This window comes from Entelurus aequoreus, linkage group LG03, assembly GCF_033978785.1.
Source record: "Entelurus aequoreus isolate RoL-2023_Sb linkage group LG03, RoL_Eaeq_v1.1, whole genome shotgun sequence".
NCBI lineage: Eukaryota > Metazoa > Chordata > Actinopteri > Syngnathiformes > Syngnathidae > Entelurus > Entelurus aequoreus.
In genome coordinates, this window is record NC_084733.1 from 85,261,077 (window position 1) to 85,333,165 (window position 72,089).

The window sequence follows — 72,089 nt, forward strand, 5'->3', positions numbered from 1 at the left end:
AAGACCTTCAGTATATCAGTATGTGGTATTAAATTATGGAATGGATTAAGCAAAGCAATCAAACAATGTACTAATATGATACACTTCAAGAAACTCTTCAAACTTAAAGTGTTTACAAAGTACAAAGAAGAAGAACCATGACAAACATTCTCAATTTATTACATCCATCCATTCATTCATTCTTAAAGTAATCTTACTTATCTCATCATATGAAATATGACTTACTTCACCAATTATTATTATTAAATTCTTACTATTATTTATTTATTTATTTTTTATTGTGATTACTTATGGAGTTTATTGTGAAAAAATTGTGAACAGGAAGTGAACAAAAAGTTTGAGCAACTGTTATGTAAAGAAAAGGGGTAGGATTAAATAAGCTCTGCTTCTTCCCACTCCTTTTCGAACATGTTGAAAAGAGAAACTGGAAATTGTGATGTATCATGTTGTAGGCTTGCATGTTCGAAATAAACTCAAACTCAAACTCAAACATTTTAATTTTTTAATTTTTAATTTTTAATTTTTAATTTTTAATTTTTAATTTTTAATTTTTAATTTTTAATTTTTAATTTTTAATTTTTAATTTTTAATTTTTAATTTTTAATTTTTAATTTTTAATTTTTAATTTTTAATTTTTTATTTGTATTTTTTTATTTTTTATTTTTTGAAAAAAAAAAAAATCGATTTTGAATCGAATCGTGACCCCAAGAATCGATATCGAATCGAATCGTGGGACACCCAAAGATTCACAGCCCTACTTTGTATAGTTGAAGACTTACGGTCATTAGAAAACATCATCATAATGGCAGCTACACTTTCCATCTTAAAGATCTAAAAAAAATTATTTGGGAATGTCCGGCGGGCCAGATTGAAAAGCTTAACGGGCCGCATGTGGCCCCCGGGCCTTAATTTGCCCAGGTCTGCACTTGACTATGATGACGCAGGTCTGTCCGGCGGCAAGTGAAGGCAGCATTCTGTCATTATTTTGAAAATTTTTTGACCGGATGTCACTGTTTCTAAATACAAATTGCCACCTAATTGATGTCGGGTTTTGTCATTTTGTGTCCAAACACCCGCAGGAAGTTGAGATAGAACATAACGTTCAACGTTTTTTTTGTTTTTTTGGCACTTTTATCACAAAAGTGCATTCCGGTCACTATGTCCCAATGTGTTCGTGACCGAGCGACCCTCGGAGGGTCACCCCGCCGTTGAGGCGTGGCACCCGGCCGCCACGTCTGATTGGTCCCCCTCAACTCGCTGGTACTTTTTTGGGGGGGGGAAAGCCGCGACTTGGACTCCAGTTTTTGGTAAGGGAGTCTTATCGCAGCAGCCATGCCTCGATTTACCGTCCACGTCCGAGATGAATGGCTGGCAGTGCCGTGCCGGGACCCCGCCAACACCATCCGGTGGCTCGGCCACGAAGCCCTCAAACGTTACATGAAGAACAAACCGGACGACGGGGGCATAAAAGCGCTGAAGGACATCCGCTTCGTGGCTCGCAGGTGCCAGGGCTCAGGTCTGCTGGACGCCGAGGACACCATCGATGATGTCCTGGAGGATAACGACTTTGTCGACCTGGGTGAGAAATATCAGCGTTCTTCCCAAAATAAAGTCAAGTATTAACATTCTTCTTCTTCTTCTCCCAGCCATCGAAGGAGACACCATGTCCCCGGACTTCATATCGTGTCAACCCGGAGTGTCCCACCTGTATCCTTAAAAACATATTAGTCTTTTAGTTAGGTTGCTCAAGCTGTGGCACGAGTGCCACCGGTGGGACGTGGGCTGGAGCTACTGGTACGCAGGAAAAATAACACCAAAATGTTTTTATTTTACTCCGCATTAATGAGGATTTGTTGATGTCCCCACTTTAACAGTAATAGAAAAGTTTAAAAAGTATATCGAAAATTTTTTCAGAGTTTTTTAGCTTGTTTTATACAATGTAAATTTTTTTTTAAAGTAGTTTTACAGTAAAAAAAAAAAAAAAAAATTGGCAGCACAGTCGTCGAAATAAAATTGGTATAGTTTTTGAAATTTCAAAAAACAACTGTAGATTTTAACGGTAAAAAAAAAAAGAAGCGTTGTACTGTAAAAATAACGGTGGTATAGTCTTTCGAATTTACAGTAATTCACTGTAAATACAAGAATTTACAGTAAAAAAAAAACCTGGCAGCTACGTCACCATAATTTTACCGTAAAAATAATAGTGGTTTTAATTTACAGGAATCGTCAGGATTTTATTTAAAACGACTGTCGATTTTAACAGTAAAAATAACTGTAAAAATAACGTCCGTAGAATTTACAGTAAAAAAAACGAGCAGCTCCGTCACCATAATTTTACCCTACAAATAAAAGTGGGTTTAATTTACAGGAATCGTCAGAATTTAACCGTAAACCAGTGACAGTAAATTCTAGCAAAAAAAGTTTAAAAAAAGTCTGTCGTAAATGTTTTCGGAGTTTGTTAGCTTGTTTGATACAATGTAAAAAAAGAAAAAAAAAAAAAACTGGCAACACAGTCGTGGAAATTTTACGAAAAAAAAAATGTATAGTTTTTGAAATTTTTAAAAACCACTGTAGATTTTGACGGTTAAAAAAAAGCTCAGTTGCCAGCGTTGTACTGTAAAAATAACGCTGGTATAGTCTTTCAAATGTACAGTAATTCACTGTAAAAACAAGAATTTACAGTAAAAAAAAAACGGCAGCTACGTCACCATAATTTTACCGTAAAAATAATAGTGGTTTTAATTTACAGGAATCGTCAGAATTTTATTTAAAACGACTGTAGATTTTAACGGTAAAAATAACTGTAAAAATAATGCCCGTAGAATTTACAGTAAAAAAAACTAGCAGCTACGTCACCATAATTTTACCCTAAAAATAAAAGTGGGTTTAATTTACAGGAATCGTCAGAATTTAACCGTAAACCAGTGACAGTATATTCTAGCAAAACATTAACATGTACCTGCTTTAATAGTAAAAGAAAAGTTTAAAAAGTCTATCGTAAATGTTTTCAGAGTTTTTTAGCTTGTTTTATACAATGTAAAAACATTTTTAAAGTAGTTTTACGGTAAAAAACAAAACAAAAATTGGCAGCACAGTCGTCGAAATAAAATTGGTATAGTTTTTTAAATTTCAAAAAACAACTGTAGATTTTAATGGTAAAAAAAAGAAGAAGCTCAGTTGCCAGCGTTGTACTGTAAAAATAACGGTGGTATAGTCTTTCGAATTTACAGTAATTCACTGTAAAAACAAGAATTTACAGTAAAGCTACGTCACCATAATTTTACCGTAAAAATAATAGTGGTTTTAATTTACAGGAATCGTCAGGATTTTATTTAAAACGACTGTCGATTTTAACGGTAAAAATAACTGTAAAAATAACGTCCGTAGAATTTACAGTAAAAAAAACGAGCAGCTCCGTCACCATAATTTTACCCTACAAATAAAAGTGGGTTTAATTTACAGGAATCGTCAGAATTTAACCGTAAACCAGTGACAGTGAATTCTAGCAAAACATTAACATGTACCTGCTTTAAAAGTAAAAGAAAAGTTTAAAAAGTCTATCGTAAATGTTTTCAGAGTTTTTTAGCTTGTTTTATACAGTGTAAAAAAATTTTAAAAGTAGTTTTACGGTAAAAAAAAACAAAAATTGGCAGCACAGTCATCGAAATAAAATTGGTATAGTTTTTGAAATTTCAAAAAACAACTGTAGATTTTAACGGTAAAAAAAAGAAGAAGCTCAGTTGCCAGCGTTGTACTGTAAAAATAACGGTGGTATAGTTTTTCGAATTTACAGTAATTCACTGTAAATACAAGAATTTACAGTAAAAAAAAAAACCTGGCAGCTACGTCACCATAATTTTACCGTAAAAATAATAGTGGTTTTAATTTACAGGAATCGTCAGGATTTTATTTAAAACGACTGTCGATTTTAACGGTAAAAATAACGTCCGTATAATTTACAGTAAAAAAAACTAGCAGCTACATCACCATAATTTTACCCTAAAAATAAAAGTGGGTTTAATTTACAGGAATCGTCAGAATTTAACCGTAAACCAGTGACAGTAAATTCTAGCAAAACATTAACATGTACCTGCTTTAATAGTAAAAGAAAAGTTTAAAAAGTCTATCGTAAATGTTTTCAGAGTTTTTTAGCTTGTTTTATACAATTTAAAAAAATTTTTAAAGTCGTTTTACGGTAAAAAAAACAACAAAAATTGGCAGCACAGTCGTCGAAATAAAATTGGTATAGTTTTTGAAATTTCAAAAAACAACTGTAGATTTTAACTGTAAAAAAAAGAAGAAGCTCAGTTGCCAGCGTTGTACTGTAAAAATAACGGTGGTATAGTCTTTCGAATTTACAGTAATTCACTGTAAAAACAAGAATTTACAGTAAAGCTACGTCACCATAATTTTACAGTAAAAATAATAGTGGTTTTAATTTACAGGAATCGTCAGAATTTTTTTTAAAACGACTGTCGATTTTAACGGTAAAAATAACTGTAAAAATAACGTCCGTAGAATTTACAGTAAAAAAAACTAGCAGCTACATCACCATAATTTTACCCTAAAAATAAAAGTGGGTTTAATTTACAGGAATCGTCAGAATTTAACCGTAAACCAGTGACAGTAAATTCTAGCAAAACTTTAACATGTACCTGCTTTAATAGTAAAAGAAAAGTTTAAAAAGTATATCGTAAATGTTTTCAGAGTTTTTTAGCTTGTTTTATACAATGTAAAAAAATTTTTAAAGTCGTTTTACGGTAAAAAAAAAACAACAAAAATTGGCAGCACAGTCGTCGAAATAAAATTGGTATAGTTTTTGAAATTTCAAAAAACAACTGTAGATTTTAACGGTAAAAAAAAAAAGAAGCTCAGTTGCCAGCGTTGTACTGTAAAAATAACGGTGGTATAGTCTTTCGAATTTACAGTAATTCACAGTAAAAACAAGAATTTACAGTAAAGCTACGTCACCATAATTTTACCGTAAAAATAATAGTGGTTTTAATTTACAGGAATCGTCAGGATTTTATTTAAAACGACTGTCGATTTTAACGGTAAAAATAACTGTAAAAATAACGTCCGTAGAATTTACAGTAAAAAAAAACTAGCAGCTACGTCACCATAATTTTACCCTAACAATAAAAGTGGGTTTAATTTACAGGAATCGTCAGAATTTAACCGTAAACCAGTGACAGTAAATTCTAGCAAAAAAAGTTTTAAAAAAGTCTGTCGTAAATGTTATCGGAGTTTGTTAGCTTGTTTGATACAATGTAAAAAAAGAAAAAAAAACAAAAACTGGCAACACAGTCGTGGAAATTTTACGAAAAAAAAATGTTGTATAGTTTTTGAAATTTTTAAAAACCACTGTAGATTTTGACGGTTAAAAAAAAGCTCAGTTGCCAGCGTTGTACTGTAAAAATAACGGTGGTATAGTCTTTCGAATTTACAGTAATTCACTGTAAAAACAAGAATTTACAGTAAAAAAAAACCTGGCAGCTACTTCACCATAATTTTACCGTAAAAATAATAGTGGTTTTAATTTACAGGAATCGTCAGGATTTTATTTAAAACGACTGTAGATTTTAACGGTAAAAATACCGTCCGTAGAATTTACAGTAAAAAAAACTAGCAGCTACGTCACCATAATTTTACCCTAAAAATAAAAGTGGGTTTAATTTACAGGAATCGTCAGAATTTAACCGTAAACCAGTGACAGTAAATTCTAGCAAAACATTAACATGTACCTGGTTTAATAGTAAAAGAAAAGTTTAAAAAGTCTATCGTAAATGTTATCGTAGTTTTTTAGCTTGTTTTATACAATGTAAAAAAATGTTTAAAGTCGTTTTACGGTAAAAAAAAACTAAAATTGGCAGCACAGTCGTCGAAATAAATATAGTTATAGTTTTTGAAATTTCAAAAAACAACTTTAGATTTTAACGGTAAAAAAAAAAAGAAGCTCAGTTGCCAGCGTTGTACTGTAAAAATAACGGTGGTATAGTCTTTCGAATTTACAGTAATTCACTGTAAATACAAGAATTTACAGTAAAAAAAAACCTGGCAGCTACGTCACCATAATTTTACCCTAAAAATAATAGTGGTTTTAATTTACAGGAATCGTCAGAATTTTATTTAAAACGACTGTCGATTTTAACGGTAAAAATAACTGTAAAAATAACGTCCGTAGAATTTACAGTAAAAAAAAACTAGCAGCTACGTCACCATAATTTTACCCTAAAAATAAAAGTGGGTTTAATTTACAGGAATCGTCAGAATTTAACCATAAACCAGTGACAGTAAATTCTAGCAAAAAAAGGTTTTAAAAAAGTCTGTCGTAAATGTTTTCGGAGTTTGTTAGCTTGTTTGATACAATGTAAAAAAAGAAAAAAAAAAGTAGTTTTACGGTAAAAAACTGGCAACACAGTCGTGGAAATTTTACGAAAAAAAAAATGTTGTATAGTTTTTGAAATTTTTAAAAACCACTGTAGATTTTGACGGTTAAAAAAAAGCTCAGTTGCCAGCGTTGTACTGTAAAAATAACGCTGGTATAGTCTTTCAAATTTACAGTAATTCACTGTAAAAACAAGAATTTACAGTAAAAAAAAAACGGCAGCTACGTCACCATAATTTTACCGTAAAAATAATAGTGGTTTTAATTTACAGGAATCGTCAGGATTTTATTTAAAACGACTGTCGATTTTAACGGTAAAAATAACTGTAAAAATAACGTCCGTAGAATTTACAGTAAAAAAAACTAGCAGCTCCGTCACCATAATTTTACCCTAAAAATAAAAGTGGGTTTAATTTACAGGAATCGTCAGAATTTAACCGTAAACCAGTGACAGTAAATTCTAGCAAAACTTTAACATGTACCTGCTTTAATAGTAAAAGAAAAGTTTAAAAAGTCTATCGTAAATGTTTTCAGAGTTTTTTAGCTTGTTTTATACAGTGTAAAAAATGTTTTAAAGTATTTTTACGGTAAAAAAAAAACAAAAATTGGCAGCACAGTCGTCGAAATAAAATTGGTATAGTTTTTGAAATTTCAAAAAACAACTGTAGATTTTAACGGTAAAAAAAAGAAGAAGCTCAGTTGCCAGCGTTGTACTGTAAAAATAACGGTGGTATAGTCTTTCGAATTTACAGTAATTCACTGTAAATACAAGAATTTACAGTAAAAAAAAACCTGGCAGCTACGTCACCATAATTTTAACGTAAAAATAATAGTGGTTTTAATTTACAGGAATCGTCAGGATTTTATTTAAAACGACTGTCGATTTTAACGGTAAAAATAACTGTAAAAATAACAGCCGTAGAATTTACAGTAAAAAAAACGAGCAGCTACGTCACCATAATTTTACCCTAAAAATAAAAGTGGGTTTAATTTACAGGAATCGTCAGAATTTAACCGTAAACCAGTGACAGTAAATTCTAGCAAAACATTAACATGTACCTGGTTTAATAGTAAAAGAAAAGTTTAAAAAGTCTATCGTAAATGTTTTCAGAGTTTTTTAGCTTGTTTTATACAGTGTAAAAAATGTTTTAAAGTAGTTTTACGGTAAAAAAAAAAACAAAAATTGGCAGCACAGTCGTCGAAATAAAATTGGTATAGTTTTTGAAATTTCAAAAAACAACTGTAGATTTTAACGGTAAAAAAAAAAAGAAGCTCAGTTGCCAGCGTTGTACTGTAAAAATAACGGTGGTATAGTCTTTCGAATTTACAGTAATTCACTGTAAAAACAAGAATTTACAGTAAAAAAAAAACTGGCAGCTACGTCACCATAATTTTAACGTAAAAATAATAGTGGTTTTAATTTACAGGAATCGTCAGAATTTTATTTAAAACGACTGTCGATTTTAACGGTAAAAATAACTGTAAAAATAACATCCGTAGAATTTACAGTAAAAAAAAACGAGCAGCTACGTCACCATAATTTTACCCTAAAAATAAAAGTGGGTTTAATTTACAGGAATCGTCAGAATTTAACCGTAAACCAGTGACAGTAAATTCTAGCAAAACATTAACATGTACCTGGTTTAATAGTAAAAGAAAAGTTTAAAAAGTCTATCGTAAATGTTATCTGAGTTTGTTAGCTTGTTTGATACGATGTAAAAAAAAATTTTAAATGTAGTTTTACGGTAAAAAACTGGCAGCACAGTCGTCGAAATTTTACGAAAGTAAAACATTTGGTATAGTTTTGGAAATTTCAAAAAACAACTGTAGATTTTTACGGTAAAAAAAAAAGCTCAGTTGCTAGCGTTGTACTGTAAAAATAACGGTGGTATAGTCTTTTAAATTTACAGTAATGCACTGTACAAACAACGGCCGTAGAATTTACAGTAAAAAAAAACAAAAACTGGCAGCTACGTCGCCATAATTTTAACCTAAAAATAAAAGTGGGTTTAATTTACAGGAATGGTCATGTACCTGGTTTAATAGTAAAAGAAAAGTTTAAAAAAAGTCTGTCGTAAATGTTATCGGAGTTTGTTAGCTTGTTTTATATGGCAGCACAATCGTCGAAATTTTACACAAAATTTTTTTTTGATATAGTTTTGGAAAATAAAAAAAAAACACTGTAGATTTTAACGGTAAAAAAAAAGCTCAGTTGCCAGCGTTGTACTGTAAAAATAACGGTGGTATAGTCTTTCAAATTTACAGTAATTCACTGTAAAAACAAGAATTTACAGTAAAAAAAACTAGCAGCTACGTCACCATAATTTTACCCTAAAATAAATAGTGGTTTTAATTTACAGGAATCGTCAGAATTTAACCGTAAACCAGTGACAGTAAATTCTAGCAAAACATTAACATGTACCTGGTTCAATAGTACCCGGTAAAAGAAAAGTTGAAAAAATCCTGTCGGAAATGTTATCGGAGTTTGTTAGCTGGTTTGATACGATGTAAACATTTTTTTTTAAAAGTAGTTTTACGGTAAAAAACTGGCAGCACAGTCGTCGAAATTTTACGGAAGAAAAAAATGTGGTATAGTTTTGGAAATTTCAAAAAAACACTGTAAATTTTAATGGTAAAAAAAAAGCTCGGTTGCCAGCATTGTACTGTAAAAATAACGGTGGTATATAGTCTTTCAAATTTACAGTAATGCACCGTACAAACAACGGCCGTAGAATTTACAGTAAAAAAAAAACAACTCGCAGCTACGTTACCATAATTTTACCCTAAAAATAAAAGTGGGTTTAATTTACAGGAATGGTCATGTACCTGGTTTAATAGTAAAAGAAAAGTTGAAAAAAGTCTGTCGTAAATGTTATCGGAGTTTGTTAGCTTGTTTGATACGATGTAAAAAATTTGAAAAAAGTAGTTTTATGGTAAAAAAAAATAGCAACACGGTCGTCGAAATTTTACGGAAGAAATACAATTTGCATAGTTTTGCAAATTTCAAAAAGCAACTGTAGATTTTAACGATAAAAAAAAGCTCAGTTGCCAGCGTTGTACAGTAAAAATAACGGTGGTATAGTCTTTCAAATTTACAGTAATTCAATGTAAAAACAAGAATTTACAGTAAAAATAAACTGGCAGCTACGTCACCGTAATTTTACCCTAAAAATAAAAGTGGGTTTAATTTACAGGAATCGTCATATACCTGGTTTAATAGTAAAAAAGAAAAGTTTAAAAACTACTGTTCCAACAGGACAATGACCCCAAACACATGTCAAAAGTGGTAAAGGAATGGCTACATCAGGCTAGAATGAAGGTTTTAGAATGGCCCTCCCAAAGTCCTGACTTAAACGTGTGGACAATGCTGAAGAAACAAGTCCATGTCAGAAAACCAACAAATTTAGCTGAACTGCACCAATTTTGTCAAGAGGAGTGGTCAAAAATTCAAGCAGAAGCTTGCCAGAAGCTTGTGGATTTGCAGATTTGCTCACATTTTCAGTAGACCCATAATAAATCCATAAAAGAACCAAACTTCATGAATGTTTTTTTGTGACCAACAAGTATGTGCTCCAATCACAAACAAATAAGAGTTGTAGAAATGATTGGAAACTCAAGATAGCCATAACATTATGTTCTTTACAAGTGTATGTACACTTTTGACCACCACTGTATAACCATTGCTTCAACACCATTTTCTATTTCTCAACACCACGAGACTGTTGTCCTTGAACGCATCACGCAAACATAGCACGGCAGCCTACAGAGAGCCTGGAGATGTGAGTCCAAACATTTACACATCGTCTTTTTTTCTTCTTCTTTCTAACGCGCTCTCATCCTCCCGAGTTGTTCTGCGCAGGACATTTATTTGGACGGCAACAGCCTGACATCCACAGACCTGGTCGACCTCGGCAGAGGCCTCTACAGGATCAAGGTAACGCGACGCACCTTTGATGACTCGCCGATAACTAATCTTTGTTTGCCGCCTCACCTATCAGCTGACGGCGGAGGCGGAGAGGAAGGTTGTGCAAGCCCGGGAGCTTCTGGACACCATCGTGAAGGAAAACAGAGGTTGGGGTTTTGTCAACAAATGAGTTTGTGCCTGAACACACAATTTGTCTTCGTGTTTGGCAGTTGTGTACGGGATCACCACCGGTTTTGGCAAATTTGCTCGGACTGTCATCCCCGTCAGCAAACTGAAGTAAAAAAACGTATTTAATGATCTACAACGTGCTGTTCTTTGAGTGAAACATGTTGTCTGTGCCGCACAGGGAGCTGCAGGAGAACCTGGTGCGCTCACACTCGGCAGGTATAAACTAACTTCAACCGCAGTACTCAACCTTTTGATGCAGGATTTCTGACAGCTACGTTTAATTGTGTGAATGCTCCAAAGCATTCACACATATGGTTTTCCACATCAAATTCATCTTATTTATTATTATTATTGTGTGAATGCTCCAAAGCATTCACACATACGGTTTTCCACATCAAATTCATCTATTTATTGTTATTATTGTGTGAATGCTCCAAAGCATTAACACATATGGTTTTCTACACAAAAATTATCTATTTATTATTATTATTATTGTGTGAATGCTCCAAAGCATACACACATATGGTTTTCTACACCAAATTAATCTATTTATTATTATTATTATTGTGTGAATGCTCCAAAGCATTAACACATATGGTTTTCTACACCAAATTCATCTATATTATTATTGTTATTTGAATGCTCCAAAGTATTCACACATATGGTTTTCTACACCAAATTCACCTTTTTATTGTTATTATTATTGTGTGAATGCTCGAAAGCATTCACACATATGGTTTTCCACACCAAATTCATCTTATTTATTATTATTATTGTGTGAATGCTCCAAAGCATTAACACATATGATTTTCTACACCCAATTATTTTATTTATTATTTTTGTGTGAATGCTCCAAAGCATACACACATGGTTTTCTACACCAAATTCATCTATTTATTATTATTATTATTGTGTGAATGCTCCAAAGCATTAACACACATGGTTTTCTACACCAAATTCATCTATTTATTATTATTATTATTGTGTGAATGCTCCAAAGCATTCACACATATGGTTTTCTACACCAAATTCATGTATTTATTATTATTATTGTGTGAATGCTCCAAAGCATTAACACATATGATTTTCTACACCGAATTCATCTATTTATTATTATTATTATTGTGTGAATGCTCCAAAGCATTAACACATATGGTTTTCTACACCAAATTTATCTATTTATTATTATTATTGTGTGAATGCTCCAAAGCATTCACACATATGGTTTTCTACACCAAATTCATCTATTTATTATTATTATTATTGTGTGAATGCTCCAAAGCATCAACACATATGGATTTCTACACCAAATGCATCTATTTATTGTTATTATTGTGTGAATGCTTTGGCGCATTCACATATATATGGTTTTCTACACCAAATTCATCTATTTATTATTATTATTATTATTATTGTGTGAATGCTCCAAAGCATTCAAACATATGGTTTTCTACACCAAATTCATCTATTTATTATTATTATTATTGTGTGAATGCTCCAAAAGCATTCACACATATGGTTTTCCACATCAAATTCATCTATTTATTATTATTACTGTGTGAATGCTCCAAAGCATTCACACATATGGTTTTCTACACCAAATTCATCTATTTATTATTATTACTGTGTGAATGCTCCAAAGCATTAACACATATGGTTTTCCACATCAAATTCATCTATTTATTATTATTACTGTGTGAATGCTCCAAAGCATTCACACATATGGTTTTCTACACCAAATTCATCTATTTATTATTATTACTGTGTGAATGCTCCAAAGCATTAACACATATGCTTGTCCACACCAAATTCATCTATTTATTATTATTATTATTGTATGAATGCTCCAAAGCATTAACACACATGGTTTTCTACACCCTGGACAAGTCGCCACCTCATCGCAGGGCCTGTCTGCTATCCTTCAACAATTTTATAAAATTCCCGGATTTCCAATTTTTTTAGGGACATTTTCCCAATTCAAAATAAATTATCCATGTTTTAAACTTCCACAATTCTCACATTTTTCAACCTATTCAAACCATACCACTCATCAAACTAACACTTTCCCAAATTCCAAACCTAATTCCGTTCTTCCTGGAAATTCAAACTCTTCAACATTCAAACTATTCTTACATTCACACTACATTTTGTCAGCATTTGTTTTTAATGCCACTGTTGTAATGGATTGCAACAATCTGGGTGTGGCGTAGGTGTGGGGAACCCGTTGAGCCCGGAGAGGACCCGCATGCTGCTGGCGCTGAGGATCAACGTTCTGGCCAAAGGGTACAGCGGCATCTCTCTGGAGACGCTTCACGCCATGATCCAGGCCTTCAACGGTGAGCTCCGACGCCGCCGCGCTCCTCGGAGGGTGTTTGCTAACGTTACCCCTGACGCCCGCAGCTTCCTGCCTCTCGTACGTCCCCGAGAAAGGCACGGTGGGTGCCAGCGGGGACCTGGCGCCACTCTCCCACCTGGCCCTGGGGCTGATGGGCGAGGGCAAAATGTGGTCCCCGAAGAGCGGCTGGGCCGACGCCAAATATGTAAGATTTCCCCTCCAGCCGTGCCAGAGGTCCAACAGGAAGACATGTTTGAGTGTGATGACCCTCAACCGTTGACATGTTTTTCTGTGCTCACCAGGTCCTGGAGGCCCACGGGTTAAAGCCAATATCGCTCAAGCCCAAAGAGGTACGGTTTCAAAACAACAGCTCGCTTTCTATCGTATTTCATTTGTTTGCGCTGAAGAAAAGCAGCCAGAGTTCAATGGGATAGCGTTGCATCATCCATCCCCGCCAGTGTACACGGTGCAAATAGTACAAGGTGTTTTGTTTTCAATACACGGTCGCTACTCAATTGCGACATTTGTGTAAATCAGGGGTGCCCACACTTTTTCAGCAGGGGAGATACTTTTCAAATTATATATATATATATATATATATATATATATATATATATATATATATATATATATATATATATATATATATATATATATATATATATATATATATATATGTCTTAATTAGATATCCAAAAAATAGTGCTCGATACCGTGGTAGAGCGTAATATGTATGTGTGGGAAAAATCACAAGACTATTTCATCTCTACAGGCCTGTTTCATGAGGGGTTTTCCTCCTACCTCAGGAGATTTTCTCTCCTGAGGATTGAGGAAAACCCCTCATGAAACAGGCCTGTAGAGATGTTCGGTACGTACCTCGGTTTAGAGGTCACGGTTTGGTTAATTTTCGGTACAGTAAGAAAACAACAAAATATACATTTTTGGCTTATTTATTTACCAAATTTGCAAAATCTTCCACCAAAAATATTTTTCTTAGTGGAATATTTGATGTGAAGTCATCGGAACCTTGAATTAAAGATTAAAGATTAAAGTACCAATGATTGTCACACACACACTAGATGTGGTGAAATTTGTCCTCTGCATTTGTCCCATCCCCTTGGGGAGCAGTGGGCAGCAGTGGCGCCGCGCCCGGGAATCATTTTGGTGATTTAACCCCCAACTCCAACCCTTTGTTGCTGAGTGCCAAGCAGGGAGGTTATGGGTCCCATTTTTATAGTCTTTGGAATAGGTCAATAATTCATAATAACATTGATTTTGATTCAATATTATGTTTTGAACAATGACAGTTTCAAAGAAAAAAAACCCAGCTTTGTTTTATTAGTCAACGTTGCAACTTTTTCTAAATTACATTTCACCTTTAAGCTTTTTTATTTCACTTTTGTTATGTTTTTGTTTATTTTAGTAGTATTTTTAGAATGTGCCGAGGGCCTTTAAAACATTGGCTGTGGGCCGCAAATCATACTTGCCAACCTTGAGACCTCCAATATCGTGAGGTGGGGGGTGGGGGGTTGGTTGGGGGCGGGGGACGTGGTTATTTACAGCTAGAATTCACCAACTCGAGTATTTCATATATATTTCATATATATATATATATATATATATATATATATATATATATATATATATATATATATATATATATATATATATATATATATATATATATATATATATATATATATATATATATATATATATATGAAATACTTGACTTTCAGTGAATTCTAGCTATATATATATATATTTATATATATTTATTTTATTTACATAGAAAAAAAAATAAAATACTTGAATTTCAGTGTTCCGGTGGCTATCCATTAGATGGCAGTATTGTCCTGTTTAACTTCTCCGTTCATGATGAGTATATCATTTCGGCCGCCATGTCTGTAATTTCCTCGTTCTTCTGCTTCGTCTCCTTGTTGTGTGCGCAGTTGTGCACTCTATAAAAGCCGTAGATGTTATGACGTCTTTGGGCAGGCAAGCTGTTTATATTGTGGGAAAGCGGACGTGAGAACGGGCTGTCCCCACTCAGTCTCAGGTCCGCATTGAGCTGGAGGGGGCGTGGCCTCCAGCTCCGGCTGAATACCGGGAGTTTGTCGGGAGAAAATCTCTGCCGGGAGGTTGTCGGGAGAGGCGCTGAATACCGGGATTCTCCCGCTAAAAACGGGAGGGTTGGCAAGTTTGCCGCAAATGGCCTCCGGGGCACACTTTTGACACCCCTGCTATAGATAATAAAAAATTGAATCTGATAAATCTATGGATAAAAAGCAGAGCCTGGCGACGCATGCACGTTTATCATAACTCTCTCTCTCTCTCTGTCTCTGCCCCTCCCTCACCAATGCTGCTGCGCACACTATTTGTTTTGTTTTTAAGCCCTTCTTAACCCTGGACGTACATTGAAAATACACGCAACCCTAACTCAAAATGCCGGACATTTGAGGCATTTAAGAAACTCCGCCCTGACAGCTCCGCAAAAGAGGACATGTCCGGTGAAAAGAGGGCGTATGGTCAGTCTATCCTAGCCCGTTAGCTGCTAGCATGCCGTGTGTTGTGCCTCGGTGTGCATTGTTTACACAACGTGCGTTACGCTACTTAATATGTCCGTGTGGAAACTCGTTCGGTACACCTCCGAACCAAATACCCCCGTACCGAAACGGTTCAATACAAATACACGTACCGTTACACCCCTAGTATAAATATATATATATATATATGTATGTATGTATGTATGTATATATATATAATAGGAATGTACGGTATACCGGTATTAGTATAGTACCGCGATACTAATGAATCATATTCGGTATTATACCGCCTCTGAAAAGTATCAATCAATCAATCAAAGTTTACTTATATAGACCTAAATCACGAGTGTCTCAAAGGGCCGCACAAGCCACAACGACATCCTCGGCTCAGATCCAAGTACCGGTCCGCCAATATGTCCCTGGACACATGAGGACTTTGAATATGACCAATGTATGATCCTGTAACAACTTGGTATCAGATCGATACCCAAATTTGTGGTATCATCCAAAACTAATGTAAAGTATCAAAACAACAGAAGAATAAGTGATTATTACATTTTAACAAGAAGTGTAGATAGAAAATGTTAAAAGAGAAAGTAAGCAGATATTAACAGTAAATGAACAAGTAGATTAATAAGTATTTTTTTACCACTTGTCCTTAATAATTTTGACAAAATAATTGAATGATAAATGACACAATATGTGCAGTAGAAAATGGATGGATGGATGGATGGATGTTACTGCATATGTCAGCAGCTAAATTAGGAGCCTTTGTTTGCTTACTACTAAAAGACAAGTTGTCTAGTATGTTCACTATTTTATTTAAGGACAAACTTGCAATAATAAACATATGTTTAATGTACCCTAAGATTTTTTGTTAAAATAAAGCCAATAACGCAATTTTTTGTGGTCCCCTTTATTTAGAAAAGTACCGAAAAGTATCAAAATAATTTTGGTACCGATACCGGTACCAAAATATTGGTATCCGGGCTACACTAATATATATATATATATATATATATATATATATATATATATATATATATATATATATATATATATATATATATATATATATATATATATATATATATATATATATATATATACACAGTACAGGCCCAAAATTTGGACACACCTTCTCATTTCAATGTGTTTTTTTTATTTGTATGACTATTTACATTGTCGATTGTCACTGAAGGCATCAAAACTATGACACCTGTAAAGTGAAAAACATTTCAGGTGACTACCTCTTGAAGCTCACGGAGAGAATGCCAAGAGTGTGCAAAACAGTAATCAGAGCAAAGGGTGGCTGTTTTGTAGAAACGACAATATAAAACATGTTTTCAGTTATTTCACCTTTTTTTTTTGTTAAGTACATAACTCCACATGTGTTGATTCGTAGTTTTGACTTTGATCATCCGTCAGTCTTCCCCAGGGCAGCTGTGGCTACGAAAGTAGCTTACCACCACCAGGTGTGAATGAATGATGGGTTTTTAACATGTAAAGCGACTTTGAGTACTTAGAAAAGCGCTATATAAATCCCAGGTATTATTATTATTATTATTATTATGAAAACCGCGCCACTGAAACCGGATGTAAACAAAACACATGCCATTATCTTGAGCATTGTCAGCATGTCTGTGATGTGGACGTGATTTTTTTATATACCATCTACAAAATGTGCAAATATTAAGAAGAGAAAGTGAAACTAGAGCCACAGCGCCTAGCAAGTGTGACGTCATGCTCACTGCAGCCTTTTTAGTCAGGGGACATGTAGGGACAGAAGTTAAGAGTCTCGAAACACGACTACATTTTATAACAACAGAAAAAGATGCTAGATTTGTTGCTAGTTGTTTTTAATAAAAAAATTAAAAAAACCTCATTAAAAGTCTGTAAACACTTGAAAAAATCTCCACAAAGTACAAAAGCAGCAACAATTGAAAATATGGCAAACCGATAAAAAATATATCTATATATGGTGATACTAATTAATAATAACATATTTGTTTTAAAATGAACGTATACATTTTTCAAGAAATATTTCGTTATGTTGTGGAAGATAAAATCCTTTATGTTCTCCTGGCAGGGCCTGGCACTGATCAATGGCACCCAGATGATCACCTCGCTGGGGGCGGAGGCCGTGGAGCGAGCCCAGGCCATCGCTCGCCAGGCGGACATCATCGCAGCGCTCACCCTGGAAGTGCTGAAGGGAACCACCAAGGCCTTCGACAGCGGTGAGCAACAAGGTTCCCCCAGACGCCCGGCCATTTATCGCAATTCTTTCTTCTTTTTTTTTAAACATGCAGACATCCACATGCTCAGACCACACCCGGGACAAATCGAGGTGGCCCAACGCTTCCGCTCACTGCTGGACTCTGATCACCATCCATCCGAGATAGCAGGTGTGGGAATGTCAGAACCAGACTTCGGGTGTCCAACTTGTTGTCATGAACATGGACAATGAACTATTTGTCCTACAAAGAGTAGATCATGTATAACTAGAATTGCGTGTGAATGCCCTGTGTGTGCGAGCCGCCCAACCCCCGATACGCATGAGCGGAACTGAAATGCTTGAATGTCCAGAGTGAGATGAGTGTGTGGATGGTAGAACGGTTCCAATCGGATGACAAATGCGGGATATGCAGTCGATTGGATATTTCCCATTCATTGTCAGCCTTCCCGGTAAGGTTTATTCAGGTGTATTGGAGAGGAGGCTACGCCGGATAGTCGAACATCGGATTCAGGAGGAACAGTGTGGTTTTCGTCCTGGTCGTGGAACTGTGGACCAGCTCTATACTCTCGGCAGGGTCCTTGAGGGTGCATGGGAGTTTGCCCAACCAGTCTACATGTGCTTTGTGGACTTTGAGAATGCATTCGACCGTGTCCCTCGGGAAGTCCTGTGGGGAGTGCTCAGAGAGTATGGGGTATCGGACTGTCTGATTGTGGCGGTCCACTCCCTGTATGATCAGTGTCAGAGCTTGGTCCGCATTGCCGGCAGTAAGTCGGACACGTTTCCAGTGAGGTTTGGACCAGCTCTATACTCTCGGCAGGGTCCTTGAGGGTGCATGGGAGTTTGCCCAACCAGTCTACATGTGCTTTGTGGACTTTGAGAATGCATTCGACCGTGTCCCTCGGGAAGTCCTGTGGGGAGTGCTCAGAGAGTATGGGGTATCGGACTGTCTGATTGTGGCGGTCCGCTCCCTGTACGATCAGTGTCAGAGCTTGGTCCGCATTGCCGGCAGTAAGTCGGACACGTTTCCAGTGAGGTTTGGACCAGCTCTATACTCTCGGCAGGGTCCTTGAGGGTGCATGGGAGTTTGCCCAACCAGTCTACATGTGCTTTGTGGACTTTGAGAATGCATTCGACCGTGTCCCTCGGGAAGTCCTGTGGGGAGTGCTCAGAGAGTATGGGGTATCGGACTGTCTGATTGTGGCGGTCCGCTCCCTGTACGATCAGTGTCAGAGCTTGGTCCGCATTGCCGGCAGTAAGTCGGACACGTTTCCAGTGAGGTTTGGACCAGCTCTATACTCTCGGCAGGGTCCTTGAGGGTGCATGGGAGTTTGCCCAACCAGTCTTCATGTGCTTTGTGGACTTTGAGAATGCATTCGACCGTGTCCCTCGGGAAGTCCTGTGGGGAGTGCTCAGAGAGTATGGGGTATCGGACTGTCTGATTGTGGCGGTCCGCTCCCTGTATGATCAGTGCCAGAGTTTGGTCCGCATTGCCGGCAGTAAGTCGGACACGTTTCCAGTGAGGTTTGGGTCCAAGGGTTGAGTCCAAGGGTTGGGTCCAAGGCTGCCCTTTGTCACCGATTCTGTTCATAACTTTTATGGACAGAATTTCTAGGCGCAGTCAAGGCGTTGAGGGGATCCGGTTTGGTGGCTGCAGGATTAGGTCTCTGCTTTTTGCAGATGATGTGGTCCTGATGGCTTCATCTGGCCAGGATCTTCAGCTCTCACTGGATCGGTTCGCAGCCGAATGTGAAGCGACTGGGATGGGAATCAGCACCTCCCAAGTCCGAGTCCATGGTTCTCGCCCGGAAAAGGGTGGAGTGCCATCTCCGGGTTGGGGAGGAGACCCTGCCCCAAGTGGAGGAGTTCAAGTACCTCGGAGTCTTGTTCACGAGTGAGGGAAGAGTGGATCGTGAGATGGACAGGCGGATCGGTGCGGCGTCTTCAGTAATGCGGACGCTGTATCGATCCGTCGTGGTGAAGAAGGAGCTGAGCCGGAAGGCAAAGCTCTCAATTTACCGGTCGATCTACGTTCCCATCCTCACCTATTGTCATGAGCTTTGGGTTATGACCGAAAGGCCATAACCCAAATAAAGCCAGATGAGGTGGTTCGGAAAGTTTTGTTGTCCCAATTAAGAAAAACGTTTTGAATGTGGAAAGGACAAAAACGGTTGACAAATGTGGACTGTGAAAACTTTCCAGGAAGAGGTGAAAATAGGGCTCTGGAAAATCGGGAATTCCTGGAATTTTTTTTAACTTGGCAGTTTGATTGTCGAAGGTGAGTTAAGTGTGCGGATGGGGAAAACGGTTCAAATGGTTTGAGAAATGTGGGAATTGTGCAAGTTCCATAAATGCCCTGTTCATTTTCAATGGACAAAAATGACTCGGAAAACCGGGAATTCTGGGTAATATGGGATTTTTTTTTTTTTAAAGTAAAGGAATGATGTCATATGTTCCCTCAGCGTCCAATCTGGTTGTTTTGATTTGATGTTTGCTATGATATGCAGTGATGTGTTCATTGTTGTTTGTCACCAGAGAGTCATCGCTTCTGTGACAGAGTCCAGGATGCTTACACCATGCGCTGCTGTCCTCAGGTAACCTCAAGTCAATTCAGTTTCTTTCTGTTTTTTAAGCATATTCTACATATTGTTGGCCTACATTCAGCATTTTCGAGCATAAAAACGGCTCAAAGAACTAAAAAGATCAATATTACAGTTTTAATGGCCACTTGATGACACCATTTATTATCTATCTGTCTACTATGTTGGATTAGATGCTTCTTATAATGTTAAAAAATGTATTTAGAAGGTCATAAACGTCATGTTTACATGGGCTATCACTATATTACTGCAAATTCTAGATTTTGTGGATTCATTTGAGTCTTTCTATTGTGCAGTGTGGCAGTAATCAGTAACAATTTAGTTGGCCCGCACTCACACTGCCTCTAATTATCCAGGCTTTAGTCTGTTTACGTGGGCAATGACGTCATTTTACAATGCTGTATTACTGCAAATTTCCTGACTATTGGTGGATTATTTTGGGTCTTTCTATTGTGCATCGTGGCAGTAATTATTAATAACTGAACTTGTGTGTGTCCCCCGCTAGCGCGCACTCACACTGCTCTACATTATCCGGGCTTTATTATGTTTACATGGGCTATGACTTAATTTAACAACACTTTATTACTGCAACTTTCATGACTTTGTGGATTATTTTGAGTATTTTTATTGTGCAGTGTGGCAGTAATCAATAACAACTAAGCTGGCCGGATTCACACTGCTCTCCCTGATCCGGGCTTTGTTATGTTTACATGGGCTATCACTTAATTTAACAACACTGTATTACTGCAACTTTCATGACTTTGTGGATTATTTTGAGTATTTTTATTGTGCAGTGTGGCAGTAATCAATAACAACTAAGCTGGCCCGCATTCACACTGCTCTCCCTGATCCGGGCTTTATTATGTTTACATGGGCTATCACTTAATTTAACAACACTGTATTACTGCAACTTTCATGACTTTGTGGATTATTTTGAGTATTTTTATTGTGCAGTGTGGCAGTAATCAATAACAACTTAGTTGGCCCACACTTACACTGCTCTACATTATCTGGACTTTAGTCTGTTTACATGGGCTATCACTTCATTTAACAACGCTGTATTACTGCAACTTTCATGACTGTGTGGATTATTTTGAGTCTTTTCATCGTGCAGCGTGGCAGTAATCAGTAACAACTTGGCTGGCCCACACTCACACTGCTCTACCTTATCCAGATTTTATTTTGTTTACATGGGCTTTCACTTCATTTAACAACGCTGTATTACTGCAACTCTCATTACTTTGTGGATTATTTTGAGTCGTTTCATTGTGCAGTGTGGCAGTAATCAGTAACAACTTGGCTGGCCTGCACGCACACTGCTTCTAATTATCCAGATTTTATCATGTTTACATGGCTTTCACTTCATTTAACAACAATGTATTACTGCAACTTTCATGACTTTCTGGGTTATTTTGAGTCTTTTCATTGTGCAGTGTGGCAGTAATCAATAACAACTAAGCTGGCCCGCACTCACACTGCTCTACATTATCCGGGCTTTTGTCTGTTTACGTGGACTTCGGCTATCACTTCATTTAACAACACTGCATTACAGCAACTCTCATGACTTTGTGGATTATTTAGAGTATTTTTATTGTGCGGTGTGGCAGTAATCAATAACAATTTAGCTGGCCCGCACGCACACTGCTTCTAATTATCCAGGTTTCATCATGTTTACATGGGCTTTCACTTCATTTAACAACGCTGTATTACTGCAACTTTCATGACTTTGTGGATTATTTTGAGTCTTTTCATTGTGCAGCGTGGCAGTAATCAATAACAACATAGCTGGCCTGCACGCACACTGCTTCTAATTATCCAGGTTTCATCATGTTTACATGGGTTTTCACTTCATTTAACAACAATGTATTACTGCAATTTTCATGACTTTGTGGATTATTTTGAGTCTTTTCATTGTGCAGTGTGGCAGTAATCAATAACAACTTAGCTGGCCCGCACTCACACTGCTCTACATTATCTGGGCTTTATTATGTTTACATGGGCTATCACTTCATTTAACAACGCTGTATTACTGTAACTTTCATGACTTTGTGGATTATTTTGAGTCTTTTCATTGTGCAGCGTGGCAGTAATCAGTAACAACTTGGCTGGCCCGCACTCACACTGCTCTACATTATCCAGATTTTATTATGTTTACATGGACTTTCACTTCATTTAACAACGCTGTATTACTGCAACTCTCATGACTTTGTGGATTATTTTGAGTCGTTTCATTGTGCAGCGTGGCAGTAATCAGTAACAACTTGGCTTGCCTGCACGCACACTGCTTCTAATTATCCAGATTGTATCATGTTTACATGGCTTTCACTTCATTTAACAACGCTGTATTTCTGCAACTTTCATGACTTTGTGGATTATTTTGAGTCTTTTCATTGTGCAGCGTGGCAGTAATCAATAACAATTTAGCTGGCCCGCACGCACACTGCTTCTAATTATCCAGGTTTCATCATGTTTACATGGGTTTTCACTTCATTTAACAACAATGTATTACTGCAATTTTCATGACTTTGTGGGTTATTTTGAGTATTTTCATTGTGCAGTGCGGCAGTAATCAATAACAATTTAGCTGGCCCGCACTCACACTGCTCTACATTATCCAGATTTTATTAGGTTTACATGGGCTATCACTTCATTTAACAACACTGTATTACTGCAACTTTCATGACTCTGTGGAGTTTGTTGAGTCTTTTTATTGTGCAGTGTGGCAGTAATCTAGAACAATTTAGCTGGCCCGCACTCACACTGCTCTACATTATCCAGATTTTTTTATGTTTACATGGGCTATCACTTAATTTAACAACGCTGTATTACTGCGACTTTCATGACTTTGTGGATTATTTTGAGTCGTTTCATTGCGCAGTGTGGCAGTAATCACTAACAACTGAGCTGGCCCGCACTCACACTGCTCTACATTATCCGGGCTTTATTATGTTTACATGGGCTATCACTTCATTTAACAACGCTGTATTACTGCAACTCTCGTGACTTTGTGGATCATTTTGAGTCTTTCTATCGTGCAGCGTGGGAGTAATCCACCGCTAGACCGTACTCACGCTGCTCTACATTATCCAGGCTTTATTATGTTTACATGGGCTATCACTTAATTCAACAACGCTGTATTACTGCAACTCTCCTGACTTTGTGGATCATTTTGAGTCTTTCTATCGTGCAACGTGGCAATAATCCACCGCTAGACCGTACTCACGCTGGTCTACATTATCCGGGCTTTATTATGTTTACATGGGCTATCACTTAATTAAACAACACTGTATTACTGCAACTCTCCTGACTTTGTGGATAATTTTGAGTCTTTCTATCGTGCAGCATGGCAGTAGTCCACCGCTAGCCCGTACTCGCACTACACTACATTATATGGGCTTTATTATGCTTACATGGGCTATCACTTAATTTAACAACGCTGTATTACTGCGACTTTCATGACTTTGTGGATTATTTTGAGTATTTTTATTGTGCAGTGCGGCAGTAATCAAAAACAACTGAGCTGGCCCGCACTCACACTGCTCTACATTATCCGGGCTTTATTATGTTTACATGGGCTATCACTTGGTTTAACAACGCTGTATTACTGCGACTTTCATGACTTTGTCGATTATTTTGAGTCTTTCTATCGTGCAGCGTGGCAGTAATCCACAGCTAGCCCGTACTCACACTACACTACATACTTTAGTTTGTTTACATGGGCTGTCCTTTCATTCCACAACGCGGTATTACTGCATTATTTCAAGTCTTTGTACCGAACTCAGTGTTGTTGTTCTTTTTACGTGGCAGGTTCACGGCATTGCCAACGACACCATCCAGTTTGTCTTGAACATCATCAACACAGAAATCAACAGCGCCACCGACAACCCTGTATCCTTCGCCACGATGACTTTTGGGAAACGCATTCATTGTGTCAGATTAAGAACTGTGGGAACTCCAAATGTTTCTAGTTGTTTGTTCCTATTGGGTGGACAAGATGGTGTTTGCCGAAAGAGGCGAGACTATTTCCGGTGGGAATTTCCACGGAGAATACCCAGCGAAGGTACGTACAAGACTGTGAATCCTTGGCTTTTAGTCCCTTCTAGGGTTGTACGGTATACCGGTCGGTATTGGTATAGTACCGCGATACTAATGAATCATATACTGTACTATACCGCCTCTAAAAAGTACCGGTTCTCCTGACACAAAGATTCTTCTCATCTGAGGTAACAGTCTTTTATTTTCATGCAGTGATTGCTTTTCCAGCAATATATTTTCGGCCTTTTCAGTCCAGCGTGTCTCAGTTCGTGTGTCTTTATCGGGCACCAACTCCCACCACGTGTCTCGTGCCGGCTGCTGCTAATAAAGGCGACAGGTGATTAGATAACAAGGCCCACCTGGGCCATCTACTCAACCTGTCGCTGTCTTCGAGGCCGGTCCTTGCACACCCCCGTTTCCGCGGAAGGCCCGCAGGCCACGCCCCCCTCCACAATCATTATCACTGCAGGACGTGGAATAGCTAAACATGCTTCACTACACACCGTAGCTCACCGGCGTCAAAATGTAAACAAACGCCATCCACACCTGACATCCACTGTAATGATACCAAGTACAGGAGCGTGTCTAGTCGATACTACTATGATTACATCGATATATTTTAGCATCACAAAACCTTTTTTTGTTTAAAAAAAAATGTATATTATGTTTATAAACTCAGGAAACATGACACATGAGGACTTTGAATATGACCAATGTATGATCCTGTAACGACTTAATATCGGATCGATACCTAAATGTGTGGTATCATCCAAAACTAATGTAAAGTATCAAACAACAGAAGAATGAGTGATTATTACATTTTAACAGAAGTGTAGATAGAACATGTTGAAAGACAAAGTAAGCAGATATTAACAGTAAATGAACAAGTGGATTAATAATTCATTTTCTACCGCTTGTCCTTAATAATGTTGACAAAATAATAGGTGTATAAATGACACAATATGTTACTGCATATGTCAGCAGACTAAATTAGGAGCCTTTTGTTTACTTACTAATAAAAGACAAGTTGTCTAGTATGTTCACTATTTTATTTAACCTCTTAAGGCCCAAGCTGTTTGTTTACATGTTTTTTTTATTTCTCTTTGCTATTTGGACTTATTGGACCCTAATTAGAATTAAAATAAAATAAATACAAATCATCTTTTGATATTATGTACTTAGTCCATAAGTACACAAACGTGTACTTCATGTGTAGTGACATGCTCATTTTTATTTTTACACTTTTTTCCCCCCAAATTCCATTGTATGTTATACTCTTCTGACACCACCAGATGGCAGTATAAGTGTCCACATAAGCAGCCATAAGACCCCAATTCAGTAGGGTACACAATTTTGGAAATACGAGCTAAAATGTGCTGTCCACGCATGTGGCCACTAAGGCCTTTAGAGGTTGAGGACAAACTTGCAATAATAAACATATGTTTAATATTCCCTAAGGTTTTTTGTTAAAATAAAGCCAATTCTGCCATTTTTTGTGGTCCCCTTTATTTAGAAAAGTATCGAAAAGTATCGAAATACATTTTGGTACCGGTACCAAAATATTGGTATGGGGACAACACTAGTCCCTTCTCAGCAATGGCTGTGGTTTTGTCCTACTAGGCGGCTCTTTAGCGCCACCCTAGTGGCTCCCTGGACCTCTTTCAGAGATGTGTGAAAATGGAAAAATATTTTTAGTTTTAGTACATTTTCTGTAGGAGAACAAACATGACACAAACCTCCCTAATTGTTATAAATCCCACTGTTTATACGAAACATGCTTCACTGATGAGAGTATTTGGCAAGCGCCGTTTTGTCCTACTAATTTCAGCGATCCTTGAACTCATCGTAGTTTGTTTACAAGTACAACTTTCTCTGACGCTGCCACAGCAATACGGGTTTTATGCCACTCCTTCTTTGTCTCATTTTGTCCACCAAACATTTTATGCTGTGTGTGAATGCACAAAGGTGAGCTTTGTTGATGTCATTGACTTGTTGGAGTGCTAATCAGGCATGTATGGTCAGTGCATGACTGCAAGCTAATCGATGCTAACATGCTATTTAGGCTAGCTGTATGTCATACTTGCCAAACTTGAGACCTCCAATATTGGGAGGTGGGGGGCGTGGTTGGGGCGTGGTTATTTACAGCTAGAATTCACCAACTCGAGTATTTTATATATATATATATATATATATATATATATATATATATATATATATATATATATATATATATATATATATATATATATATGTATGAAATACTCGAGTATTTTATATATATATATATATATATTCAGCCGGAGACGAAGCAGAAGAACGAGGAAGTTACAGATATGGCGACGCCGTCGACGGGCAAGATGAAGAAATACGCTTGCAAGTTCCAAAACGAATGGAAACAAGAATTTCAGTTCATCCAGGACAGTTCGAAGGGGAAGGTGTATGTTGCCTGTACATTTTGTAGAACAGACTTCTCCATTGAACACAGTGGCCGAAATGATATACTCATCATGAACGGAGAAGTTAAACAGGACAATACTGCCATCTAATGGATAGCCACCGGAACACTGAAATTCAAGTATTTATTTTATTTATATGTAAATAAAATATATATATATATATATATATATATATATATATATATATATATATATATATATATATATATATATATATATATATATATATATATATATATATATATATATATATATATATATATATATATATATATATATTTTTTATTTACATATCCATCTAATGGATAGCCACCGGAACACTGAAATTCAAGTATTTATTTTATTTATATGTAAATAAAATATATATATATATATATATATATATATATATATATATATATATATATATATATATATATATATATGTATATATATATATATATATATATATATACATGTATATATATATATATATATATATATATATATATATACATGTATATATATATATATATATATATATATATATATATATATTTTATTTACATATAAATAAATATATATATATATATATATATATATATATATATATATATATATATATATATATATATATATATATATATATATATATATATATATATATATATATATATATATATATATATATATATATATATATATATATATATATATATATATATATATATATATTTTATTTACATATAAATAAAATAAATACTTGAATTTCAGTGTTCCGGTGGCTATCCATTAGATGGCAGTATTGTCCTGTTTAACTTCTCCGTTCATGATGAGTATATCATTTCGGCCACTGTGTTCAATGGAGAAGTCTGTTCTACAAAATGTACAGGCAACATACACCTTCCCCTTCGAACTGTCCTGGATGAACTGAAATTCTTGTTTCCATTCGTTTTGGAACTTGCAAGCGTATTTCTTCATCTTGCCCGTCGACGGCGTCGCCATATCTGTAACTTCCTCGTTCTTCTGCTTCGTCTCCTTGTTGGGTGCGCAGTTGTGCACTCTACTCTCTAAAAGCCCTAGATGTTATGACGTCATTGGGCAGGCAAGCTGTTTATATTGTGGGAAAGCGGACGTGAGAACAGGCTGTCCCCACTCAGTCTCAGGTCCGCATTGAGCTGGAGGGGGCGTGGCCTCCAGCTCCGGCTGAATACCGGGAGTTTGTCGGGAGAAAATCTCTGCCGGGAGGGTTGGCAAGTATGCTGTATGTACATATTGCATCATTATGCCTCGTTTGTAGGTATATTTCTAATTTCCTTTACTTATGTCCTCTTTGTGTTTCATTTATATTTGCATGTCTCACGACACATTATCTGTATGTAACATTGGCTGCATTTCTCATAGTTGTTTGTGCGCCATGTTGTTCCAGACCACAGCAAACGTGCACACACACATCTATACCGTTGGCCATTCTGAGCCAGTAATTTCCAGGAGTTATCTCATCCTGTGACATTTTGTGTTGCCGACCCCTGTTCTAGGCTCTCGACTTTTTAGCCATCGCCGTCCATGAACTGGCCTCCATCAGCGAGAGGAGGATCGAGAGGCTGTGCAACCCCTCCCTGAGCGAGCTGCCGGCCTTCCTGGTCAACGAGGGCGGCCTCAACTCGGGCTTCATGATCGCTCACTGCACCGCTGCCAGCTTAGGTAAGTCTCCCATGTCCGCTCCCGTCCCACTCGCCACTCGACCCCAGGCTAACTAGGCGTGTTCAGTCTCAGAGAACAAAGGTCTGTGCCACCCGTCCTCCGTGGACTCGCTGTCCACCAGCGCCGCCACGGAAGACCACGTGTCCATGGGGGGCTGGGCTGCCAGGAAGGCCCTGAGGGTGGTGGAGCACGTGGAGCAAGGTGAGGCCGCTTTTTTTTGGTACGATGCTAGAGAATGTCGTGTTTGTGTGGGTCGACATGTAGCCTTGATGCTGGATTGTTGACCATTTTAAGTACTTTTAAACATTTCTCAACCAGCTATTTGCAAGGAATTTAGGGATTTCACCTTCTACGGTCCGTAATATCATCAAAAGGTTCAGAGAATATGGAGAAACCCTGCACGTAAGCGGCAAGGCTGAAAACCGACATGAAAACCAACATTGAATGTCCATGACCTTCGATCCCACAGGCGGTACTGCAACAAAAAGCGACATCAGTGTGTAAAGGATATCACCACACGGGCTCAGGAACACATCAGAAAACCACTGTCAGTAACGACAGTTGGTCGTGCAAGTTAAAGCTCTACTATGCAAAGCCACAGCCATTTATCAACAACACCCGGAAACGCCGCCGGCTTCGCTGGGCCCCGAGCTCATCTAAGATGGACTGATGCAAAGTGGAAAAGTGTTCTGTGGTCTGACGAGTCCACATTTCACATTTTTTCGGGAAACTAGATGTCGTGTCCTCCGGACCAAAGAGGTAAAGAACAATCCGGAGCAACGTTGAAAAGCCAGCATGTGTGATGGTATGGGGGTGTATTAGTGCCCAAGGCATGGGTAACTTACACATCGGTGAAGGCACCATTAATGCTGAAAGGTACATACAGGTTTTGAAGCAATATATTATATAAACCTACTCAGTGGCCTAGTGGTTAGAGATCGGTGGGTCATGAGTTCAAATCCCGGCCGAGTCATACCAAAGACTATAAAAATGGCACCCATTACCTCCCTGCTTGACACTCAGCATCAAGGGTTGGAATTGGGGGTTAAATCACCAAAAATGATTCCCGGGCGCGGCCACCGCTGCTGCTCACTGCTCCCCTCACCTCCCAGGGGGTGACCAAGGGGATGGGTGAAATGCAGAGGGCACATTTCACCACACCTAGTGTGTTTGACAATCATTGGTACTTCAACTTTACCTTTAAAGCAACGTCTTTTTCACGGACGCCCCTGCTTATTTCAGCGAGACAATGCCAAGCCACATCCTGCACATGTCACAACAGCGTGGCTTCATAAAGAAACGATCTCCTCAGCAAAAGCGCCCCACGCTAAACGTTCGAATGTCCTGTTTGTTTTCCCTCGCATGCTCAGTCCTGGCCATCGAGCTGCTGGCGGCCTGTCAGGGCATCGAGTTCCTCCGTCCACTCCGCACCACCACGCCGCTGGAGAAGGTCTACGACCTCGTGCGCAGCGTGGTCAAGTAAGTCAAACACCACGCGACCAAGGTACAAAAAAACTGCGGCGACTGGTTAATGTTTGATGCGCTGCTCCCGTCCTCGTGCCGCGGGCAGGCCGTGGATGAAGGACAGATTCATGTCTCCGGACATCGAGGCGGTCCACCGTCTCCTGCTAGACCAGAAGGCAAGTGCCCGACTTCGGTCCGCATGTACGTTTAGTACGTCTGCTAATTCGGGGATGTTTTTCCCCCCCCCTCCACACATTTGAACTCTCAGGTGTGGACCGTGGCCAAGCCTTACATCGACAAATACCAGACGCAGTACATCCCAGAATCCCGTCCCGTCTCCCCCACCGCCTTCTCCCTGGAGTCCCCGCCCTCCCCGAGGAAGCGTTGTCGTCACGAATGAACCGATAACAAAAGCTAAATGACTTTGAAAACCTAGAAAAAAGTATAACACCACATCGACACACACGGTCGTGGTCAAAAGTTTACGTACACTTGTAAAGAACATAATGTCATGGCTGTCTGGAGTTTCCAATCATTTCTACAACTCTTGTTTTTTTTTGTTTTTTTTAAATTGTTTTTTTTTTTTTTTTTTTTTTTTCCTAACAACGCTTGTTTTTTTGTGATTGGAGCACATACTTGTTGGTCACAAAAAAAAATTCATTGTTAGAATAATTGTAGGGATGTCAAGAGATGATAAATGCGTTAAAATGTAATATCGGAAATTATCGGTATCGTTTTCTTTTTTTTCGGTATTGTTTTTTTTTTTTTTTTTTTTTCCTAACAATGCTTGTTTTTTTGTGATTGGAGCACATACTTGTTGGTCACAAAAAAACATTCATTGTTAGAATAATTGTAGAGATGTCAAGAGATGATAAATGCGTTAAAATGTAATATCGGAAATTATCGGTATCGTTTTCTTTTTTTTCGGTATCGTTTTTTTTTTTTTTTTTTTCCTAACAACGCTTGTTTTTTGTGATTGGAGCACATACTTGTTGGTCACAAAAAAACATTCATTGTTAGAATAATTGTAGGGATGTCAAGATATGATAAATGCGTTAAAATGTAATATCGGAAATTATCGGTATCGTTTTCTTTTTTTTCGGTATGGTTTTTTTTTTTTTTTTTTTTCCTAACAATGCTTGTTTTTTTGTGATTGAAGCACATACTTGTTGGTCACAAAAAACATTCATTGTTAGAATAATTGTAGGGATGTCAAGAGATGATAAATGCGTTCAAATGTAATATCGGAAATTATCGGTATCGTTTTCTTTTTTTTCTGTATCGTTTTTTTTTTTTTTTTTCCTAACAATGCTTGTTTTTTTGTGATTGGAGCACATACTTGTTGGTCACAAAAAAACATTAATTGTTAGAATAATTGTAGGGATGTCAAAAGATGATAAATGCGTTAAAATGTAATATCGGAAATCATCGGTATCGTTTTCTTTTTTTTCGGTATCGTTTTTTTTTTTTTTTTCCCCTAACAATGCTTGTTTTTTTGTGATTGGAGCACATACTTGTTGGTCACAAAAAAACATTCATTGTTAGAATAATTGTAGGGATGTCAAGAGATGATAAATGCGTTAAAATGTAATATCGGAAATTATCGGTATCGTTTTCTTTTTTTTCGGTATCGTTTTTTTTTTTTTTTTCCTAACAATGCTTGTTTTTTTGTGATTGGAGCACATACTTGTTGGTCACAAAAAAACATTCATTGTTAGAATAATTGTAGGGATGTCAAGAGATGATAAATGCGCTAAAATGTAATATCGGAAATTATCGGTATCGTTTTCTTTTTTTTCGGTATCGTTTTTTTTTTTTTTTTTTTTTTTTTTCCTAACAATGCTTGTTTTTTTGTGATTGGAGCACATACTTGTTGGTCACAAAAAACATTCATTGTTAGAATAATTGTAGAGATGTCAAGAGATGATAAATGCGTTAAAATGTAATATTGGAAATTATCGGTATCGTTTTCTTTTTTTTCTGTATCGTTTTTTTTTTTTTTTTCTTCCCTAACAATGCTTGTTTTTTTGTGATTGGAGCACATACTTGTTGGTCACAAAAAAACATTCATTGTTAGAATAATTGTAGGGATGTCAAGATATGATAAATGCGTTAAAATGTAATATCGGAAATTATCGGTATCGTTTTCTTTTTTTTCGGTATCGTTTTTTTTTTTTTTTTTTTTCCTAACAATGCTTGTTTTTTTGTGATTGAAGCACATACTTGTTGGTCACAAAAAAACATTCATTGTTAGAATAATTGTAGGGATGTCAAGAGATGATAAATGCGTTCAAATGTAATATCGGAAATTATCGGTATCGTTTTCTTTTTTTTCTGTATCGTTTTTTTTTTTTTTTCCTAACAATGCTTGTTTTTTTGTGATTGGAGCACATACTTGTTGGTCACAAAAAAACATTAATTGTTAGAATAATTGTAGGGATGTCAAAAGATGATAAATGCGTTAAAATGTAATATCGGAAATTATCGGTATCGTTTTCTTTTTTTTCGGTATCGTTTTTTTTTTTTTTTCCTAACAATGCTTGTTTTTTTGTGATTGGAGCACATACTTGTTGGTCACAAAAAAACATTCATTGTTAGAATAATTGTAGGGATGTCAAGAGATGATAAATGCGTTAAAATGTAATATCGGAAATTATCGGTATCGTTTTCTTTTTTTTCGGTATCGTTTTTTTTTTTTTTTTTCCTAACAATGCTTGTTTTTTTGTGATTGGAGCACATACTTGTTGGTCACAAAAAAACATTCATTGTTAGAATAATTGTAAGGATGTCAAGAGATGATAAATGCGCTAAAATGTAATATCGGAAATTATCGGTATCGTTTTCTTTTTTTTCGGTATCGTTTTTTTTTTTTTTTTTTTTCTTTTTCCTAACAATGCTTGTTTTTTTGTGATTGGAGCACATACTTGTTGGTCACAAAAAACATTCATTGTTAGAATAATTGTAGAGATGTCAAGAGATGATAAATGCGTTAAAATGTAATATTGGAAATTATCGGTATCGTTTTCTTTTTTTTCTGTATCGTTTTTTTTTTTTTTTTTTTCCCTAACAATGCTTGTTTTTTTGTGATTGGAGCACATACTTGTTGGTCACAAAAAAACATTCATTGTTAGAATAATTGTAGGGATGTCAAGAGATGATAAATGCGTTAAAATGTAATATCGGAAATTATCGGTATCGTTTTCTTTTTTTTCGGTATCGGTTTTTTCTTTTTTTTTTTTCTTTTTTTTCCTTAACAATGCTTGTTTTTTTGTGATTGGAGCACATACTTGTTGGTCACAAAAAAACATTCATTGTTAGAATAATTGTAGGGATGTCAAGAGATGATAAATGCGTTAAAATGTAATATCGGAAATTATCGGTATCATTTTCTTTTTTTTCGGTATCGTTTTTTTAAAATTTTATTTTATTTTCCTAACAATGCTTGTTTTTTTGTGATTGGAGCACATACTTGTTGGTCACAAAAAACATTAATTGTTAGAATAATTGTAGAGATGTCAAGAGATGATAAATGCGTTAAAATGTAATATCGGAAATTATCGGTATCGTTTTCTTTTTTTTCGGTATTGTTTTTTTTTTTTTTTTTTTTTCCTAACAATGCTTGTTTTTTTGTGATTGGAGCACATACTTGTTGGTCACAAAAAACATTCATTGTTAGAATAATTGTAGAGATGTCAAGAGATGATAAATGCGTTAAAATGTAATATTGGAAATTATCGGTATCGTTTTCTTTTTTTTCTGTATCGTTTTTTTTTTTTTTTTTTCCCCTAACAATGCTTGTTTTTTTGTGATTGGAGCACATACTTGTTGGTCACAAAAAAACATTCATTGTTAGATTAATTGTAGGGATGTCAAGAGATGATAAATGCGTTAAAATGTAATATCGGAAATTATCGGTATCGTTTTCTTTTTTTTCGGTATCGGTTTTTTCTTTTTTTTTTTTTTTTTTTTCCTTAACAATGCTTGTTTTTTTGTGATTGGAGCACATACTTGTTGGTCACAAAAAAACATTCATTGTTAGAATAATTGTAGGGATGTCAAGAGATGATAAATGCGTTAAAATGTAATATCGGAAATTATCGGTATCATTTTCTTTTTTTTCGGTATCGTTTTTTTTAAATTTTATTTTATTTTCCTAACAATGCTTGTTTTTTTGTGATTGGAGCACATACTTGTTGGTCACAAAAAACATTCATTGTTAGAATAATTGTAGAGATGTCAAGAGATGATAAATGCGTTAAAATGTAATATCGGAAATTATCGGTATCGTTTTCTTTTTTTTCGGTATCGTTTTTTTTTTGTTTTTTTTCCTAACAACGCTTGTTTTTTGTGATTGGAGCACATACTTGTTGGTCACAAAAAAACATTCATTGTTAGAATAATTGTAGGGATGTCAAGATATGATAAATGCGTTAAAATGTAATATCGGAAATTATCGGTATCGTTTTCTTTTTTTTCTGTATCGTTTTTTTTCTTCTTTTTTTTCCTAACAATGCTTGTTTTTTTGTGATTGGAGCACATACTTGTTGGTCACAAAAAACATTCATTGTTAGAATAATTGTAGGGATGTCAAGAGATGATAAATGCGTTAAAATGTAATATCGGAAATTATCGGTATCATTTTCTTTTTTTTCGGTATTGTTTATTTTTATTTTTTATTTTTTTTCCTTACAATGCTTGTTTTTTTGTGATTGGAGCACATACTTGTTGGTCACAAAAAAACATTCATTGTTAGAATAATTGTAGGGATGTCAAGAGATGATAAATGCGTTAAAATGTAATATCGGAAATTATCGGTAGCGTTTTCTTTTTTTTCGATATCGTTTTTTTTTTTTTTTTTTTCCTAACAATGCTTGTTTTTTTGTGATTGGAGCACATACTTGTTGGTCACAAAAAAACATTCATTGTTAGAATAATTGTAGGGATGTCAAGAGATGATAAATGCGTTAAAATGTAATATCGGAAATTATCGGTATCGTTTTCTTTTTTTTCTGTATCGTTTTTTTTTTTTTTTTTTCCTAACAATGCTTGTTTTTTTGTGATTGGAGCACATACTTGTTGGTCACAAAAAAACATTCATTGTTAGAATAATTGTAGGGATGTCAAGAGATGATAAATGCGTTAAAATGTAATATCGGAAATTATCGGTATCGTTTTCTTTTTTTTCGGTATCGTTTTTTTTTTTTTTTTTTTTCCTAACAATGCTTGTTTTTTTGTGATTGGAGCACATACTTGTTGGTCACAAAAAACATTCATTGTTAGAATAATTGTAGAGATGTCAAGAGATGATAAATGCGTTAAAATGTAATATCGGAAATTATCGGTATCGTTTTCTTTTTTTTCTGTATTGTTTTTTTTTTTTTTTTCTCCTAACAATGCTTGTTTTTTTGTGATTGGAGCACATACTTGTTGGTCACAAAAAAACATTCATTGTTAGAATAATTGTAGGGATGTCAAGAGATGATAAATGCGTTAAAATGTAGTATCGGAAATTATCGGTATCATTTTCTTTTTTTTTCGGTATCGTTTTTTTTTTTTTTTTCCCCTAACAATGCTTGTTTTTTTGTGATTGGAGCACATACTTGTTGGTCACAAAAAAACATTCATTGTTAGAATAATTGTAGGGATGTCAAGAGATGATAAATGCGTTAAAATGTAATATCGGAAATTATCTGTATCGTTTTCTTTTTTTTCGGTATCGTTATTATTATTTTTTTTTTTTTTTTTCCCCTAACAATGCTTGTTTTTTTGTGATTGGAGCACATACTTGTTGGTTCCAAAAAACATTCATTGTTAGAATAATTGTAGGGATGTCAAGAGATGATAAATGCGTTAAAATGTAATATCGGAAATTATCGGTATCGTTTTCTTTTTTTTCGGTATCGTTTTTTATTTTTATTTATTTATTTTTTTTCCTAACAATGCTTGTTTTTTTGTGATTGGAGCACATACTTGTTGGTCACAAAAAACATTCATTGTTAGAATAATTGTAGAGATGTCAAGAGATGATAAATGCGTTAAAATGTAATATCGGAAATTATCGGTATCGTTTTCTTTTTTTTCGGTATCGGTTTTTTTTTTTTTTTTTCCTAACAATGCTTGTTTTTTTGTGATTGGAGCACATACTTGTTGGTCACAAAAAAACATTCATTGTTAGAATAATTGTAGGGATGTCAAGAGATGATAAATGCGTTAAAATGTAACATCGGAAATTATCGGTATAGTTTTCTTTTTTTTCGGTATCGTTTTTTTTTTTTTTTTTTTCTTCCTAACAATGCTTGTTTTTTTTGTGATTGGAGCACATACTTGTTGGTCACAAAAAAACATTCAGTGTTAGAATAATTGTAGGGATGTCAAGAGATGATAAATGCGTTAAAATGTAATATCGGAAATTATCGGTATCGTTTTCTTTTTTTTCGGTATCGTTTTTTTCTTTTTTTCTTTTTTCCTAACAATGCTTGTTTTTTTGTGATTGGAGCACATACTTGTTGGTCACAAAAAAACATTCATTGTTAGAATAATTGTAGGGATGTCAAGAGATGATAAATGCGTTAAAATGTAATATCGGAAATTATCGGTATCGTTTTCTTTTTTTTCGGTATTGTTTTTTTGTTTTTTTTCTTCCTAACAATGCTTGTTTTTTTGTGATTGGAGCACATACTTGTTGGTCACAAAAAAACATTCATTGTTAGAATAATTGTAGGGATGTCAAGAGATGATAAATGCGTTAAAATGTAATATCGGAAATTATCGGTATCATTTTCTTTTTTTTTTGGTATCGTTTTTTTTTTTTTTTTTTTTTCCTAACTGCTTGTTTTTTTGTGATTGGAGCACATACTTGTTGGTCACAAAAAACATTCATTGTTAGAATAATTGTAGGGATGTCAAGAGATGATAAATGTGTTAAAATGTAATATCGGAAATTATCTGTATCGTTTTCTTTTTTTTTCGGTATCGTTTTTTTTTTTTTTTTTTTTTTTCTCCTAACAATGCTTGTTTTTTTGTGATTGGAGCACATACTTGTTGGTCACAAAAAAACATTCATTGTTAGAATAATTGTAGGGATGTCAAGAGATGATAAATGCGTTAAAATGTAATATCGGAAATTATCTGTATCGTTTTCTTTTTTTTCTGTATCGTTTTTTTTTTTTTTTTTTTCCCCCTAAGAATGCTTGTTTTTTTGTGATTGGAGCACATACTTGTTGGTCACAAAAAACATTCATTGTTAGAATAATTGTAGAGATGTCAAGAGATGATAATTGCGTTAAAATGTAATATCGGAAATTATCGGTATCATTTTCTTTTTTTTCTGTATCGTTTTTTTTTTTTTTTTTTTCCTAACAACGCTTGTTTTTTTGTGATTGGAGCACATACTTGTTGGTCACAAAAAACATTCATTGTTAGAATAATTGTAGAGATGTAAAGAGATGATAAATGCGTTAAAATGTAATATCGGAAATTATCGGTATCGTTTTCTTTTTTTTCGGTATCGTTTTTTTTTATTATTTTTTTTATTTTATTTTATCCTAACAATGCTTGTTTTTTTGTGATTGGAGCACATACTTGTTGGTCACAAAAAAACATTCATTGTTAGAATAATTGTAAGGATGTCAAGAGATGATAAATGCGTTAAAATGTAATATCGGAAATTATCGGTATCGTTTTCTTTTTTTTCTGTATCGTTTTTTTTTTTTTTTTTTTCCCTAACAATGCTTGTTTTTTTGTGATTGGAGCACATACTTGTTGGTCACAAAAAACATTCATTGTTAGAATAATTGTAGAGATGTCAAGAGATGATAAATGCGTTAAAATGTAATATCGGAAATTATCTGTATCGTTTTTTTTTTTCGGTATCGTTTTTTTTTTTTTTTTTTTTTCCTAACAATGCTTGTTTTTTTGTGATTGGAGCACATACTTGTTGGTCACAAAAAACATTCATTGTTAGAATAATTGTAGAGATGTCAAGAGATGATAAATGCGTTAAAATGTAATATCGGAAATTATCGGTATCGTTTTTTTTTTTCGGTATCGTTTTTTTTTTTTTTTTTTTCCTAACAACGCTTGTTTTTTTGTGATTGGAGCACATACTTGTTGGTCACAAAAAAACATTCATTGTTAGAATAATTGTAGGGATGTCAAGAGATGATAAATGCGTTAAAATGTAATATCGGAAATTATCGGTATCGTTTTCTTTTTTTTCTGTATCGTTTTTTTTTTTTTTTTTTCCCTAACAATGCTTGTTTTTTTGTGATTGGAGCACATACTTGTTGGTCACAAAAAAACATTCATTGTTAGAATAATTGTAGGGATGTCAAGAGATGATAAATGCGTTAAAATGTAATATCGGAAATTATCGGTATCATTTTCTTTTTTTTCGTTATCGTTTTTTTTTTTTTTTTTTTCCCTAACAACGCTTGTTTTTTTGTGATTGGAGCACATACTTGTTGGTCACAAAAAAACATTCATTGTTAGAATAATTGTAGGGATGTCAAGAGATGATAAATGCGTTAAAATGTAATATCGGAAATTATTGGTATCGTTTTCTTTTTTTTCTGTATCGTTTTTTTTTTTTTTTCCTAACAATGCTTGTTTTTTTGTGATTGGAGCACATACTTGTTGGTCACAAAAAAAACATTTATTGTTAGAATAATTGTAGAGATGTCAAGAGATGATAAATGCGTTAAAATGTAATATCGGAAATTATCGGTATCGTTTTCTTTTTTTTCGGTATCGTTTTTTTTTTTTTTTTTTCTCCTAACAATGCTTGTTTTTTTGTGATTGGAGCACATACTTGTTGGTCACAAAAAACATTCATTGTTAGAATAATTGTAGGGATGTCAAGAGATGATAAATGCGTTAAAATGTAATATCGGAAATTATCGGTATCGTTTTCTTTTTTTTCGGTATCGTTTTTTTTTTTTTTTTTTTTTTTTTTTCCTAACAATGCTTGTTTTTTTGTGATTGGAGCACATACTTGTTGGTCACAAAAAAACATTCATTGTTAGAATAATTGTAGAGATGTCAAGAGATGATAAATGCGTTAAAATGTAATATCGGAAATTATCGGTATCGTTTTCTTTTTTTTCGGTATCGTTTTTTTTTTTTTTTTTTTTCCTAACAATGCTTGTTTTTTTGTGATTGGAGCACATACTTGTTGGTCACAAAAAACATTCATTGTTAGAATAATTGTAGAGATGTCAAGAGATGATAAATGCGTTAAAATGTAATATCGGAAATTATCGGTATCGTTTTCTTTTTTTTCGGTAGCGTTTTTTTTTTTTTTTTTTCCTAACAATGCTTGTTTTTTTGTGATTGGAGCACATACTTGTTGGTCACAAAAAAACATTCATTGTTAGAATAATTGTAGGGATGTCAAGAGATGATAAATGCGTTAAAATGTAATATCGGAAATTATCGGTATCGTTTTCTTTTTTTTCGGTATCGTTTTTTTTTTTTTTTTTTTTTTTTCCTAACAATGCTTGTTTTTTTGTGATTGGAGCACATACTTGTTGGTCACAAAAAAACATTCATTGTTAGAATAATTGTAGGGATGTCAAGAGATGATAAATGCATAAAAATGTAATATCGGAAATTATCGGTATCGTTTTCTTTTTTTTCGGTATCGTTTTTTTTTTTTTTCTCCTAACAATGCTTGTGTTTTTGTGATTGGAGCACATACTTGTTGGTCACAAAAAACATTCATTGTTAGAATAATTGTAGGGATGTCAAGAGATGATAAATGCGTTAAAATGTAATATCGGAAATTATCGGTATCGTTTTCTTTTTTTTTCGGTATCGTTTTTTTTTTTTTTTTTTTCCTAACAATGCTTGTTTTTTTGTGATTGGAGCACATACTTGTTGGTCACAAAAAAACATTCATTGTTAGAATAATTGTAGGGATGTCAAGAGATGATAAATGCGTTAAAATGTAATATCGGAAATTACCGGTATCGTTTTTTTTCTTTTCTGTATCGTTTTTTTTTTTTTTTTTTTCCTAACAATGCTTGTTTTTTTGTGATTGGAGCACATACTTGTTGGTCACAAAAAACATTCATTGTTAGAATAATTGTAGGGATGTCAAGAGATGATAAATGCGTTAAAATGTAATATCGGAAATTATCGGTATCGTTTTCTTTTTTTTCGGTATCGTTTTTTTTTTTTTTTTTCCTAACAACGCTTGTTTTTTTGTGATTGGAGCACATACTTGTTGGTCACAAAAAACATTCATTGTTAGAATAATTGTAGGGATGTCAAGAGATGATAAATGCGTTAAAATGTAATATCGGAAATTATCGGTATCGTTTTCTTTTTTTTCGGTATCGTTTTTTTTCTTCTTTTTTTTCCTAACAACGCTTGTTTTTTGGTGATTGGAGCACATACTTGTTGGTCACAAAAAACATTCATTGTTAGAATAATTGTAGAGATGTCAAGAGATGATAAATGCGTTAAAATGTAATATCGGAAATTATCGGTATCGTTTTCTTTTTTTTCTGTATCGTTTTTTTTTTTTTTTCCCTAACAATGCTTGTTTTTTTGTGATTGGAGCACATACTTGTTGGTCACAAAAAAACATTCATTGTTAGAATAATTGTAGAGATGTCAAGAGATGATAAATGCGTTAAAATGTAATATCGGAAATTATCGGTATCGTTTTCTTTTTTTTCGGTATCGTTTTTTTTTTTTTTTTCCTAACAATGCTTGTTTTTTTGTGATTGGAGCACATACTTGTTGGTCAGAAAAAACATTCATTGTTAGAATAATTGTAGGGATGTCAAGAGATAATAAATGCGTTAAAATGTAATATCGGAAATTATCGGTATCGTTTTCTTTTTTTTCGGTATCGTTTTTTTTTTTTTTTTTCCAACAATGCTTGTTTTTTGTGATTGGAGCACATACTTGTTGGTCACAAAAAAACATTCATTGTTAGAATAATTGTAGGGATGTCAAGAGATGATAAATGCGTTAAAATGTAATATCGGAAATTATCTGTATCATTTTCTTTTTTTTCGGTATCGTTTTTTTTTTTTTTCCCTAACAATGCTTGTTTTTTTGTGATTGGAGCACATACTTGTTGGTCACAAAAAAACATTCATTGTTAGAATAATTGTAGGGATGTCAAGAGATGATAAATGCGTTAAAATGTAATATCGGAAATTATCTGTATCATTTTCTTTTTTTTCGGTATCGTTTTTTTTTTTTTTCCCCTAACAATGCTTGTTTTTTTGTGATTGGAGCACATACTTGTTGGTCACAAAAAAACATTCATTGTTAGAATAATTGTAGAGATGTCAAGAGATGATAAATGCGTTAAAATGTAATATCGGAAATTATCGGTATCGTTTTCTTTTTTTTCGGTATCGTTTTTTTTTTTTTTTTTCCTAACAATGCTTGTTTTTTTGTGATTGGAGCACATACTTGTTGGTCAGAAAAAACATTCATTGTTAGAATAATTGTAGGGATGTCAAGAGATAATAAATGCGTTAAAATGTAATATCGGAAATTATCGGTATCGTTTTCTTTTTTTTCGGTATCGTTTTTTTTTTTTTTTTTTCCAACAATGCTTGTTTTTTTGTGATTGGAGCACATACTTGTTGGTCACAAAAAAACATTCATTGTTAGAATAATTGTAGGGATGTCAAGAGATGATAAATGCGTTCAAATGTAATATCGGAAATTATCTGTATCATTTTCTTTTTTTTCGGTATCGTTTTTTTTTTTTTTTCCTAACAATGCTTGTTTTTTTGTGATTGGAGCACATACTTGTTGGTCACAAAAAACATTCATTGTTAGAATAATTGTAGAGATGTCAAGAGATGATAAATGCGTTAAAATGTAATATCGGAAATTATCGGTATCGTTTTCTTTTTTTTCGGTATCGTTTTTTTTTTTTTTTTTTTTTCCTAACAACGCTTGTTTTTTTGTGATTGGAGCACATACTTGTTGGTCACAAAAAAACATTCATTGTTAGAATAATTGTAGGGATGTTAAGAGATGATAAATGCGTTAAAATGTAATATCGGAAATTATCGGTATCGTTTTCTTTTTTTTCGGTATCGTTTTTTTTTTTTTTTTTTCTTTTTTCCTAACAATGCTTGTTTTTTTGTGATTGGAGCACATACTTGTTGGTCACAAAAAACATTCATTGTTAGAATAATTGTAGAGATGTCAAGAGATGATAAATGCGTTAAAATGTAATATCGGAAATTATCGGTATCATTTTCTTTTTTTTCGGTATCGTTTTTTTTTTTTTTCCCTAACAATGCTTGTTTTTTTGTGATTGGAGCACATACTTGTTGGTCACAAAAAACATTCATTGTTAGAATAATTGTAGAGATGTCAAGAGATGATAAATGCGTTAAAATGTAATATCGGAAATTATCGGTATCGTTTTCTTTTTTTTCGGTATCGTTTTTTTTTTTTTTTTTTTCCTAACAACGCTTGTTTTTTTGTGATTGGAGCACATACTTGTTGGTCACAAAAAAACATTCATTGTTAGAATAATTGTAGGGATGTTAAGAGATGATAAATGCGTTAAAATGTAATATCGGAAATTATCGGTATCGTTTTCTTTTTTTTCGGTATCGTTTTTTTTTTTTTTTTTTCTTTTTTCCTAACAATGCTTGTTTTTTTGTGATTGGAGCACATACTTGTTGGTCACAAAAAACATTCATTGTTAGAATAATTGTAGAGATGTCAAGAGATGATAAATGCGTTAAAATGTAATATCGGAAATTATCGGTATCGTTTTCTTTTTTTTCGGTATGGTTTTTATTTTTTTACATTTTTTTTTCCTAACAATGCTTGTTTTTTTGTGATTGGAGCACATACTTGTTGGTCACAAAAAAACATTCATTGTTAGAATAATTTTAGGGATGTCAAGAGATGATAAATGCGTTAAAATGTAATATCGGAAATTATCGGTATCATTTTCTTTTTTTTCGGTATCGTTTTTTTTTTCTTTTTTTTTTCCTAACAACGCTTGTTTTTTTGTGATTGGAGCACATACTTGTTGGTCACAAAAAACATTCATTGTTAGAATAATTGTAGGGATGTCAAGAGATGATAAATGCGTTAAAATGTAATATCGGAAATTATCGGTATCGTTTTCTTTTTTTTCGGTATCGTTTTTTTTTTTTTTTTTTCCCTTTCCCTAACAATGCTTGTTTTTTTGTGATTGGAGCACATACTTGTTGGTCACAAAAAACATTCATTGTTAGAATAATTGTAGGGATGTCAAGAGATTATAAATGCGTTAAAATGTAATATCGGAAATTATTGGTATCGTTTTCTTTTTTTTCGGTATCGTTTTTTTTTTTTTTTTTTTTTTTTTTCCTAACAATGCTTGTTTTTTTGTGATTGGAGCACATACTTGTTGGTCACAAAAAAACATTCATTGTTAGAATAATTGTAGGGATGTCAAGAGATGATAAATGCGTTAAAATGTAATATCGGAAATTATCGGTATCGTTTTCTTTTTTTTCGGTATCGTTTTTTTTTTCTTCCTAACAATGCTTGTTTTTTTGTGATTGGAGCACATACTTGTTGGTCACAAAAAAACATTCATTGTTAGAATAATTTTAGGGATGTCAAGAGATGATAAATGCGTTAAAATGTAATATCGGAAATTATCGGTATCATTTTTTTTTTTTCGGTATCGTTTTTTTTTTCTTTTTTTTTCCCTAACAACGCTTGTTTTTTTGTGATTGGAGCACATACTTGTTGGTCACAAAAAACATTCATTGTTAGAATAATTGTAGGGATGTCAAGAGATGATAAATGCGTTAAAATGTAATATCGGAAATTATCGGTATCGTTTTCTTTTTTTTCGGTATCGTTTTTTTTTTTTTTTTTTTCCTTTCCCTAACAATGCTTGTTTTTTTGTGATTGGAGCACATACTTGTTGGTCACAAAAAACATTCATTGTTAGAATAATTGTAGGGATGTTAAGAGATGATAAATGCGTTAAAATGTAATATCGGAAATTATTGGTATCGTTTTCTTTTTTTTCGGTATCGTTTTTTTTTTTTTTTTTTTTTTTTCCTAACAATGCTTGTTTTTTTGTGATTGGAGCACATACTTGTTGGTCACAAAAAAACATTCATTGTTAGAATAATTGTAGGGATGTCAAGAGATGATAAATGCGTTAAAATGTAATATCGGAAATTATCGGTATCATTATCTTTTTTTTCGGTATCGTTTTTTTTGTTTTTTTTTTCCCCTAACAATGCTTGTTTTTTTGTGATTGGAGCACAAACTTGTTGGTCACAAAAAAACATTCATTGTTAGAATAATTGTAGAGATGTCAAGAGATGATAAATGCGTTAAAATGTAATATCGGAAATTATTGGTATCGTTTTCTTTTTTTTCGGTATCGTTTTTTTTTTTTTTTTTTTTTTTTTTCCTAACAATGCTTGTTTTTTTGTGATTGGAGCACATACTTGTTGGTCACAAAAAAACATTCATTGTTAGAATAATTGTAGGGATGTCAAGAGATGATAAATGCGTTAAAATGTAATATCGGAAATTATCGGTATCATTATCTTTTTTTTCGGTATCGTTTTTTTTTTTTTTTTTTCCCCTAACAATGCTTGTTTTTTTGTGATTGGAGCACAAACTTGTTGGTCACAAAAAAACATTCATTGTTAGAATAATTGTAGAGATGTCAAGAGATGACAAATGCGTTAAAATGTAATATCGGAAATTATCGGTATCGTTTATTTTTTTCCGGTATCGTTTTTTTTTTTTTTTAAAATTAAACCAACATAAAAAACACAAGATACACTTACAATTAGTGCACCAACCTAAAAAACCTCCCTCCCCCATTCACACTCATTCACACAAAAGGGTTGTTTCTTTCTGTTATTAATATTCTGGTTCCTACATTATATATCAATACAGTCTGCAAGGGATACAGTCCGTAAGCACACTGCTGGTCCACTAATAGTACTAACCTTTAACAGTTAATTTTACTCATTTTTATTAATTACTAGTTTCTATGTAACTGTTTTTATATTGTTTTACTTTCTTTTTTATTCAAGAAAATGTTTTTAATTTATTTATCTTGTTTTTTTTTGTGTTTTGTTTTTTTAAAAAAGGACCTTATCTTCACCATACCTGGTTGTCCAAATTAGGCATAATAATGTGTTGATTCCACGACTGTATGTATCGGTATCGGTAATTAAGAGTTGGACAATATCGGAATATCGGATATCGGCAAAAAGCCATTATCGGACATCCCTAATTACAATACTTTTCTAAATAAAGAGGGACCACAAAAAATTGCATTATTGGCTTTATTTCAACAAAAAATCTTAGGAATTATTATTGCAATTTAGTCCTTAAATAAAATAGTGAACATACAAGACAACTTGTCTTTTAGTAGTAAGTAAACAAACTAAGACTCCTAATTAGTCTGCTGACATATGCAGTAACATATTGTGGCATTTATCTACCTATTATTTTGTCTAAATTATGAGGGACAAACTGTAAAAAAATTATTATTAATCTACTTGTTCATTTACTGTTAATATCTGCTTACTGTCAGTCAATATCGGTACTTTTCAAAGGTGGTATAGTACCGATTTCAATTGATTAGTACCGCGATACTTTATTAGTACCGGTATACCGTACAACCCCAGTTCTAACTAGGGTTGTCCCGATACCAATATTTTGGTACCGGTACCAAAATGTATTACAATTAGAGATGACCGATAAATGCTTTAAAATGTAATATCGGAAATTCTCGGTATCGTTTTTTTTTTTATGGTATCGTATTTTTTTTATTTTTTATTTTTTTTATTTTTAAATTAAATCAACATAAAAAACACAAGATACACTTACAATTAGTGCACCAATCCAAAAAACCTCCCTCCCCCATTCACACTCATTCACACAAAAGGGTTGTTTCTTTCTGTTATTAATATTCTGGTTCCTACATTATATATCAATATATATCAATACAGTCTGCAAGGGATACAGTCCGTAAGCACACTGCTGGTCCACTAGTAGTACTAACCTTTAACAGTTAATTTTACTCATTTTCATTAATTACTAGTTTCTATGTAACTGTTTTTATATTGTTTTACTTTCTTTTTTATTCAAGAAAATGTTTTTAATTTATTTATCTTGTTTTTTGTTTTTTTTTGTTTTTTTAAAAAGGACCTTATCTTCACCATACCTGGTTGTCCAAATTAGGCATAATAATGTGTTAATTCCACGACTGTATATATCGGTATCGGTAATTAAGAGTTTGACAATATCGGAATATCGGATATCGGCAAAAAGCCATTATCGGACATCCCTAATTACAATACTTTTCTAAATAAAGAGGGACCACAAAAAATTTCATTATTGTCTTTATTTCAACAAAAAATCTTAGGAATTATTATTGCAATTTAGTCCTTAAATAAAATAGTGAACATACAAGACAACTTGTCTTTTAGTAGTAAGTAAACAAACTAAGGCTCCTAATTAGTCTGCTGACATATGCAGTAACATATTGTGTCATTTATACACCTATTATTTTGTCTAAATTATGAGGGACAAACTGTAAAAAAAAATATTATTAATCTACTTGTTCATTTACTGTTAATATCTGCTTACTGTCAGTCAATACCGGTACTTTTCAAAGGTGGTATAGTACCGATTTCAATGGATTAGTACCGCGATACTTTATTAGTACCGGTATACCGAACAACCCCAGTTCTAACTAGGGTTGTCCCGATACCAAAATGTATTGTAATTAAAAATGTCCGATAAATGCTTTAAAATGTAATATCGGAAATTATCGGTATCGGGTTTTTTTTTATCGTATCGTTGTTTTTTGTTGTTGTTTTTTTTAATTAAATCAACATAAAAAACACAAGATACACTTACAATTAGTGCACCAACCCAAAAAATCTCCCTCCCCCCATTTACACTCATTCACACAAAAGGGTTGTTTCCTTCTGTTATTAATATTCTGGTTCCTACATTATATATCAATATATATCAATTCAGTCTGCAAGGGATACAGTCCGTAAGCACACATGATTGTGCGTGCTGCTGGTCCACTAATAATACTAACCTTTAACAGTTAATTTTACTCATTTTCATTCATTACTACAACAACAACAACAACATTTTTGCGGTAGTTCTTACATCTACCGTCTTCCGCCTGCTCCGCCGTTGAGGTCTTCACCGTATCCCTGGCTAGGGGGCAGTCAGGTACTAGGCCTTTGCCAAGGGCCACCTGGGGTAACAGTAGCAAAGGGGTTAACCTCCTAGAGGAGAAAATACACCAAAAAAAATGACAATTAAATTTTGAAACATAGTTAATCTTCAATTTCGACTCTTTAAAATTCAAAATTCAACCGAAAAAAAGAAGAGAAAAACTAGCTAATTTGAATCCTTTTTAAAAAATTAAAAAAATAATTTATGGAACATCAGTAGTAATTTTTCCTGATTAAGATTAATTTTAGAATTTTGATGACATGTTTTAAATAGGTTAAAATCCAATCTGCACTTTGTTAGAATATATAACAAATTGGACCAAGCTATATTTCTAACAAAGACAAATCATTATTTCTTCTAGATTTTCCAGAACAAATTTTTTTTTTAAAGAAATTCAAAAGACTTTGAAATAAGATTTAAATTTGATTCTACAGATTTTCTAGATTTGCCAGAATAATTTTTAAATTTTTTTTAATCATAATAAGTTTGAAGAAATATTTCACAAATATTCTTCGTCGAAAAAACAGAAGCTAAAATGAAGAATTAAATTAAAACGTATTTATTATTCTTTACAATAAAAAATAAATTTACTTGAACATTGATTTAAATTGTCAGGAAAGAAGAGGAAGGAATCTAAAAGGTAAAAAGGTATATGTGTTTAAAAATCCTAAAATCATTTTTAAGGTTGTATTTTTTTCTCTAAAATTGTCTTTCTGAAAGTTATAAGAAGCAAAGTAAAAAAATTATGAATTTATTTAAACAAGTGAAGACCAAGTCTTTAAAATATTTTCTTGGATTTTCAAATTCTATTTGAGTTTTGTCTCTCTTAGAATTAAAAATGTCGAGCAAAGCGAGACCAGCTTGCTAGTAAATAAATAAAATTTAAAAATAGAGGCAGCTCACTGGTTAGTGCTGCTATTTGAGCTATTTTTAGAACAGGCCAGCGGGCTACTCATCTGGTCCTTACGGGCTACCTGGTGCCCGCGGGCACTGCGTTGGTGACCCCTGCTCTATCACAAAAAAAAATAAGAGTTGTAGAAATGATTGGAAACTCAAGACAGCCATGACATTATGTTCTTTACAAGTGTATGTCAACTTTTGACCACGACTGTAATTGATATAATAAGTTGTATGTATCCTGCATGCTGTACTTAATTTGTTTCCCCTCACAACTACCTCAGCCATTGTCTTTTAATTGTGTTTTTTGGCATTAATTATGTTGACTTGTAAGACAGCCATCGATATATCATCTGCCTGTTATCAATGCTTTCTTTTTAGGCGAATACAACCAATTTTTTACATTTTAAAACATTTGTATTGCAATTTTAGCACTTGCATGTGAAGATTAAAAATGTGTTTTGATGTGCTGAATTGTTTTGTGCAAATGGATTGTTTAGCTTGAGGTATATCTGCATTAAAAAACATAAGAAGGTGCCACAGATTGCATCAAACAGCTTTATTTTCATTTAATTATTTGATGCTCTAATTAAAACAAGGACATGTAAAATTCCTGAGTATTTTTTTGTTAACAAAATCTACAAAAGTCCTTCGAGCCGGATTTGAACCAGCGACCTAAGGATCTCTGCGAATCACCACTACAGTCCTCCGCTCTACCAACTGAGCTATCGAAGGTGTACCAAACATCCGGACTACAACTTAAATATATTCTAAAAAGTCCTTAAATCTTTGATTAAAAAAGCCGAATGTGGACGTTTACTTTAGCTAAACTCAGCATGCTAACAGTAGCTGTCAGGGATAGTTTTTTTTTCATTTTTTTTTTTCATTTGCAGATACCGGAAGTTTGATTTTCAAAGTAAAAGTTGGGATAATTACTACGGCACGAGTGTGTCTGTGGCTCTGGCTAAAAATGTATTCGGAGCCTAAACAGTAATTATTTTAAGATATGGCACAACCAGGACCACGCACATATATATATAAAAAAAGTGAAAGACAGACCAATAACAATTTATTTTCATATTCTCACACCGGAAGCGGAAGTAGCAATTTAAATATGTTTTGTTTTGTTTTATTTTTTTATTGAACAGCTAAAACATACATTTTTAACCATAGACATCTTATAAGGGTACGCAGCATTGAGCGCTACTCGCTACTGGCGCTGACGAGACGCGGGGCCGCCATCTTGGAGTGGTGATCCGCTCCACTCAGTGCAATTCATTTGGCAGGAGCAATGAACTGTCAGTGTATTTAATTCATCTTTACCTCACTGAATACCACTGATTTTCACGCAGTTTTTTGTCATACGTGTAGCTATGATAAAGGACACATGTTTTATTATTTATCATTATCATTTATAGTTTGCTGAACCGTAATAGAATATTCTTATATGCTATAAGTGACCAGACGTCCGAGATCAAAACTGGGAATATAATCCCAGAGAAGGGGGAAAAAAACGGTAAACTATTTTTAAATTCAAGAAACAATATGATTAGGTTATATATATATATATATATATATATATATATATATATATATATATATATATATATATATATATATATATATATATATATATATATATATATATATATATATATATATATATATATATATATGCATATATCCTACATAAACAATAAATGAATACATTAGATATCTATATATCTTAGGGACCTATAGACAGTTTATTCTGTCTTGACACTTTGTATTGATATTTTGTATTAAATTATTCCCTTAAATGATAATGTTTACAGTGATTGTTTTGTATGTATTTTTTATGTATGTCGCTTTGGATAAAAGCGTCTGCCAAATACTTAAACATAAACATGAAAGTCTTTACATCAGCTAAAACCACCAATCAGTTTCACTGGATTCAGAATAAAAACCAAATTATGTCTTACAATCTTTATCTTCATAATTTATTTCAACTTTATGTTATTCAAGTATGACATTTTTAAATGTAATTAATTTAATTGACAAGCAATTCTATTATGGTCATACTCTTGTTTGCTAGCGGCTACGATTTCAGTACTATTGAAGATCTTTGCTCCTTCTCAACTCTGTGGTAATATTCTTTTCACAAAATACAACCAATAGTATGTTAATGTTAAATCTTGCTTGTGAATTCCTATTTTCAACATTTGAGCAGGAAAACACTGAACAACAGCCCGGCATCTTTGTTTTCTACTTGTCAACTGTCAGTTTAGGCTGCTCGCCGGCTCCCCATCACCACTTCAAGATGGCGGCCGAATTTCTCGCTTCACAGCGGCCAATGCTGCGTCTGCTTATAAAATGTCTATGGTTATAACGCACACCAAAGTCAAGGCACTTTCAACACAAGCAACAATCTACACATCCGGTTGAGCAAATCATGACATCAGCAAAACATGTCAAGGAAAGAAAACTAAAGCAAATACAGATAAAGTATTAAATATTAATAAATAATAATAATAAAAAATATGAAAAAAATAATAATAATAAAAAAAGGGTTACCTAAATCACTTTAAATGTTTTTAACTAAGAAGCTTTCAGCACACACGTCTGGATTGCTGTTTATTTTGTCTGTATTTATATTATTCACATGTGAATAATGCTTTATAATAGACTGTATTCATATTATTCACATGTGAATGATGCTGTATAATAGACTGTATTCATATTATTCACATGTGAATAATGCTGTATAATAGACTGTATTTATATTATTCACATGTGAATGATGCTGTATAATAGACTGTATTTATATTATTCACATGTGAATAATGCTGTATAATAGACTGTATTTATATTATTCACATGTGAATGATGCTGTATAATAGACTGTATTTATGTTATTCACATGTGAATAATTATGTATAATAGAATGTGTTTATGTTATTCACATGTGAATAATGCTGTATAATAGACTGTATTTATGTTATTCACATGTGAATAATTATGTATAATAGAATGTATTTATGTTATTCACATGTGAATAATGCTGTATAATAGACTATTTATATTATTCACATGTGAATAATGCTGTATAATAGACTGTGTTTATGTTATTAACATGTGAATAATGATGTATAATAGATATATAATAATATAATATAATACTGTATTTATATTATTCACATGTAAAAAATACCCAAGTGTTTACTGTCTATTATGAGCGAACTGTGGTGCTGAATTTCCCCCAGGGATCAATAAAGTACTTTCTATTCTATTCTATTTATAAAAGTAAGGCCTACATTTTCTAATTGGCTTAATGTTTTACAATTTTCAATCAAATCTTGGAGAATTATTAAGCGTACAAAAGCCATTAAATGGATATCTTTCTTAAAAACATTTTAAAGTGATTTAGGTAGCCATTTTGTCTTTTTTGTCTTTTATTTTTTTTTATTGTTATTTATTAAGTTTTAATACTCGGTCCTTATTGTTGAAAGTGATTTGACTGTTGTATGTTTGTTGTTCAATAATTAATTTTTTTAAATAAAATAAATAAATAAATAAATAAATAAAAAAAACAGTGGCTTTGAACACACACGTCTGGACCGCTTATTAAACAAAACCGGAAGTGGACGCTTAGCTTGGCTAAACTCAGCTCGCTAACAGTAGCTTTTAGGCTTAAAACGACCGCGTCGGCTTTATCAACAACACAAGACAACAAACTGCAAGTTTATTACTTAAATACTTCAAACCTGCTACAAAAAACAAGCCCTTTTAATCACCGTGGCTCAAAATCCACTTCCGGCTTCGTCGCCGTGTTGTTGCGCTTCTGTGTCGTAGCTCAAGATTAATGACATTTAGTCAAATTACAGTCAGAAAATTTAATAATATAACTAATAGCTTCAAATACACGCAAACTGTAACCTTGCTCTCCGTCGCAAATCATGACCTAATTCATTAACTCTGCTTTTTCCACAAAGCATTCCGACACTAGGTGGCGGCATTGCAGCGTTTATTATTATTATAATAATGATCATTATTACCTTTAGTAAAGGGAGACTTCCAGTATTTTATATTATTTCATTAGCTTCTGCATCCAACAATGCTAAAAATCTCCCTTTTTTTTCAACCTAAAGCTTTATAATAGCTTCTATTTGCATCCATCACACATTTGTCAACAACACCCTTGAACACATTACAAAAGTTTTAGAGGAGAACACAAAAGTTCACACTTTTTTTTTTTTAAAAACAACTCCTTTTGAAGAAGCTTCTGTCTGGTGATGGTGTCCTCCTAAAGTGGTTTTGTACCACTAGACCTCAGACGAAGATCCAGAGAGGAATCCGGTCCTGGACATATTAAAAACCAGGTCAGTAGCTGTCCCTTCTTATTCACGCACAAGTTCTACTGAGTAGTGAGTGGGCCGTGTTCCGAAACAGAAGATATTTGTTGCTGTTATGATGTTTATTTGTTTACAAAACCCAAAACCAGTGAAGTTGGCACGTTGTGTAAATGGTAAATAAAAACAGAATACAATGATTTGCAAATCCTTCTCAACTTATATTCAATTGAATAGACTGCAAAGACAAGATATTTTTTTTTTGCAAATAATCATTAACTTAGAATTTAATGGCAGCAATACATTGCAAAAAAAGTTGTCACAGGGGCATTTTTACCACTGTGTTACATGGCCTTTCCTTTTAACAACACTCAGTAAACGTTTAAGAACTGAGGAGACACATTTTTGAAGTTTTTCAGGTGGAATTCTTTCCCATTCTTGCTTGATGTACAGCTTAAGTTGTTCAACAGTCCGGGGGTCTCCGTTGTCGTGTTTTAGGCTTCATAATGCGCCACACATTTTCAACGGGAGACAGGTCTGGCCTACAGGCAGGCCAGTCTAGTACCCGCACTCCTTTACTACGAAGCCACGCTGTTGTAACGCGTGGCTTGGCATGGTCTTGCTGAAATAAGCAGGGGCGTCCATGATGACGTTGCTTGGATGGCAACATATGTTGCTCCAAAACCTGTATGTACCTTTCAGCCTTAATGGTGCCTTCACAGATGTGTAAGTTACCCATGTCTTGGGCACTAATACACCCCCATACCATCACACATGCTGGCTTTTACACTTTGCGCCTATAACAATCCGGATGGTTCTTTTCCTCTATGGTCCATAGAACACGACGTCCACAGTTTCCAAAAACAATTTGAAATGTGGACTCGTCGGACCACAGAACACTTTTCCACTTTGCATCAGTCCATCTTAAACGAGCTCGGGCCCAGCGAAGCCGGCGGCGTTTCTGGGTGTTGTTGATAAATGGCTTTGGCTTTGCATTGTAGAGTTTTAGCTTGCACTTACAGATGTAGTGACACATTGTTGTTACTGACGGTGGTTTTCTGAAGTGTTCCTTAGCCCATGTGGTGATATCCTTTACACACCGATGTCACTTTTTGTGTTTTGTACATAATACAAGCACTGTGGAATATGTTGCACTCAGCAATCTTCAGAAATCAGAATAGTATACCCATAAAGAAGAGGATTTCACAGGAATGAACTGTTATTTCACAGTTAATTCCTGTACATTTACAATGAATGTGTTCACAACACTTGTGACATGTGACCTTACAAAACGTCCTCTTGATAAGCGGACACAAATACTCATTTTGGCAAAGTCAAATGGCTGTGAGACCATGTTGACATTAAATGTTTCTCCTGCACTGGTGATATTAGCAAAAGACTGCACTGTGTTTATTTTAGTGTACTAATTATTAACACGCTACACAAAAACATCTGAAGTACATAAATGCGCCACAAGAGGTCACTGTTGGGACACCAATGACAGTTCTGCAGACAGGCCCGGCCCTAACCAATCTGGCGCCCTAGGCAAGATTTTAGGTGGTGCCCCCCCACATCGGCAGTGAAGTGTATATACTCACAATTAAGAAACCGAATAGCTTTGTCTTTGACCTTTTTTTTTTACTTAAAGAAAGCAAATTAACAATCAGAATAGTTAACAAGATTAAAAAAAATATGGATAAATAAATGAATACAAAAAATAAAAAATGAATATATGAAATACAATATTTTTACATACATAAACACAAAATAAAACGTTTCAACAAGTTGCATAAAATAAATAAAAAATACAATATAAATAAGGCACTGCACAAAACAAGATATCAAACCAGTATGACTTTAACAACTATATTACAAAAAAAGGGGATCCTACAGAGTTCTCTATTTGTGCTTTTTAATATTGCATTAACTAGAATGACTTACAAATTACTGTACACCAGGGAGTACTGTAATTACCTAACGTTACATTATTATTTTCCATAACAATTTAGCCCCCTCCACAATATTAACCCGACATTAAAACAGAACTAGCTATTTATTGATTAGCAATTGCCGAATCATGTAACATTAGCTTAATGCTAAAAAGCCAGGTTACTATCACATTCTGTAACAGACAAATAATTTCATGTAGGCTAACGTTACCTACCTGCTACTTCTGTCTTTTTCTCGTTTCTCCTCTTCTTTTCTCTTTTTTCTTCCCTGGGCACCTGACAGTTTTGGCCGTTTTGACATCTTGTGTTGATTTTTTAATTATGTGGTGACGTCCAAAAAGAGTCATGATACGGGAAGGGAGGGGGCGCACCGTGCCGGGGGACGGGGGCCGTAATGTTGTAACAAATAATATTTCTATTAAATAGGCTTTACTTTGCATTTTAATTAACGTGGGATTATTTTATGTATTTAGAAATAATAGTACCAACTTTTTTTTTTTTCTCCCCTCCAACATTTGTGGCACTGGCGTGGCGCCCCCTGATGGACGGCGCCCTTAGCATTTGCCTATACGGCCTATGGCACGGGCCGGCCCTGTCTGCAGATTCTCACCGCCTGAAGTTTCGACATTTTAAACACAGTCAGTAATAACAATATTTTTTTATTCTTTTAAAGCACATCCTACATAGTTTTTTGGTCCTAAGTGAAGCATTTTCAAGCATAAAAATGTCGAAATTAACGACAAATATCAATACTACAGTACTATTGGCTACTAGAGGAGACCAGGGCTGTTCAGTAACGTGGCCGCTGATTGGCTCATCCCCAGACAGCAGTAATAGTAATAATAATAATAATAATAATAATAATTGATTTTATTTGTAAAAAGCACTTTACATTGATGAAACAACCTCAAAGTGCTACAGTGTATTAAAAAAATAAATAAATAAAAAATAAAATAAAATAAAAAGATAATACAAATAAATAAAAATAAAAACTAGAACAGTCTAATAGCTAAAACATGAATGTATCAACAAAAAAAAAAGGCTTTTTTAAAAAGAAGGGTTTTCAAGCCTTTTTTAAAAAGCATCCACAGTCTGTGGTGCCCTCAGGTGGTCAGGGAGAGCGTTCCACAGACTGAGAGCAGCGGAGCAGAAAGCCCACTGTACTATAGTGGATGAAAAGAGTGCAGAGTTGACTAAAGGGTTTTATTTCATGTCTAGAAGGCTTTGTAATGTTAAATCATGTATTTAGAATGCATTCAACAGTTTTTTATGCTCTTGCTAGGAAAATATTTTGATTTATAATGAATGATTCATACTTTACCGGGCATTCATTTATCGAAACCAATCAACAACCTTTAACAATATTTAAAGGGGAACTGCACTTTTGTTGTAATTTTGCCTGTCATGAACAAAACAAGAACGCACATTTTTAAATTTCTTTTATACATTCAAACTTATAATATACAGCATAATAATTTCACAAACGCATCACGATGTTCGATTTTTCCTTCAACAACAACTCCGCATCATGGCCCGACTTCAGGAGAGCCAACGACGACTACTTTGGGACAAACAATGATCCAGAACTGACATTTTTGAGCCTGAGTTTACAGAGGATGAGCCACAAGTTTTAGAAGCTAAACAGATGCCGCTTTAGTGAAACACTAAGCATCATGTAGTAGTGTTGCTATGTGCTGAACAAGATATACAAACTATGAACATAATACAACGATCACTTACTGAACAATGTCTGGTCTCGCTGAGATAAAGACTGCTAGGATGTTTATATCTTCCAGTTTAGATGAAGAATGAATCATTATCCTCACAACGGGTTGAAAAAGTGCTGCAATTAGGAGGATTATAATTCATTCTTCATCTAAACGGGAAGATATAAACATCCTATCAGTCTTTATCCCAGTGAGAGCAGACATTGATCAGTAAGTGATTGTTTTATTACGTTCATAGTGAGCCGGTGAGCTGCTGCATGGCCTCTGAGCTGGTAAAAGTTAATTCTAGATGATAAATTATGCCTGTCACCTGGATATTGGAAGGTTGTGGCCATAAATCGAGAAGTTTTTTCATCTTTGACATCCAATTTATATCCAGAGATGGCAGGAAAGACACAAAAAAATGCTTGTTCGTGGCACTTTTTCAATCCGTTGTGAGGATTATGATTCATTCTTCATCTAAACGGGAATATATAAACATCCTATCAGTCTTTATCCCAGTGAGAGCAGACATTGTTCAGTAAGTAATTGTTTTATTATGTTTGTGTGTCTTGTTTAGCACTTAGCAATACTTCTACATAATGCTTAGTGTTTCACTAAAGCGGCATCTGTTTAGCACACAGCTTCTAAAACTTGTGGCTCCTCCTCTGTATACTCAGGCTCAAAAATGTACGTTTCTGGATCATTGTTTGTCCCAAAGTAGTCGTTGTTGGCTCTCCTGAAGTCTGCCATGATGAGGAGTTGTTGTTGAAGGAAAAAGTGAATATTGTGATGCGTTTGTGAAATTATTATGCTGTATATTTCAAGTTTGAATGCATAAAAATAAATGTTTAAAAAGTGCGTTCTTGTTTTGTTAATGACAGGCAAAATTACAAATAAAGTGCAGTTCCCCTTTAAATATTGTTAAAGGTTGTTGATTGGTTTCGATAAATCAATGTCCGGTAAAGTATGAATCATTAATTATTAATCAAGTATTTTCCTAGCGAGAGCATACACAACTGTTGAATGCATTCTAAATACATGATTTAACATTACAAAGCCTTCTAGACATTAAATAAAACCCTTTAGTCAACTCTGCACTCTTTTCATCCACTATAGTATAATGGGGGACCGGGGCTTTCTGCTCTGACGCTCCCAGTCTGTGGAACGCTCTCCCTGACCCCCTGAGGGCACCACAGACTGTGGATGCTTTTAAAAAAGGCTTAAAAACCCTTATTTAAAAAAAAAAAATTTTTAAAAGCCTTTTTTTTAGATATATGCATACTAGTTCTAGCGGCTGATGATGTTTAGTGTTTCACTAAAGCTGCATCTGTTTAGCACGCAGCTTCTAAAACTTTTGGCTCATCCTCTGTATACTCAGGCTCAAAAATGTACGTGTCTGGATCATTGTTTGTCCCAAAGTAGTCGTTGAGTAGTTTTGTTTGTTGAAGGAAAAAGCGAACATTGTGATGCGTTTGTGAAATTATTATGCCGCTGTATGCCTAAAATGATCAAAATATGTAAATATTGCATGTTAAAAACGTTGATGGAGGTGTTTTAGAGCGCTGTGTAGGCAGAATAGAGCGACTTTCATTAGCTCAATTGTTTATTTACGTGTAAGAATGCATTAAAAAAACAAAAACATGTACTTGTCTTTCATCAGAATTGTAAATGATGACCAAACTTCCCAAAAAGCAAGTCAAGTTTTGGGTATGATTACAAAACGTCAGGAAACTAAAGTCTAATAGGTCAAATATATTTAGAAATGCGAATGCGACATGCCTTATGAACAAAAGTATTGGGAGAAAAATGCAAACATCCGCATGGTCCCACAGCAGAAAGTGCCAATTTGAAGTGTCCATAATGTCTTGCTAAAATGGAACAATTCATATTTGGATGGAAGGAACTAAGCCATGTGTTGTAACTCTTGATTTATTCATTGATTATACCGTAATAGTTTTTTTGTCCCATAAGGTGTATTTCACAGCCCTTTTCCGACAAGGTAGTGACATCAGAACATCACCTCTTTTTTTTCGTTGCATATATTGGTTTTTGCATATTTCCTAAAGGCAGTGCATCAACAAAATGTACCAAAAAAATGCTTCATACGTCCTTATAGTTTTGTTTAAAACACAATGTTAAATATGGAGGCGAAACAGTGGCCTACACAAGCAAAGTTAATTCTGAACTGATGGAAATTGAAGTGAAGTGAAGTGAATTACATTTATATAGCGCTTTTTCTCAAGTGACTCAAAGCGCTTTACATAGTGAAACCCAATATCTAAGTTACATTCAAACCAGTGTGGGTGGCACTGGGAGCAGGTGGGTAAAGTGTCTTGCCCAAGGACACAACGGCAGTGACTAGGATGGCGGAAGCGGGGATCGAACCTGCAACCCTCAAGTTGCTGGCACGGCCGCTCTACCAACCGAGCTATACCGCTCTATGAGTATTTTTGAACGGAGTCCTTGGCCACTATATGGGAATGAAACAGTGTTATACATCAACATAATAATGTGCAGACTATTATACGTAAAAGCTGAACATTTCCTGAAAAAGTCAGTTATTTTGAGCAATTCCAGTTCAAATGTGAAACTAATATGTGATATGAACTCATTTCATGCAGGCCTTTTATTTCTCATCATTTTGATCATCATGGCTTCCGTTGATGATCATTAGCATTAGCAGCGAAGTTGTCACGTTGTGTAAATGGTAAATAAAAACAGAATACAATGATTTGCAAATCCTTTTCAACTTATATTCAATTGAATAGACTGCAAAGACAAGATATTTAATGTTCACACTGAGAAACTTCTTTTTTTTTTTGCAAATAATTATTACCTTAAAAACACATTGCAAAAACTTGGCACAGGGGCATTTTCACCGCTGTGTTACATGGCCTTTCCTTTTAACAACACTCAGTAAACGTTTGGGAACTGAGGAGACACATTTTTGAGGTGGAATTCTTTCCCATTCTTGCTTGATGTACAGCTTAAGTTGTTCAAAAGTCCGGGGGTCTCCCTTGTGCTATTTTAGGCTTCATATTTTCAATGGGAGACAGGTCTGGACTACAGGCAGGCCAGTCTAGTACCCGCACTCTTTTACTATGAAGCCACGCTGTTGTAACACGTGGCTTGGCATGGTCTTGCTGAAATAAGCAGGGGCGTCCATGATAACGTTGCTCGGATGGCAACATATGTTGCTCCAAAAACTGTATGTACCTTTCAGCATTAATGGTGCCTTCACAGATGTGTAAGTTACCCATGTCTTGGGCACTAATACACCCCCATACCATCACACATGCTGGCTATAACAATCCAGATGATTCTTTTCCTCTTTGGTCCGGAGGACACGACGTCCACAGTTTCCAAAAACAATTTGAAATGTGGACTCGTCAGCCCACAGAACACTTTTCCACTTTGCATCAGTCCATCTTAGATGAGCTCGGGCCCAGTAAAGCCGGCGGCGTTTCTGGGTGTTGTTGATAAATGGCTTCGGCTTTGCATAGTAGAGTTTTAACTTGCACTTACAGATGTAGCGACGAACTGTAGTTACTGACAGTGGTTTAGTGACGTGTTCCTGAGCCCATGTGGTGATATCCTTTACACACTGATGTCGCTTTTTGATGCAGTACCGCCCGAGGGATTAAACGTCACGGGCTTAGTCGTTTACATGCAGTGATTTCTCCAGATTCTCTGAACCTTTTGATGATATTACGGACCGTAGATGGTGAAATCCCTAAATTCCTTGCAATAGCTTGTTCTTAAACTGTTGGACAATTTGCTCACGCGTTTGTTGACAAAGTGGTGACCCTCGCCCCGTCCTTGTTTGTGAACAACTGAGCATTTCATGGAAGCTGCTTTTATACCCAATCATGGCACCCACCTGTTCCCAATTAGCCTGTTCACCTGTGAGATGTTCCAAATAGGGGTTTGATGAGCATTCCTCAACTTTCTCAGTCTTCTTTGCCACTTGTGCCAGCTTTTTTGAAACATGCTGCATGCATCAAATTCCAAATGAGCTAATATTTGCAAAACTTAACAACGTTTTCCAGTTTGAACGTTAAATATCTTGTCTTTGCAGTCTATTCAATTGAATATAAGTTGAAAAGGATTAGCAAATAATAGTTTTTATTTACCATTTACACAACGTGACAACTTCACTGGTTTTGGGTTTTGCATTAGTTTCACCTTGTGAATCAAATTTCTGGAATAAACAAACCTATGCGGGTAACACCTATATGTGTTAAGTTAAATTTGATAGATGAAATGCATGCTCTATATGTGTTCTGCAAGATATTAACATATTTTAGGAACATTTAGGTCCCTCTATAGGAATGCCTGACATTTTGCACAATGTATTCCAGGAAGTCCTGGCAGACTGTAGTCATTAAGCCTCGTGGACAGGTGTGAGCTAATAGTCGTCTCCCCGACTGACCACCTCCTTGCAGGTGGGCCTGAGGAGGATGGTGTGTTCGTACTGGGCCGTGTAGCTGCCCTTGATGTCACACAGCGGCGGGTAGGGGTCCACGATACCCAGGTCGCACAGGTTCTTCAGCGCCAACAGGTACTTGCTCTCGCCCAGCCGGTCCAGCCAGCGGCGGCAGAACGCCAAGGTGCCGAAGTTCTCATTGATCACGTTCAGAAGGTGCTTGGCCCTCGGAAGTCTGCAGGGTTTAGAACACGGCAACGTGAAACGTGAGCCGACCGTTAAAATGGGCTTTAATGCCGTGTCAGAACCTTATTGGCACGTGTCCGACGTTGAAGTTCTTCATGTAGTGCGAGCACTCCATGTCGTCGTGGACGGCGCCGCGTCCTGTGCTGCCGAAAGTCTCGATGGCGTAGGTTTCGCCTTCCTGAGAAACGGCACAAAACAGACTTAAAGTCACTGGTCAATCCCAAGTTCTTTCAGAGGACATATATGTAGAGGAAGAAGGACCATCAAGACAGAATAGGAATATTATCAAGTTTTACTGAAGCTTTAGGAGACCAGCCCACATCAATACAGTCATATGGTCTAACATTCAAACAGGAAGAGGCAACTTCTTCAATACGCAAACAGCCCCCACCCTCTCCAGAAAGGAATACAGGCTCAGTGTTCTACTACAGATAAGATATAAGGGAGTACTCCAACTCCTACATTGCAAGCCTTCACGGTAACACACGCAGTTTACTTGCGGACATAAAATGAAAAAATGGAAAGAGTACAAATGGAAAAACACTAGCTGATTCAAACATGACTATGAATGAAGTGAAGTATATTTATATAGCGCTTTTCTCTAGTGACTCAAAGCGCTTTACATAGTGAAACCCAATATCTAAGTTACATTTAAACCAGTGTGGGTGCCACTGGCAGCAGGTGGGTAAAGTGTCTTGCCCAAGGACACAACGGCAGTGACTAGGATGGCAGAAGCGGGGATCGAACCTGGAACCCTCAAGTTGCTGGCACGGCCACTCTACCAACAGAGCTATACCGCCCCACAAGGTATGCCTATAGGCTACACTCATGAGGAATTATTTTATCTTGTGATTTGGCTGTCTCCATACGTTTCACATTGCCATGACGACCGGCCAGTTCTTAATTTAATTTAATTGAATTGAATTTAAATTAATTTAATTTAAATTAAATTGTATTTAATAAAAATTGTTTTTAGTTTATTTAATTAAATTAAATTTAGTTTAATTTTAATTTCAATTTCAATTTCAATTTCAATTTCAATTTCAATTTCAACTTCAACTTCAACTTCAACTTCAACTTCAACTTCAACTTCAACTTTAACTTTAACTTTAACTTTAACTTTAATTTTAATTTTTAATTTTTTATTTTTTAAAATTAAATTAAATAGTATTAATAAAAAAAAAAATAGTTTATTTAAATTTAATGTAATTTAATTTTAATTTTAATTTCAATTTGAACTTTAACTTTAACTTTAATTTTAATTTTATTTAAATTAAATTAAATAGTATTTAATAAAAAAATTAATTAGTTCATTTAAATTTAATGTAATTTAATTTCAATTTCAGTTTTAACTTTAACTTTTAAATTTAATTTAAATTTAATTTAAATTTAATTTAAATTTAATTAAATAGTATTTAATAAAAAAAATTAGTTAGTTTATTTGAATTTAATGTAATTTAATTTCAATTTCAATTTTAATTTTAATTTTAACTTTAACTTAAATTTTAATTTTAATTTTTATTTTAATTTTAATTTTAATTTTAATTTTAATTTTAATTAAATTGTATTTAATTTTTGAAAAAATTGTTTATTTAAATTTTATTTAATTTAACAACAAAAACAACAAGGGAGGCTAGTCGCTCAGCTAAACCCTCCTGTGTGAATGAAAAACCCTCAAAGCAGCAGCGTAGACAGCGCGGTGTCAAGCGGTTGGCCTCTATCAGAGTGTGGCTCGTGTTGGCGTGCGCTGATAACGCGGCGACAACTGATAATCAAAGTGCTCGCAGCCCCGTGGCACGCCCGTCCGCCAAAGTCAACCGCTCGCAAAGACACACTCAACTAAATAGGCCAAGATGCAAAGCTGCCACATCAGCATCCCTGCTGGACGCACTTTAGGTGAAAAGCTTGACGCTGCAGCTTGCCAATTAAAATGCTCATTTGTGTCCAGATAGAGCGACCTACAGTCTGCAGCAAGGACGTCGGCCCTCCTTGTCAGTGAACGCAGCAACCGAAGGGTTCGAACCCGCGTTGCTACCCCACGCAGTTGCTAATGTCATTAAATATGTCGTTAAAGTGCAGTGAAATGGAACGCTTCCCTGCACCTTGCCGTAACCCTAACAAGACGCATTTTCCTTCTACAGACCCCAAAACCAGTGAAGTTGTCACGTTGTGTAAATGGTAAATAAAAACAGAATACAATGATTTGCAAATCCTTTAACTTATATTCAATTGCCTGCAAAGACAAGAGCGAACCTGCAACCCTCAGGTTTCTGGCACGGCCGCTCTACCCACTACGCCAGGGGTCACCAACGCGGTGCCCGCGGGCACCAGGCAGCCCGTAAGGACCAGATGAGTAGCCCGCTGGCCTGTTCTAAAAATAGCTCAAATAGCAGCACTGCCTCTATTTTTTTTTATTTTATTTATTTACTAGCAAGCTGGTCTCGCTTTGCCCCACATTTTTAATTCTAAGAGAGACAAAACTCAAATAGAATTTGAAAATCCAAGAAAATATTTTAAAGACTTGGTCTTCACTTGTTTAAATAAATTCATACATTTTTTTACTTTGCTTCTTATAACTTTCAGAAAGACAATTTTAGAGAAAAAATACAACCTTAAAAATGATTTTAGGATTTTTAAACGCATATACCTTTTTACCTTTTAAATTCCTTCCTCTTCTTTCCTGACAATTTAAATCAATGTTCAAGTAAATGTATTTTTTTTTATTGTAAAGAATAATAAATACATTTTAATTTAATTCTTAATTTTAGCTTCTGTTTTTTCGACGAAGAATATTTGTGAAATATTTCTTCAAACTTATTATGATTAAAATTCAAAAAAAATATTCTGGCAAATCTAGAAAATCTGTAGAATCAAATTGAAATCTTATTTCAAAGTCTTTTGAATTTCTTTTAAAATTTTTGTTCTGGAAAATCTAGAAGAAATAATGATTTGTCTTTGTTAGAAATATAGCTTGGTCCAATTTGTTATATATTCTAACAAAGTGCAGATTGTATTTTAACCTATTTAAAACATGTCATCAAAATGCTAAAATTAATCTTAATCAGGAAAAATTACTAATAATGTTCCATAAAATCTTTTTTTAATTTTTTCAAAAAGATTCGAATTAGCTAGTTTTTCTCTTCTTTTTTTCGGTTGAATTTTGAATTTTAAAGAGTCGAAATTGAAGATAAACTATGTTTCAAAATTTAATTGTCATTTTTTTCATGTTTTCTCCTCTTTTAAACCGTTCAATTAAGTGTAAATATCATTAATTATTAATAATAACAAGAGTTAAAGGTAAATTGAGCAAATTGGCTATTTCTGGCAATTTATTTAAGTGTGTATCAAACTGGTAGCCCTGCGCATTAATCAGTACCCAAGAAGTAGCTCTTGCTTTCAAAAAGGTTGGTGACCCCTGCACTACGCCATACCGTTATCATGGACGCCCCTGCTTATTTCAGCAAGACAATGCCAAGCCACGTGTTACAGTCAGTTGAAACATTAAATATCTTGTCTTTGCAGTCTATTCAATTGAATATAAGTTGAAAAGGATTTGCAAATCATTGTATTCTGTTTTTATTTACCATTTACACAACGTGACAACTTCACTGGTTTTGGGGTTTGTAATTGCATTAAGGATAAATTAAGACATGAGGTCATGCCCTTTTCTTTTAGGGGAGCATAAAGCAGCAAACCTCCATCCGTGTAGCCTCTCCTCCTTTCACGATAGGCACCGTCTTCCCTGAGTGTATCCTGTATTGTCCAATAGAGTGGCCGTTGAGGTTCCTGATTGGCTTCACTGCAACAAAACAAAGTGGGTAAGCCCAAATAGCGCACACCGTCACGTACGTGCACGGATTACCTTGATACGTCTTGCCATTTATCTCCACCTCGTAAGACTCCATGACCTCTTGGATGGTCTCGCCAACGTCACACAGGCGCACGTCGATGCCCGCAAACTGGAGCACACATGATGCAAACGTTGTAAAAAAACGACATCAATCGTCTCCGTTTTGTTCCATATTTGGAGGAAAAAATGTAATACAGTGTTCCCTCGCTACAACACGGTTCACTTATTTTACACCGATTTTTTTGTGTCGCATGCTTCTTCTTTTTTTTTTTTTTTTACAGCGTATGAATGCGCATTGTGTTATGCGTCCTGATTGGCTAAGGGACTGTAGACCAGAGCTGGGCAAATATATTGACTCAGAGGGCCACATTGACAGGAAAAAAATGTGTCTGCGGGGCCAAGGTGTATGTGTGTTTGGGTCCCTTTTTTTCAGGAAGTCAAAAGTCACAATGTCCCTTCTAAAAACGTTATGACAGACCACCTAAAAAAAAAACGGAAAGGAATTTTTTTTTTTTTTTACAGCCTTCAGTGACAATCTACAATGTAAATAGTCATGAAAATAAAGAAAACTTTGTTAAAAAGTAGCTAAGCTACAAGAAAAACCATTTGTTAAAAAAGTAGCTAAGCTACAAGAAAAACTATTTGTTAAAAAAGTAGCTAAGTTACAAGAAAAGCTAGATGTTAAAAAAGTAGCTAAGCTACAAGAAAAGCTAGATGTTAAAAAAGTAGCTAAACTACAAGAAAGGCTACTTGTTAAAAAAGTAGCTAAGCTACAAGAAAAGCTACTTGTTAAAAAAGTAGCTAAGATACAAGAAAAGCTACTTGTTAAAAAAGTAGCTAAGCTACAATAAAAGAAAGCTACTTGTTAAAAAAAGTAGCTAAGCTACAAGAAAAGCTACTTGTTAAAAAAGTAGCTAAGCTACAAGAACAGCTACTTGTTAAAAAAGTAGCTAAGCTACAAGAAAAGCTACTTGTTAAAAAAGTAGCTAAGATACAAGAAAAGCTACTTGTTAAAAAAGTACCTAAGCTACAAGAAAAGCTAGATGTTAAAAAAGTAGCTAAGCTACAAGAAAAGCTACTCGTTAAAAAAATAGCTAAGCTACAAGAAAAGCTAGTTGTTAAAAAAGTAGCTAAGCTACAAGAAAAGCTAGTTGTTAAAAAAGTAGCTAAGCTACAAGAAAAGCTAGATGTTAAAAAAGTAGCTAAGCTACAAAAAAAGCTACTCGTTAAAAAAATAGCTAAGCTACAAGAAAAGCTAGTTGTTAAAAAAGTAGCTAAGCTACAAGAAAAGCTAGTTGTTAAAAAAGTAGCTAAGCTACAAGAAAAGCTAGTTGTTAAAAAAGTTCCTAAGCTACAAGAAAAGCTACTTGCTAAAAAAAATAGCTAATCTACAAGAAAAGCTACTTGTTAAAAAAGTAGCGAAGCTACAAGAAAAGCTACTTGTTAAAAAAGTAGCTAAGCTACAAGAAAAGCTACTTGTTAAAAAAGCAGCCAAGCTACAAGAAAAGTTACTTGTTAAAAAAGTAGATAAACTACAAGAAAGGCTACTTGTTAAAAAAGTAGCTAAGCTACAAGAAAAGCTACTTGTTAAAAAAGTAGCTAAGATACAAGAAAAGCTACTTGTTAAAAAAGTAGCTAAGCTACAATAAAAGAAAGCTACTTGTTAAAAAAGTAGCTAAGCTACAAGAAAAGCTACTTGTTAAAAAAGTAGCTAAGCTACAAGAACAGCTACTTGTTAAAAAAGTAGCTAAGCTACAAGAAAAGCTACTTGTTAAAAAAGTAGCTAAGATACAAGAAAAGCTACTTGTTAAAAAAGTACCTAAGCTACAAGAAAAGCTAGATGTTAAAAAAGTAGCTAAGCTACAAGAAAAGCTACTCGTTAAAAAAATAGCTAAGCTACAAGAAAAGCTAGTTGTTAAAAAAGTAGCTAAGCTACAAGAAAAGCTAGTTGTTAAAAAAAGTAGCTAAGCTACAAGAAAAGCTAGATGTTAAAAAAGTAGCTAAGCTACAAGAAAAGCTACTCGTTAAAAAAATAGCTAAGCTACAAGAAAAGCTAGTTGTTAAAAAAGTAGCTAAGCTACAAGAAAAGCTAGTTGTTAAAAAAGTAGCTAAGCTACAAGAAAAGCTAGTTGTTAAAAAAGTTCCTAAGCTACAAGAAAAGCTACTTGCTAAAAAAAAAAGCTAATCTACAAGAAAAGCTACTTGTTAAAAAAGTAGCGAAGCTACAAGAAAAGCTACTTGTTAAAAAAGCAGCCAAGCTACAAGAAAAGTTACTTGTTAAAAAAGTAGATAAACTACAAGAAAGGCTACTTGTTAAAAAAGTAGCTAAGCTACAAGAAAAGCTACTTGTTAAAAAAGTAGCTAAGATACAAGAAAAGCTACTTGTTAAAAAAGTAGCTAAGCTACAATAAAAGAAAGCTACTTGTTAAAAAAGTAGCTAAGCTACAAGAAAAGCTACTTGTTAAAAAAGTAGCTAAGCTACAAGAACAGCTACTTGTTAAAAAAGTAGCTAAGCTACAAGAAAAGCTACTTGTTAAAAAAGTAGCTAAGATACAAGAAAAGCTACTTGTTAAAAAAGTACCTAAGCTACAAGAAAAGCTAGATGTTAAAAAAGTAGCTAAGCTACAAGAAAAGCTACTCGTTAAAAAAATAGCTAAGCTAGATGTTAAAAAAGTAGCTAAACTACAAGAAAGGCTACTTGTTAAAAAAGTAGCTAAGCTACAAGAAAAGCTACTTGTTAAAAAAGTAGCTAAGATACAAGAAAAGCTACTTGTTAAAAAAGTAGCTAAGCTACAATAAAAGAAAGCTACTTGTTAAAAAAGTAGCTAAGCTACAAGAAAAGCTACTTGTTAAAAAAGTAGCTAAGCTACAAGAACAGCTACTTGTTAAAAAAGTAGCTAAGCTACAAGAAAAGCTACTTGTTAAAAAAGTAGCTAAGATACAAGAAAAGCTACTTGTTAAAAAAGTACCTAAGCTACAAGAAAAGCTAGATGTTAAAAAAGTAGCTAAGCTACAAGAAAAGCTACTCGTTAAAAAAATAGCTAAGCTACAAGAAAAGCTAGTTGTTAAAAAAGTAGCTAAGCTACAAGAAAAGCTAGTTGTTAAAAAAGTAGCTAAGCTACAAGAAATCTAGATGTTAAAAAAGTAGCTAAGCTACAAGAAAAGCTACTCGTTAAAAAAATAGCTAAGCTACAAGAAAAGCTAGTTGTTAAAAAAGTAGCTAAGCTACAAGAAAAGCTAGTTGTTAAAAAAGTAGCTAAGCTACAAGAAAAGCTAGTTGTTAAAAAAGTTCCTAAGCTACAAGAAAAGCTACTTGCTAAAAAAAATAGCTAATCTACAAGAAAAGCTACTTGTTAAAAAAGTAGCGAAGCTACAAGAAAAGCTACTTGTTAAAAAAGTAGCTAAGCTACAAGAAAAGCTACTTGTTAAAAAAGCAGCCAAGCTACAAGAAAAGTTACTTGTTAAAAAAGTAGATAAACTACAAGAAAGGCTACTTGTTAAAAAAGTAGCTAAGCTACAAGAAAAGCTACTTGTTAAAAAAGTAGCTAAGATACAAGAAAAGCTACTTGTTAAAAAAGTAGCTAAGCTACAATAAAAGAAAGCTACTTGTTAAAAAAGTAGCTAAGCTACAAGAAAAGCTACTTGTTAAAAAAGTAGCTAAGCTACAAGAACAGCTACTTGTTAAAAAAGTAGCTAAGCTACAAGAAAAGCTACTTGTTAAAAAAGTAGCTAAGATACAAGAAAAGCTACTTGTTAAAAAAGTACCTAAGCTACAAGAAAAGCTAGATGTTAAAAAAGTAGCTAAGCTACAAGAAAAGCTACTCGTTAAAAAAATAGCTAAGCTACAAGAAAAGCTAGTTGTTAAAAAAAAGTAGCTAAGATACAAGAAAAGCTACTTGTAAAAAAAGTAGCTAAGCTACAAGAAAAGCTACTCGTAAAAAAAGTAGCTAAACTACAAGAAAAGCTACTCGTTAAAAAACTAGCTAAGCGACAAGAAAAGCTTCTTGTTAAAAAAGTAGCTAAGCTACAAGAAAAGCTACTCGTTAAAAAGTAGCTAAGCTACAAGAAAAGCTACTCGTTAAATAGTAGGTTAGCTACAAGAAAAGCTTCTTGTTAAAAAAGTAACTAAGCTACAAGAAAAGCTACTCGTTAAAAAGTAGCTAAGATACAAGAAAAGATACTCGTTAAATAGTAGCTAAGCTACAAGAAAAGCTACTCGTTAAATAGTAGGTTAGCTACAAGAAAAGCTTCTTGTTAAAAAAGTAGCTAAGCTACAAGAAAAGATACTCGTTAAAAAGTAGCTAAGCTACAAGAAAAGATACTCGTTAAATAGTAGCTTAGCTACAAGAAAAGCTTCTTGTTAAAAAAGTAGCTAAGCTACAACCCATTTAAGAAAAGCTACTTGTTAAATAGTACCTTAGCTACAAGAAAAGCTACTCGTTAAATTTTTTTTACTGAGAGAATAGTAATTACCTTAATCCCAGTGTCCGTTGCATCCCTGACAGCCTCCAGCAGTCTGTCATATTTGGGGTTGAATGTGACGGTGAAGGCACAATCGATTATTCGACCTGGGTGAAGCAAACAACATGTTGGTGTAAAATCATGTTTTCTCAGTTTGTATTGGAGAACAAAAAACATATTATAGAGCAGTGGATCTCAAACAGTCTTCACTAAGTACCACCTCAGAAAAAACTTACCACCATAATGACTGACATTAAAATACAGTAGCGTACCGTAGTTGGCCTATTTGGTTTAAAAAGTATATTTTATATTTTTAACATTACACACAGTTTGAACAGTGACACTGGCTTTGAGTATAGGATATTTTTTTTTAACTTGGGCATACCGCTACATCGGTGGTCGGCTCTTTAGCGCCGTCCTAGTGGCTCCTTGGAGCTTTTCCCCAAAAATTATGAAAATGGAAAAAGATGGGAAAAAAACATATTTTTGTTTTAGTATAGTTTTTGTTTGATGACAAACACGACACAAACCTGTTGGAACTACCACTGTTGAATATGTTTGTGTTTATGCTTCACTGATGACACTATTTGTTGAGCATCGTTTTGTCCTACTAATTTCGGTGGTCCATGAACTCACCGCAGTTGTGCAACCGTTTGTTTACATGTACAGCTTTCTCCGACGCTGCCACAGAAAGAGGTGTTTTGTGCCACTCCTTCCTTGTCTCGTTTTGTCCACCAAACGTTTTATACTGTGCGTGAATGCACAAAAGTGAGTTTTGTTGATGTTATTGACTTTTGTGGAGTGCTAATCAGGCATATTTGGTCACTGCGCTAATATGCTATTTAGGCTAGCTGTATGTACATATTGCATCATTATGCCTCGTTTGTAGGTATATTTAATTTCCTTTACTTATGTCCTCTGTGTATTTAATTTATATTTGCATGTCTCATGACACATTATCTGTACTTCAGATAGTTGTCTGTATGCCATGTTGTTCCAGACCACAGCAAACGTTACCCAGCTTGCAAAGATTGTTATAAATCTTCCCAACTTTCCTTTAACTTGGACACACACATCTATACCTTTGGCCACCCTAAGACAGTCATTTCCGGAAGTTATCTCACCTTCTGAGAAGTTGTACTAATGTTTTCCAATGTTGTAAAAATGTGTAGAATAAATATTACATTTCAACATTTCTGTCAACGAAGATTTGCGTCAGCCTGCGACACATAGTCATTTTGATAGTAGGCTAATATAGCTAATATAGACACTTACATCATGTGTTGTCTTCATTATAACACTTATATAAGGCTTTTATTTTATATATCTAACATGGACACTTACATCATGTGTTGCCTTCATTATAACACTTATTTAAGACTTTTAAAGTAATTTTGATAGTAGGCTAATATAGACACTTACATCATGTGTTGGCTTCATTACAACACTTATATAAGACTTTTAAAGTCATTTTGATAGTAGGCTAATATAGACACTTACATCATGTGTTGCCTTCATTATGAGACTTATTTAAGACTTTTGAAAGTAATTTTGATAGTAGGCTAATATAGACACTTACATCATGTGTTGTCTTCATTAAAAGACTTATTTAAGACTTTTAAAGTCATTTTGATAGTAGGCTAATATAGCTAAAATAGACACTTACATCATATGTTGGCTTCATTACAACACTTATATAAGACTTTTAAAGTCATTTTGATAGTAGGCTAATATAGACACTTACATCATGTGTTGCCTTCATTATGAGACTTATATAAGACTTTTGAAAGTAATTTTGATAGTAGGCTAATATAGACACTTACATCATGTGTTGTCTTCATTAAAAGACTTATTTAAGACTTTTAAAGTCATTTTGATAGTAGGCTAATATAGCTAAAATAGACACTTACATCATATGTTGGCTTCATTATAACACTTATATAAGACTTTTAAAGTAATTTTGATAGTAGGCTAATATACACACTTACATCATGTGTTGCCTTCATTACAACACTTATATAAGACTTTTAAAGTCATTTTGATAGTAGGCTAATATAGACACTTACATCATGTGTTGCCTTCATTATGAGACTTATTTAAGACTTTTGAAAGTAATTTTGATAGTAGGCTAATATAGACACTTACATCATGTGTTGGCTTCATTACAACACTTATATAAGACTTTTAAAGTCATTTTGATAGTAGGCTAATATAGACACTTACATCATGTGTTGCCTTCATTATGAGACTTATATAAGACTTTTGAAAGTAATTTTGATAGTAGGCTAATATAGACACTTACATCATGTGTTGTCTTCATTAAAAGACTTATTTAAGACTTTTAAAGTCATTTTGATAGTAGGCTAATATAGCTAAAATAGACACTTACATCATATGTTGGCTTCATTATAACACTTATATAAGACTTTTAAAGTAATTTTGATAGTAGGCTAATATACACACTTACATCATGTGTTGCCTTCATTACAACACTTATATAAGACTTTTAAAGTCATTTTGATAGTAGGCTATTATAGCTAATACAGACACTTACATCATGTGTTGTCTTCCTTATAACACTTATTTAAGACTTTTAAAGTCATTTTGATAGTTGGCTAATACAGCTAAAATAGACACTTGAATCATACGTTGGCTTCATTATAACACTTATATAAGACTTTTAAAGTAATTTTGATAGTAGGCTAATATACACACTTACATCATGTGTTGCCTTCATTACAACACTTATATAAGACTTTTAAAGTCATTTTGATAGTAGGCTAATATAGCTAATATAGACACTTACATCATGTGTTGCCTTCATTATAACACTTATATAAGACTTTTAAAGTCATTTTGATAGTAGGCTAATATAGCTAATATAGACACTTACATCATGTGTTGCCTTCATTATAACACTTATTTAAGACTTTTAAAGTCATTTTGATAGTAGGCTAATATGGCTAATATAGACACCTACAGCATGTGTTGCCTTCATTATAAGACTTTTAAAGTAATTTTGATAGTAGGCTAATACAGCTAATATAGACACCTACATCATGTGTTGCCTTCATTATAAGACTTTTAAAGTAATTTTGATAGTAGGCTAATATAACCAATATAGATACTTACATCATGTGTTGTCTTTATTACAACACTTA

General features: G+C 34.3%; 3 protein-coding genes and 1 non-coding gene across 5 annotated transcripts in view; 2 read left to right on the plus strand and 2 right to left on the minus strand.

The window, feature by feature from the left end:
* The first annotated feature begins 1,066 nt into the window (after nt 1-1,066).
* hal (histidine ammonia-lyase) lies at nt 1,067-30,385 on the plus strand. Its single transcript, XM_062043052.1, has 20 exons — nt 1,067-1,579; nt 1,647-1,707; nt 10,140-10,167; nt 10,248-10,322; nt 10,387-10,459; nt 10,523-10,589; nt 10,660-10,697; nt 12,692-12,817; nt 12,882-13,021; nt 13,119-13,166; nt 17,452-17,599; nt 17,672-17,767; nt 20,131-20,189; nt 24,003-24,083; nt 24,190-24,255; nt 28,204-28,369; nt 28,436-28,570; nt 29,740-29,848; nt 29,940-30,009; nt 30,102-30,385. The coding sequence occupies exons 1-20, from the start codon at nt 1,333-1,335 to the stop codon at nt 30,231-30,233; spliced, it is 1,965 nt and encodes a 654-aa protein (XP_061899036.1). The 5' UTR covers nt 1,067-1,332; the 3' UTR covers nt 30,234-30,385.
* Nucleotides 30,386-48,606: 18,221 nt separating this feature from the next.
* trnay-gua (transfer RNA tyrosine (anticodon GUA)) lies at nt 48,607-48,694 on the minus strand. Its single transcript is given in 2 exon segments — nt 48,607-48,642; nt 48,658-48,694. It is a non-coding gene; the product is annotated as a tRNA-Tyr (tRNA).
* A 2,892-nt stretch (nt 48,695-51,586) lies between these two features.
* The window catches only part of LOC133647017 (uncharacterized protein C3orf20-like), an 85,171-nt gene continuing 64,668 nt past the window's right edge, over nt 51,587-72,089 (plus strand). For both annotated transcript variants that reach the window (XR_009825412.1, XM_062043056.1), the window contains exons 1-2: nt 51,587-52,317; nt 60,391-60,506. The gene's annotated coding sequence lies outside the window, so the exon portion shown is untranslated. The remainder of the gene's footprint in view (nt 52,318-60,390; nt 60,507-72,089) is intronic.
* LOC133647018 (methionine aminopeptidase 2) overlaps nt 60,084-72,089 on the minus strand; it is a 17,997-nt gene continuing 5,991 nt past the window's right edge. Inside the window, exons 6-10 of the mRNA XM_062043057.1 lie at nt 68,941-69,035; nt 64,480-64,576; nt 64,313-64,416; nt 60,680-60,795; nt 60,084-60,606 (exon numbers count right to left, since the gene is read on the minus strand). Coding sequence (XP_061899041.1) covers nt 60,354-60,606; nt 60,680-60,795; nt 64,313-64,416; nt 64,480-64,576; nt 68,941-69,035 — 665 coding nt within the window. The 3' untranslated portion in view covers nt 60,084-60,353. The remainder of the gene's footprint in view (nt 60,607-60,679; nt 60,796-64,312; nt 64,417-64,479; nt 64,577-68,940; nt 69,036-72,089) is intronic.

Excerpts from the sequence above, each read along its gene's own strand:
- hal (XM_062043052.1), top strand. The coding sequence starts at position 1,333 with ATGCCTCGATTTACCGTCCACGTCCGAGATGAATGGCTGGCAGTGCCG. Across the intron at positions 13,167-17,451 it reads TATCGCTCAAGCCCAAAGAG|GGCCTGGCACTGATCAATGG; the intron begins GTACGGTTTCAA and ends TTCTCCTGGCAG. Across the intron at positions 24,084-24,189 it reads ACAGCGCCACCGACAACCCT|ATGGTGTTTGCCGAAAGAGG; the intron begins GTATCCTTCGCC and ends TGGGTGGACAAG.